Raw genomic sequence first — 72,089 nt, 5'->3', positions numbered from 1 at the left:
AGATCGCTTGCTGTTCTCTGCTAAGCGATTTAGAGGATCGGGGCAACGTCGCCTCTCCGTCTTTTAATGGTTCGTAATGTCATCATAACTAATTATGGACTGTGCCTCACCTTCCTCTACCCGGTGTTCCATCTCTCAAGCGAACTGGAGGGCAAGTTCGCTGCCCTCCAGCCCAGAGTGAGCCGGTGTCCAGACCAACTCAACTTTCCTTTCAGGTACGTCGCATTTACTCTTGAGAATATCTAGTGTAGCAATAGACGCCCAGCCCTTTCTGTAGCTGTTATATGCCTTTTGCGAGTCAGTGACAATTACTCCCCCTTTGGGCTGCGCAAGTGCTAGAGCTATCGCGGCCTCTTCAGCCACCTTCGGAAAAGACGTCTTGATGGAGGCGCAGGTTACGAGCACATCCTACGTCGTAACTGCCAGCGTGGCTTTCGATGAAAACTTCGGTAACGAAGCGTCTGTGAAGACAGTGACCCGTTCTTCCTCTTATTCTATTTGATCTAAAGTTTCCGTCAAGGCCGCTATACGAGCCGGCCTCATGTTTCGAGGCAGCGGCTTACTCTCGATTTTATGCGCCCACAACCTGGGTAACGGCCCCGTTTCCTTCCAGTCTGCCTCTGGCCAGCTGAACTTGGCAAAAACGCGACGTCCCGCAGAACTTTGACTGGGCCGAACTCTTTTATTAGTCAGATGAGCCTCTATTAACTCTTCAATGACGTTGTGCTTGGCCATGCGGAGAAACTTGTCTGTCGAAGAATGCTTCGGCATGCCCATCGCCATCTCGGTTGCCTTGCGTATAATGACGTTCAACTGGTCCCTGTCTTTATTGAGTAACTTGAGGTACGGCGCCGCGTAAACAATGCACGACGTCACGAAGGCCTGGACGAGCGTCAATGCGTCGTCCCCCTTCAATCCTCTTTTTCTGTTCGTGATTCTTCTTATCATGTTCGAAATTTGTTCCATTGAAACCTTGATCTTATCGGTCGACGCCCCCACCTTGCCGTTGTTCTAGAAGGTGACACCAAGGATACGTGCTTGCTACCTCCACCGCCACTGTGATGCGTGCCTCCACGGAACGCATCACACTTCACACCACAACCGCGCGCGGCTGGTGTCCCGCGAACCTCCCCCGGCACTACGACACCATTAAAACAGAGGACTAGGGAACAGCGTTACCCCTTTCACCTCGCTCCCCTTACCAATGGAGCTGGTGCTATAAGCCCGGCAGCTCGTCAGCGTTGTCCTCACAATACCTGCCCACAATTGCCATCTCGAACGCCACGGTATGCTCTAAACCCACTACGGCGGAGGGCGGTCAGTCGGTTCAATGCAATTACCCTTACTGGTCATCTGCCACAGCGCGTACCTCCTGACGATTAGTGCAATTGGCCGTCCCCTGTCGTACGGCCTCTGACAAGGCCCCATCTGACACTCGTTACAATTTTGACCGCGCGTTCCCTCCTTGGGCCTTTCTGCGAAGCGCTGCTTAATCTTTCTGCCACCCTGGTGACTTGCCCACACAGGCTCAGACGCCAGTCGCGTCGTTTTCACTCGTTGCGACTCCCGTAACGCCATTCGCACACACGTTTGGCCCGCAATCTCGCCTCCACTGCCAAACAAAATTACCCTTGCTGCCGCATCATGAGCGCGCACTCTCGCGCATTCGCCGCTGTCCCTCGACGTAGCGCCACTAGTTTGCTCGCGCCTGGACTCTCCGCGTTCTGGAGCATTTGTATACCTGCCGCATCCTCTTTCAGCGCCAGCGCTACCGGTCTGCTCTACTGCGGTCACCGTTACAGCGGCAGATGCGTCTGCGCGTTTCTGTTTGTTGCCGCTATTCTCCTTCAGAGCAGTCACCACTTCTGACACTGCGGCTGCCACTTCCAACCGATCCGGAGGTCTGACATCCTCGATGACCGTATATTTTCCGGATGCTAGCGTGCTCGCTGCAGCACAGAGATTTCCACTGCCAAATTTGTCTTCATCAGTTTCCTCCAAATCGTCAGAGCGTTCCTCTGACACGTTGACACCTGCCTCCTGTTTCTCGATCGCTGCCGCCGTGTCACCACTCGAGCTTTCCAGTATCGCTCTTTGGCCTACGTCCTGTCTCACAAATGATACCTCAGTGCCGCCACTCGAGCCTTACAGTCTGCGGATTTTCTCTACAACTCTATGGCCTACCTCGAAATGCTCCGCGATGCCCGCCCCATTCTCCGGGCGCACCGCCTCTTGCTTCACGCCTGCCGCAACTTCCCTGATCCTTCTCTCATACCGCAATTTTTCAGTGGTCAATTCTACTTCTGAAATTTTCAATTTTAATTTCAACAATGAGATCTCATCTGCGAAAGACAACACTGACCCTCCGCTGACGCGTGCTACCTCGGCGCTCGCAACCAGCTCCATCTGCCTCCCTCCTACCCGTCTGTTCCCGTCCTGCCCGCTCACACAACAGTCAGTGCCCAGCGGAAGGATCTACAAGACGCCAACCTGCTTCACTGTAGGAGATGGCTTGGCCTGCTAGTCCACGCCCGAGATGGTCGCTCAGCTCTGGGCCTTTGTTGCCGTCTCGATGAGTCCAATAGCGGGTCCGCTTCCCGTCGGGAGATCCTGTCGACTGCGCCAGTCAGGCAGGTTCCTTCCTCCTCTATTTTGTTTTCCTCTCCTCCCGATCCAGCCAGACAACACTGAGCATTCAGATTATAAAGTGCAGAATTTATTGATTTCTATTCACAATTGCGGTGACCCCACTCTGCCGTCGGGATGCGGCCTCTCGTCTCGGCGTCCACCACCCGTCTCTCCAGTCCTTCTTGGTCGTCTCTCCTCTCTTCCCGGTCCTCCTTTCCAGCTTCCCCTCTCTCGTCCTTGCTTCCCCGCTGCTCCCTTCGGTCGGATCCTTGTGAAGGCATCTTGAGCTGGTTCCCGTCGTTATGGAGGCGGCGCGCAGACCTTGGACTTATCGGATGATGCCCCCGTAACTGCTGTCCGGGGGGGGGGGGGGGGTGAAGGGTCCCTCGTCCGTCGCCGCTGAGAGGCAAGCACACACATAGTAACACAAAGCGCGGGCTGTTTCTTGGGCGCGCCGAATCGCCCGCGCGTACATGCACATAACCGCGCCGGCCGCTTCTACGTTCGGATGCGATAAGGCCGCACGCCCGACACTCATCTTTTTCAACATCTTGTATGTAACGCCGTCAATGCCCAGTGCTTTACCTTGATTAATTTCATCGATGGCCGCAACCAGGTCCACTTCGGTGAAGGCTTCGTCCATCTCGACGATGCTATCCCCTTCATACTCGTGAGTCGGATTACCGCTCTTCTCGGTCTTGAGGCATATACTTGTGAATTCACCAATGAGCTTCTCCCCGTCCCCATCGTAACTGTTGATCGTTATTGCGAGGTCTCGAGCGCATGTGCTCTTGCTTTTTAACGGATCTATGAGGTGCCGCAACAGCTTCCAATTCTTCTACGTAGACAGCGTGCCTTGCAGGTCGTCACTCTTCATTTTTTCCTGCATACCTGCTCCGCATACTCGCTCGCCTGCTTGTTGAGCGCGTGTATACATCTTCGAAGCTTCTTGTTATGTCTCTGCCTCTTCCACCTTCGAGTGAGACCATGCCTGGCCGCCCACATGTGGCTAAGCCTGCTGTCTACAAAGGGAACTTGCGTAGTCATAGTAATCTTCTGCGTAAATTTCTTTACAAACTCGCGTTGATGTTTGGCCCACGCCTCATCAGTCTTGGTCCTCATCCTCGCATTCGCTGTCTGCACTTCTACGTAACCGGCCCGAGCCTGTAATGTTGGCTTGACCCAGTTTCACCTTGATGTCGGTCCCCCCGAGGGTTACACAAATGATGTCGGGATCTGAGCCAAGTAACGTCGAGGTTCCCCCGAAGTAACGTCAGATCAGGAGTGATGTCTCTGACCGTGCTAGTGCCTGTACTGGTCGGTACGCCCGGTTGGTTAGCCACCTCTATGTCGTAATCATCTGTTGCTTTCACCAATTGGCTTCCTCTTTTGGACGAATATTTGTAAACCCACATCGTGCGGGCAGCGTTGAAATCTCCTAGCTCTAAAACCGGTCTAGTTCTTGCTTCTTTACTGCAGTCCAATATGGTGCCTTCAAAGTCAATGACCTGCTGAATGGTCGACAATACGAATTCAGGACGAAAATGTTCTTGTCACCCCCCCCCCCCTCTTCTGCTGTGAATTTCGATGAGCGTATGTTCGCAGCCTCGCTGAGTGGTCGCGTGCTGTGTGGCCGCCGCGTTGCTTCGACCAAGATCTCAGTACTCTTTGCGCTAGGGGCCGTATACGTAATGTATCCCGCGAGCTTGGCCCGGCCGTTGGTCTCTTGTAACGCTATGATATCTGGTTTCTGGACCAATTTATCAACGTATAGTTATAACACCCCTATCTTGTTTCTAATACTCCTACAGTTCCAATGAAGTAACATCGCAGTCTCTATCTGCTTTTCTTTAGTCTGCGTCATTTTCTACTTTTTGAGCGGTAGATTTGCGCACGCAACCAACTTTTCGCGGCTTGACCCGTAGATTTAGTCGCGATGACTTCATCTTGGCAACCGCGAAATGCGTATTTTTCACCTCCAACATCATGACTCTAATAAAGAGTTGGCTGCATTTGGCCTCCACATTATCCATTCTTACTGTTGGACTGTTCACTTGCGCAGACATCTGAGAAACTTGGCTGGAGATTTGCGTAAGCATGCTCATGACCGACTCCATTGTCGGCGGAACGGCGGCCTCGGCCTTCTCTTCTGCCATGGTAACAACTGCCGTTTCTGTGTGTGGAGCTTGCGTCATCAGCGCCGGTGGCGTGATCGGCTTCGTCGCCGCCGGAGCAGCGCTGGTGGTGTCTCTCTTGGGTACTTTCCTTTTAACTGCCCTGACGTCTTTATCACTGTTCTTTGTTCTGCTGAGCGTCTCGATACGCTCCATCACTGCCTCTATCTGATTGTTTTAGCTCTTGATTTTATTGTTCTGCCTCTATATCATCTGCTTGAGTTCCAAGCAGTGCCTACACTCGTTGTCTTTGGAAGGGCAGGAGGAGCGGAGGTGAGGGAAATTGCTATTGTCGAGAGCGACGGGAGACCGCGCTGCCCAGCCCACCTGTTTCTCGGCGCCGTTGCTCCGCCGGGTCGTCGACTTGGACCTCGAACGAGATTCGCGCCTGCGAGCCCCAGCTGCCGACAGTGACCTGGTATCGTTCGCGCTTCCTTCTCGCCTTGTCTGGGAGCGGCTGTGGCATCCGCACGGCGCCTGCCACGCTGTCTGCTGCCACGCTGGCCCCCTCGGCTGCTGCTGCTGCTGCTGCTGCTGCTGCTGCTGCTGCTGCTGCTGCTGCTGCTGCTGCTGCTGCTGCTGCTGCTGCTGCTGCTGCTGCTGCTGCTGCTGCTGCTGCTGCTGCTGCTGCTGCTGCTGCTGCTGCTGCTGCTGCTGCTGCTGCTGCTGCTGCTGCTGCTGCTGCTGCTGCTGCTGCTGCTGCTGCTGCTGCTGCTGCTGCTGCTGCTGCTGCTGCTGCTGCTGCTGCTGCTGCTGCTGCTGCTGCTGCTGCTGCTGCTGCTGCTGCTGCTGCTGCTGCTGCTGCTGCTGCTGCTGCTGCTGCTGCTGCTGCTGCTGCTGCTGCTGCTGCTGCTGCTGCTGCTGCTGCTGCTGCTGCTGCTGCTGCTGCTGCTGCTGCTGCTGCTGCTGCTGCTGCTGCTGCTGCTGCTGCTGCTGCTGCTGCTGCTGCTGCTGCTGCTGCTGCTGCTGCTGCTGCTGCTGCTGCTGCTGCTGCTGCTGCTGCTGCTGCTGCTGCTGCTGCTGCTGCTGCTGCTGCTGCTGCTGCTGCTGCTGCTGCTGCTGCTGCTGCTGCTGCTGCTGCTGCTGCTGCTGCTGCTGCTGCTGCTGCTGCTGCTGCTGCTGCTGCTGCTGCTGCTGCTGCTGCTGCTGCTGCTGCTGCTGCTGCTGCTGCTGCTGCTGCTGCTGCTGCTGCTGCTGCTGCTGCTGCTGCTGCTGCTGCTGCTGCTGCTGCTGCTGCTGCTGCTGCTGCTGCTGCTGCTGCTGCTGCTGCTGCTGCTGCTGCTGCTGCTGCTGCTGCTGCTGCTGCTGCTGCTGCTGCTGCTGCTGCTGCTGCTGCTGCTGCTGCTGCTGCTGCTGCTGCTGCTGCTGCTGCTGCTGCTGCTGCTGCTGCTGCTGCTGCTGCTGCTGCTGCTGCTGCTGCTGCTGCTGCTGCTGCTGCTGCTGCTGCTGCTGCTGCTGCTGCTGCTGCTGCTGCTGCTGCTGCTGCTGCTGCTGCTGCTGCTGCTGCTGCTGCTGCTGCTGCTGCTGCTGCTGCTGCTGCTGCTGCTGCTGCTGCTGCTGCTGCTGCTGCTGCTGCTGCTGCTGCTGCTGCTGCTGCTGCTGCTGCTGCTGCTGCTGCTGCTGCTGCTGCTGCTGCTGCTGCTGCTGCTGCTGCTGCTGCTGCTGCTGCTGCTGCTGCTGCTGCTGCTGCTGCTGCTGCTGCTGCTGCTGCTGCTGCTGCTGCTGCTGCTGCTGCTGCTGCTGCTGCTGCTGCTGCTGCTGCTGCTGCTGCTGCTGCTGCTGCTGCTGCTGCTGCTGCTGCTGCTGCTGCTGCTGCTGCTGCTGCTGCTGCTGCTGCTGCTGCTGCTGCTGCTGCTGCTGCTGCTGCTGCTGCTGCTGCTGCTGCTGCTGCTGCTGCTGCTGCTGCTGCTGCTGCTGCTGCTGCTGCTGCTGCTGCTGCTGCTGCTGCTGCTGCTGCTGCTGCTGCTGCTGCTGCTGCTGCTGCTGCTGCTGCTGCTGCTGCTGCTGCTGCTGCTGCTGCTGCTGCTGCTGCTGCTGCTGCTGCTGCTGCTGCTGCTGCTGCTGCTGCTGCTGCTGCTGCTGCTGCTGCTGCTGCTGCTGCTGCTGCTGCTGCTGCTGCTGCTGCTGCTGCTGCTGCTGCTGCTGCTGCTGCTGCTGCTGCTGCTGCTGCTGCTGCTGCTGCTGCTGCTGCTGCTGCTGCTGCTGCTGCTGCTGCTGCTGCTGCTGCTGCTGCTGCTGCTGCTGCTGCTGCTGCTGCTGCTGCTGCTGCTGCTGCTGCTGCTGCTGCTGCTGCTGCTGCTGCTGCTGCTGCTGCTGCTGCTGCTGCTGCTGCTGCTGCTGCTGCTGCTGCTGCTGCTGCTGCTGCTGCTGCTGCTGCTGCTGCTGCTGCTGCTGCTGCTGCTGCTGCTGCTGCTGCTGCTGCTGCTGCTGCTGCTGCTGCTGCTGCTGCTGCTGCTGCTGCTGCTGCTGCTGCTGCTGCTGCTGCTGCTGCTGCTGCTGCTGCTGCTGCTGCTGCTGCTGCTGCTGCTGCTGCTGCTGCTGCTGCTGCTGCTGCTGCTGCTGCTGCTGCTGCTGCTGCTGCTGCTGCTGCTGCTGCTGCTGCTGCTGCTGCTGCTGCTGCTGCTGCTGCTGCTGCTGCTGCTGCTGCTGCTGCTGCTGCTGCTGCTGCTGCTGCTGCTGCTGCTGCTGCTGCTGCTGCTGCTGCTGCTGCTGCTGCTGCTGCTGCTGCTGCTGCTGCTGCTGCTGCTGCTGCTGCTGCTGCTGCTGCTGCTGCTGCTGCTGCTGCTGCTGCTGCTGCTGCTGCTGCTGCTGCTGCTGCTGCTGCTGCTGCTGCTGCTGCTGCTGCTGCTGCTGCTGCTGCTGCTGCTGCTGCTGCTGCTGCTGCTGCTGCTGCTGCTGCTGCTGCTGCTGCTGCTGCTGCTGCTGCTGCTGCTGCTGCTGCTGCTGCTGCTGCTGCTGCTGCTGCTGCTGCTGCTGCTGCTGCTGCTGCTGCTGCTGCTGCTGCTGCTGCTGCTGCTGCTGCTGCTGCTGCTGCTGCTGCTGCTGCTGCTGCTGCTGCTGCTGCTGCTGCTGCTGCTGCTGCTGCTGCTGCTGCTGCTGCTGCTGCTGCTGCTGCTGCTGCTGCTGCTGCTGCTGCTGCTGCTGCTGCTGCTGCTGCTGCTGCTGCTGCTGCTGCTGCTGCTGCTGCTGCTGCTGCTGCTGCTGCTGCTGCTGCTGCTGCTGCTGCTGCTGCTGCTGCTGCTGCTGCTGCTGCTGCTGCTGCTGCTGCTGCTGCTGCTGCTGCTGCTGCTGCTGCTGCTGCTGCTGCTGCTGCTGCTGCTGCTGCTGCTGCTGCTGCTGCTGCTGCTGCTGCTGCTGCTGCTGCTGCTGCTGCTGCTGCTGCTGCTGCTGCTGCTGCTGCTGCTGCTGCTGCTGCTGCTGCTGCTGCTGCTGCTGCTGCTGCTGCTGCTGCTGCTGCTGCTGCTGCTGCTGCTGCTGCTGCTGCTGCTGCTGCTGCTGCTGCTGCTGCTGCTGCTGCTGCTGCTGCTGCTGCTGCTGCTGCTGCTGCTGCTGCTGCTGCTGCTGCTGCTGCTGCTGCTGCTGCTGCTGCTGCTGCTGCTGCTGCTGCTGCTGCTGCTGCTGCTGCTGCTGCTGCTGCTGCTGCTGCTGCTGCTGCTGCTGCTGCTGCTGCTGCTGCTGCTGCTGCTGCTGCTGCTGCTGCTGCTGCTGCTGCTGCTGCTGCTGCTGCTGCTGCTGCTGCTGCTGCTGCTGCTGCTGCTGCTGCTGCTGCTGCTGCTGCTGCTGCTGCTGCTGCTGCTGCTGCTGCTGCTGCTGCTGCTGCTGCTGCTGCTGCTGCTGCTGCTGCTGCTGCTGCTGCTGCTGCTGCTGCTGCTGCTGCTGCTGCTGCTGCTGCTGCTGCTGCTGCTGCTGCTGCTGCTGCTGCTGCTGCTGCTGCTGCTGCTGCTGCTGCTGCTGCTGCTGCTGCTGCTGCTGCTGCTGCTGCTGCTGCTGCTGCTGCTGCTGCTGCTGCTGCTGCTGCTGCTGCTGCTGCTGCTGCTGCTGCTGCTGCTGCTGCTGCTGCTGCTGCTGCTGCTGCTGCTGCTGCTGCTGCTGCTGCTGCTGCTGCTGCTGCTGCTGCTGCTGCTGCTGCTGCTGCTGCTGCTGCTGCTGCTGCTGCTGCTGCTGCTGCTGCTGCTGCTGCTGCTGCTGCTGCTGCTGCTGCTGCTGCTGCTGCTGCTGCTGCTGCTGCTGCTGCTGCTGCTGCTGCTGCTGCTGCTGCTGCTGCTGCTGCTGCTGCTGCTGCTGCTGCTGCTGCTGCTGCTGCTGCTGCTGCTGCTGCTGCTGCTGCTGCTGCTGCTGCTGCTGCTGCTGCTGCTGCTGCTGCTGCTGCTGCTGCTGCTGCTGCTGCTGCTGCTGCTGCTGCTGCTGCTGCTGCTGCTGCTGCTGCTGCTGCTGCTGCTGCTGCTGCTGCTGCTGCTGCTGCTGCTGCTGCTGCTGCTGCTGCTGCTGCTGCTGCTGCTGCTGCTGCTGCTGCTGCTGCTGCTGCTGCTGCTGCTGCTGCTGCTGCTGCTGCTGCTGCTGCTGCTGCTGCTGCTGCTGCTGCTGCTGCTGCTGCTGCTGCTGCTGCTGCTGCTGCTGCTGCTGCTGCTGCTGCTGCTGCTGCTGCTGCTGCTGCTGCTGCTGCTGCTGCTGCTGCTGCTGCTGCTGCTGCTGCTGCTGCTGCTGCTGCTGCTGCTGCTGCTGCTGCTGCTGCTGCTGCTGCTGCTGCTGCTGCTGCTGCTGCTGCTGCTGCTGCTGCTGCTGCTGCTGCTGCTGCTGCTGCTGCTGCTGCTGCTGCTGCTGCTGCTGCTGCTGCTGCTGCTGCTGCTGCTGCTGCTGCTGCTGCTGCTGCTGCTGCTGCTGCTGCTGCTGCTGCTGCTGCTGCTGCTGCTGCTGCTGCTGCTGCTGCTGCTGCTGCTGCTGCTGCTGCTGCTGCTGCTGCTGCTGCTGCTGCTGCTGCTGCTGCTGCTGCTGCTGCTGCTGCTGCTGCTGCTGCTGCTGCTGCTGCACCTCTTCTCGTTGCTGACGTTCCCAACGCCGTTTATGAACGACGTATGACGTCTTGAATCTCGTTTTACACTCCTTGTCCGCGGTGAGGTGGTTGCCCCCGCAGAGGGTGCACTTGGGGTTGCTGCAAACGTGGCTTTCTTCGGGATTCTTCATACCGCAACCACGGCATATCTTGTCTTCGGGGTTAGGACACATCCCGGCGACCCCATCCGGTGACTGAGGCGACCACACCAGTAGCACATATTGATCTGCTTGCGATACAGCGAACACTAGACCAGCAGGGGGCCGGATCTGGTGTGGCTCGGGACGTTGTCGTCGTCGAAAGCGATGACCCCCGTCGTCATCTTGCCGATGCGGTTGGCTTGCATAGCAGTGGGATTATACTCTTGAACGATGTAGTCGTTGATTTCTTGAATAGTGTCCGTCATCGGGACATTCCTGATGACTTTAACGGTGCCTTGGGGGGCGGTCTCGTAGGCGCTGACTTCATGTGCCGTGCCGTTGATAGGGAGGCTTCTGACTGCCGAGTTGCAGTCTGCGTCCTCTGTTTAGGCGTACTGATAACGACTAAGTTTTGCTGTTTGTTTGGGCAGGTGACATCTTGCGTCCCCTCCTCGCCACTCACGTTCGCAGCTGCGATGATGGCTCGGCTGATCTCGAATGTAGGTACTTCCCCAAGATTCAGGCCTCCCCTGGGACGCATGACGATCTTGCTATGTTGCCTCGGAAACAGAGGCATCCTCGCTGCCTTGAGTAGCTTGCTCTTGAAATTTTCCCGCTGCAAGCGACGATGCCCGGTAGCCACCGACCCCCCGTTGACCGGCGTTTGACTTAGATTGCTCTCTTGCTCCTCGGTCTTCTTCTCCCCGGCGACGCGCCAGCAAAACTTCACGGAAACTTCCTCCGGCATTATTTCTGCACCCTCCACTTCTACTCGCATAGCGGACGCCATTTTCTTGAAACAGTTCGCCTCTAGGACCCTGTTAAAGTAGTTGACTCCACCGGAGCGCGCCTAATCACGCCGCTAGGCCCTGCTACCTTTAGGCTTAGCTCTCAGCGGCACGGTGCTCTTAGAAAAAATTATCCAAAGTCGAAAAAAATGGTTTCCCACCTCAGTTTTTTATCCACACGGTCCTTGTAACTTCCCGAATGCCGTTGTGTGAGAACTTGCATGAGTTGGGGTGAATGACCGGACCTTTTGCCGATAAATTGAGGAGCATATGTTAGACACGCCCACATGGCGCGGCGTCTAGGCAGCGTCCTTCTTGCGGTTAGATCTTGTTCTTTACTAGAGACGCTAGCGCCAATTCCTCCTTCACTTACGTTCACAACGTATGGTGTACGAGTCACGGCTTCAGCGGAAGTTTCTCCAATTAGCCGGGACGGCAGTTGCTCGCGCTTTCCTCACCCTGGTCCTTGGTTTAATTCCTCGCCCTACGGATGAAGTTTTCCTGTTCTTTTCTCTAGGCGTGACTATGGTCTACTGCTGACGTCATGTGAGACGATGGCGACGTCACTGCGGGGTTTTTGGGACCCCTGCTGCTGGTCAACGCCACCGAGTTTCGTTGCCGATGAGCGATATAATGCTTTCGCATTAGAAGAGAAGCAAATCAAAACGACAAGTAAAACAGTCGCAGGTGGTTGATGGGCCAATCCAACAGTAGTGCGTTAGCATAGCTCGTTTCCACTGCGTATGAGGCCACTCACGTTTACTCACGTTCTTTGATTTCTTGAAAATTTGCTGCTACTTACCTTCATCTATGCGCATGGCGCGAGGCACGAGACGCGTGGCCCGCGCATGCGCAGTAGCCGTGGCTCTGCTCCACCCACTCCACCCGTTCTCTCCGTGCCAGAGGCAACCGGTGCCGTCACCCCGTATAGTTGTTCATTTTCTGCTCCTACGGCATGTTCTGTGAGGGCTTAGTGGGATGAGTGTTGGGTCCCGAACCAGAACCAAATATTTTGTCTCCAGTTTAATTTCTGCTTCATTTTCAATGCGAAAGCAATACTAATCTCATTTCGAGAAAAGTGGGCAGAATGTGTTAGTATGTTAGTACATTAGTGGGTGTACTCGCAGATGGCACAGAAAATACCAGCTATGGCAACTGGTTGACTGAACTTTTATTTTCATCCCAAAATACATGCTTCTAGCCCATAGCACGTAGGACTGGAAAAGAGGGAGTTAATTAAACGTCCACGGTTAGAGGCTGGCTGGCAGTCATTAACTGATAGCGGCCTTTTCTGCCGGATGGATGGTGGTGCGCTGGAGCTCAGGGTCCGGGCCTCTACTAGTGTCTCCCAGTGATCCTCCACTACCAATATTTTTTGGCCTGCCCCGAGAAAAATTTGGCACCAGCAAATTATGTGGTCGAGAGACCCTCTCGCCCCACAGTGTGTGCATCGATCATGCGACCTCTGCTCTGGGTTGACGTGGTAAGTTCATACCGGGATCATAAATGTATTGGTTTGTAGCCACCTCCACGCGACAGCTTCTCTGTTATTCAATTCTTGGTCTGGTGGGGGTACCAGCCTACATACAAATTTGTAATGGTCAATAATTTCCCCGTAACTATGCAAACGCTCCTCTTTCCCCCAGTACTCGGGGTGCTCTACGGTTACTCGGAAGTAGAGAACTCGGCATAGGTAGTGAGCCGCCTCGTTACCGGGGACGGCGGCGTGTGCGGATGTCCAAATTAAATGAATTTTCCTATCGAGCGGTTGTTGGCTAAGGATCCTGGCCGCTTTCGGTGAGATTCTGCCTCTTCCAAAGTTTTGAATTGCAGTCTTCAGTCGCCGCGGTGGCTATGTGGTTATGGCGCTCGGCTGCTGACCTGAAAAACACGTGTTCGATCCCGGCCGCAGCGGTCGAATTTCGATGGAGGCAAAATTTTAGAGGTCTGTGTACTGAGCGATGTAAGTGCACGTTAAAGAACACCAAGTGGTCGAAATTTCCTCCACTAGCCCTCCACTACGGCGTCCTTCATAGTCTGAGTCGCTTTGGGATGTTAAACCACCATAAGCCATAAACCAATGGAAGTCTTAGTCTCGCTTACTACGAATTTTGCTTTCGTTCATACGCAGGCGAGCAGTATAGGAACTTCCTCTGCAGTACATATGTTGCGCCCCCGGAATTATGCCTGCCGTGGAGACTGGCGCCCCTCGGCCGTTGGCGACCGAAGCTACTGCCGCTCCCGTCCAGCCACCCGCCGTATCAACATACGCTACGTCCACTTTCTCCATGTTACCGAACCTCAGCTCTAGAGCCTCAGCTCTAGAGCCTCGGCTCTCTTGGCCCTGCGTTCTACGTTGAACTCCGGGTGCATATTTTTCGGGAAGGGACCAAAGCGTTACTTCGTTCCCTGTCGATTTCAACTTTCATTTTAATCCCTCTTGGGATTTATTCCAACTTTTGCCAGGATTACCCTGCCTGCTTCCAAAAACAGGGTGACGTCATCAATTGGCCGTATGAAGCACACAGCAAGCCGCGCCCGTCATTTCAGCTGCTGCTGCTGTTGCTGACAGGAAGGATGAAAAGGAAAGTGCACGGGCCTGCCCACTGGCTCAAGCTGAGCCACAATCACTTCCACGTGCTGGAAGTAGGAGAGTTGAAAAGATAGCAGTGAAAAGAAAGAAATAAAACGCGCGCGCGCTATTATAACCCGGGCCGATTCCGGAGGCATTGCAGTACCGGGCCAACCCCTGTGTCACAAAATTCGGCGCATATTAGAAAGAAAGGGTGCAGCGCGTAAGCAATCGCGCCTACGCGCTGTAAAATAAAACAAAAAAACAGCGCGGATGGACCTCCGGAGAGTGCGTAGCTTTGCGCGTGCTGCCGCCCTTTCCACTCAGCTCGCCGGCGCGGCGCCAAAGTAAACATAGCCACGCGCGGCGTCGATTCCTCTAGAATGTATGAGTAGTTTCTACTCATCGTCAACGGAGAGGGCGTGACCTTGACCGCCCTAAAGTGATACCCTCTCCCCTTCGCTTTCGCGCCGGCGTCTTCGCATCGGAAGAAGGACCCAGAAAATTCTGGAAGGCTGTCCCCGCACTCAACCAATGGTGTCGCGCGCCCGGCGCGAGAAGGAGTTTGTGCAGTTGAAGTTGCGTGTATGTGCGCGCCTGCCTTGGCGCGAAGAACAAACAGACGCGGACTGCGCTTATAAATGAGGGGCTTCAACCGCTGTCGGTTAGCCCGAGCCGCCGTTTAAGCTTCCGAGCAGCGCGCCCGCTAGACTCCTGGGAGAACACCACTCGCCCAGCCACGGACCAGCGAGGCAACGTGCACCAGTCTGCGGATCTGCCCCGTCGTGCTCCTCAAGTCGTCGGACTGTCGCAGTGCCCGGTGAACAAATTGTTTTCATTATTTGTCTCTCTCTGCGTTAGTGCACATTAGGTGCAAAGATTTTGTAATCTCTCTCGGTTGTTACTTTGCATGAGTTGCATTGTATTTGTAAATCACTTTGTATGTGCTCGTACGAGTGATTGTGAAATCCTCTCTATCGTCTCTTACCTGTATAAACTTTGTTTTGTTTTGTGAACCTTTGGCTCCGACCCATTCTCTGGCTTGCGACCGGCGAAAGCTGGGCACGAAACGACCAACCCCGTGGTCACTTGGTACCTGGTCTCCGGCTGAGCTTGCCACGCTGAGTCAAGGGAATCTCCTCTGTGACCGAGACCGCTACCCCCACACGTTCTAAGGGTGTCTGGGAGCGCATGCAAAAGTGCGCGAAGTGGTGACACCGTGTCGGAGTGCTTCAAGCACTCCGCGGAATTCCAAAAATAAACTTAATATCTTGGGTCCTAATAGGAGGCGTAGCAGATATTAAATGTAATTCTTTCTGCCATTTCAGAGGTCAAACATTGGGGGTATGTATACACGAACTTCCGCCATGTCATAAGTTCGTCTATACATACCCCCAATGGTTGGTCTTAATGTGGCGCCAGTTTTGCCGACTACATTTCTGTCACAGTCGTGAGTATCCTTTCGTCGTACAGCGTTTCGGTGGTGTTGTACGATATCTCGTTGCATGTAGCTTACATGTGCTAGTCAAGTTGGTGGCTTCCTTGCGGCCAGTGTTTGAAGTGATGACAAGTGCACCTTAAATTGTACGCCTTCCCAGCGGAGACCGCTAGGGGGCCGGCGAGTGCGAACGCGCTTCGCATGGGCTCTGTACAAGCACGGCTATTTCGTCCAGATTTCGACCCACGCAGTGCCCATCTCTTCACTGCACCGTTCGTAAAGGTGAGCGCTACCATCTTTTCAAATTTGGTGGCCGTCGGTCCCCCCTAAGTGGGCCCACGGGCCGAAAACCGCCCTTTGCCAATCAGCTGCCGCACTAGGCCTCGCGCCACTGTGCGCTAAGCCAAAGCTGCTTCGACCTCCCCTACATCGACAGTATGGAGGTCCACGTGATCGGAGAGATAATCAACTCGAAGGACTACGATCCCAGGGACTGGAACCATATCCTGAGCTTACCCGCTCGTCAGAAAGGAGCACTGAAAATCCAGGACCAGGCGAACGCCACCACCGGCTCACGACCTGAAGATCCAGTAAACCAAGCGTTCCAGCTGCGCGCAACGCGTCTCGCGGCGCAAAGGTCGCAACGCCAGCTGCGGTTGCATCAGCATGCCTACAAAATCGTGTTTCGTTCCAACGGGGGACTTAAACGACCTTCAACCGCGCGAGCTTCGCCTGGCCGTGATAACTGCAGCCAAGGATCTCCAAGACCCGGACGCCACCAACTTGCGTATCCACCCCCTAAACAACACCTGCACGATGAGTACCCCGCATCAAGCCGACGCGCTACGCCTGGTCGCCATCAAATAAATCTCAATTCGAACCCAAGCCTACACCGTCACCGCCTACATCGCCCCCCCCCCCTCCCCCCGGATAGTGCATTAAGAGGAGTAATCACAAACTCCTACTGGGAAGAAACCCCACCACAGATTCTTGAAGATCTCATCACGGGCAACCCTAGCGTCCCCATCATTGATGCACGCCGCATGGACAGACCCGTTCGATCCTCATCACCTTCCGGGCGGGTCCGGTGCCCCGAACCATCTCCTACGAAGGCGGACTCCACAACTGCACTTTATATGGAGGACACCTGGATGCTTGCACAAACTAGAAAACCAGGGCATCGCGCGGATGTGTGCACCGTTCAGCGTACGCACAACTGTTCAAGATGCGGTATCCTGCACCCCCGAGAGGACACCCCGACATGCACCCTAGCCTGCATACTCTGTGGAGGCGCCCACATGACGGGTACTAAAGGTTGCAAAGCGAGGGGACGGCGCTCGCCGCCCGCTTCACCGCAATCGCACACCTCCCGCACACCGGAGCGAGACGCGGACCGCGCCAGCGTTCGTCGCTCTAGCAAGTCTCGCTCATCGTCTCGTCGCCGCCAGGACCAACAGCCTCCACAACTTTCCTGGGCAGACAGAGTAGCAGGCAACATGCTCAAAGCTACCAGCAAGCCCTCAACCCCCCCGCCCACACACTTGGACCCCCGTGACCGGGAGTTACAGGCCCTGCGAGAGGAGGTGAGTCGTCTTACCTCTCTCATCAAGACCCCCACCTCTACCCCTCTACCGCTTCCGCCAATAGTCCCTCACACGCAACCCACGCTACTACCTCAAACACCCATTGAAAACATGGAACAATCGGACTCCCAAACCCCCACCTCACCCCCACCCAAGAAAAAACGTACACCAGAGCAACCACCCGTCACCCAAACCGACCTTCAATTCCTAGAGGCACGCATGGACGCTTAATTCGCCGAAATGAGCGCGCGTCTGGCGGCAAAATTTAATCACCTCATCGACCACCTGTCTCAACGCTTCGAACAACGAACTGAAGGGGCATTTACGCGCATGGTGCATACCCTTGAGATGAGCCTCGCACGGTACGACACCCGCCTCCAAACAATAGAGCAGGTCCTTCCCTTGCTGCACCTACCCAATCCTCCATCAATCCCCGCCCACCTACCCCACAGAACCTCCTACCCAAACCACCTACCCTCACCCCACCCAAGCTACAGTATGGCGGAGCGACCACCTAATTCATTATCAATTCTGCAATGGAACTGCCGCCGCTTCCAGGGCAAACGCGCACCCCTCCAATTCCTCCTCCCCACACTTCCCACGCCCCACATACTCCGCCTTCAGGACACACATGTCCCTGCAACACTTCCCAGCTACACATTCACTCACTCGGGCGCAACGAATACACCCAGGGCTTCAAACTCATACATCGCACATTACACACCAAACGCATCATATCACCTCCGGGACGCCCTGCGTGATCACTGAAATCATACCAAATTCACTCTCCACACAATCTATTTTTATTGCAAATATATATCAACACACCGTCCTCATCCGATCGCTTCATTGGAAACGCTACTGCGCGATCTCCATCGTATTGCAGGCAAGGCAAGCACCCATTGTTTTTATCGGAGGGGACTTCAACAGTCAGCATACTGACTGGGGCTACTGCACCACCACGGGACGAGGAAGGCGACTCTGGTCCTTGGTACAACAGCTCCGCCTCACAATACACAACCACTTTAACACTCCACGAGAATTGGCAACAGTGTCAGCGCAGACACCAGACCGGACTTGACACTGAGCCGCAACTTTGCGGGTATTACGTGGAACACAACACATCACACATTAGGGAGCGATCATTACATCCTCTCTGTTACAGTACCGTACAAAGAACGACCCTTAACCTAACACACAAACTCACCAACTGGGATGCGGTCCGCGCCGCACGGGCGGCCCTTCCTGACGCCCCCAATACAGACATCGACCAGTGGGTGGCATCACTCATGAACGATGTCTCCGCACATAATCGAACGCTTGACACCACACCAGATACGCCCACCCTCGACACCAGCCTGGCCCACCCATGGGAGGCCCACCATAGCATCCTAGAGCGCTGGAAAGGGGAAAAGCTCAATCGGACCCTTAAAAAGCGGCTAGCCGCACTGCAAACACAAGTTACTGAGCACTCTGAGGAGCTCTGTCGATACAACTGGCGACAGATTTGCGACAGTATGGCTGGCAATCTGTCCACCAAACACATTTGGCAACTCTTCCGTCACTTAATTGACCCCACGCAATCCAAAACAGCCACACAACACCACGTCACACGCCTTATACACAGGACCGACCTTTCTGCCGACGCACTCATCGACATACTTAGGAACACACATACAACTCCCGGTACCTCAAACCACCTGCCGCCCTATGCCGGCACCCCGAATGCTAATCTCGACGCGGAGATTACGGAAGCAGAAGTCAGAGCGGCCCTCCTGACTCTCCGCTCTAACTACACTCCACTCCAGGAGTTGACCGTATCTCATTAGCATGCTCCGCAATTTGGACGATCAGTCGATTGCCCAGCTCACGGGGTACAACACATTCTGGCAGGAGGGCACCCTTCCGTAATCCTGGCGTCACGCCAAAATCTTATTCATACCCAAGCCCCACAAACCCCTTACACCTGCAAATCTTCGTCCCATCTCACTAACATCATGCCTGGGCAAGCTTTTGGAGCATGTCGCACTCGCCCGACTCAACCAACACATGACGGAGCAAGACCTCTATCCGCACAGCATTGTGGGCTTCTGTCCCCACCTGTCGGCCCACGACGTCATGCTCCAGTTCACACAGGTTATTTTGACCCTTCATACCGGGCCACACAAAAGCTGTCCTCGCCTTGGATCTCTCCAAGGCCTTTGATCGCCTAGACCATAAAGCGATCATGGCGGCGCTCTCCCCTTTGAACATTGGTGAACGTATATACACCTATCTTCAAGCATTCCTTACTAACCACATGGCCGAAATTCCCTTCGGTCCCCACACATCCTATCCATACACCCTTAGTGGGGTTGGCACCCCCAGGGATCTGTCCTCTCCCCTTTCCTCTTTAATGTCACACTCATCCCCCTTGCCCGCCAACTACAAACTATCCCCCACCTTCGGCATACACTATGCTGATGATATCACTCTATGGACCACCCATGGCAGTGATGGAGACATAGAGAATACTCTGCAGTCGGCAGCTACCCTCACCTAAACGCATGCGCGGAGTATCGGACTCTCATGCTCTCCGGAGAAGTCGGAGCTCCTCATACTCCACCCCACAACCCGAAACTGCCCCACAGCCCCCATAACCGTGAAACTGGAAAACCGGTACATCCCGGATGTATGCACTCTCCGGGTACTGAGCCTCCACATCCAGAACAACGGGAAAAATACTCTCACCATCCAGAAACTCAAGCAGACGGCGGTGTCGATATCCCACCTAATCCGCAGAGTTTGTGGACACCACCGGGGCATGAAGGAGCATGACCTCGGGGCTGAGCGAAAGCAATACTCTCCGTTTAGTACAAGCCTTTGTGATCACCCACATAGCTTACATATCTCTTTACCTACATCTCAATTCAGCTGAAAAAGAGAAATTGGAGGCCATAATCAGAAAATGCGTCAAGAAAGCAGTTGAGCTTCCCGTCCACACACTGACTGAGAAAGTGTTAGGCGTTGGTCTTCATAACACCTTAAGTGAGATTACTGAAGCGGTCACCATCTCACACTGCGAATGGCTTCCGGCCATGCCAACTGGCAGACACATTCTGTCTACACATACGAAGGACAAGGCGGAACCAACAACTTACCTTCCGAAACGTATACGAAAGCTTGTGGTCATTTTACCGATACCTCGAAACGTGCACCCGGAGTTTCACGCTGAACGTCGTGTAGAGGGAGCCAAGTCATTGGGCGAACGTTTTCAGCCGACAAGATGGTAGCTGTGGTGGTCGCAGCAGAACATGGTACAGTTATAACTGTGGGTACTATACGCATTGAGCACAAACCTGTTGGAGAAGAAATAGCCATTGCTCCAGCCATGGCGGCATCCTCGGTAGAAACCATTGTCAACGACTCAAAATTGGCGATACGTGACTGCACGTTGAGAAGAATCTCCCCACAAGCTGCATGGACTCTGCAAAATTTTCAAGCCTCATGGCGCATTCGCCTAATCTGGACGTCTGCCCATGCCTCTCTTGATGTAATGAGGCGGCTCATGACCTACCTCGAGAACTGCTCCGCCGGGCAGGGTCGGGCAGTCCGCCCGCCTGTATACTCCGGCAAGGACAGGTTGTTTTCTTTCAGAGAAATCCTGTGCCACTACAGGCTGGCAAGCCTCAGATTTCCTTCAGCAGATAAAACGCTCTCCAAGCGACACGCCAAAGCTTGCGAGAACTTCGAACACCTATCCAAATCCCCTATTGTGTATCTCCTATTCGGAAGGACTCCACTCAAATGCAAAAATTGTGATAGCAAAGCCGATCTAAATAATATGGTCTGGAACTGCGTGCAGTCTCTACCCGCGAGCCATTTCATCATGAGGCTCTAATGACCAGCCCCGAGCCGCGAACACAGAAGCTCCTCAAGCTTGGTGAGGATGCCGCTGCTGCCCAAGGGATAGGGCCGTCGTTTAAGCGGGGGGCGGCTTCGGGTCGCTCCGCTGTATCCGCTGGTAAAGTTTCACCAATACCACCATCACCTGGGGATCTTTAACGGGCACTAACATCGCACAGCACACAGGCGCCTTAGCGTTTTGCCCCCTTAAAACGCAGCCGCCGTGGTCGGGTTCGAACCCGGGAACTCCGACTTAGTATCCGAGCGCCCAACCACTGATCCACCGCGGTGGGTGCTCAGTGACTTCTGATTCTTCTGTTAATCGCTCCTCGGTGGCCTTAGTCGACGGGAACTTTAATGACATGACCTATCTTATGCCCATGCAATAACACAGCGGCATCCATCACACCAAATACGAAGATAGTCTAAAATTGGTTTTGAGGAAAGAAAAGGGAAGACGCAGGAACTGTTTCACTTCCTGGCGGGTACCTGAACCACTTCGTGAGGCAAGGGAGGAAGGAGAGAATGAGAGAACAAATTTCGAAGGATGTGCTGTAGTGGAGGACTCCGGAATAATTTCAACCATCTGCGGCTCTTTAAGGTACACTCACATCGCGCAGCACACGAGCGCATTTTGAGTATCGCCGCCATCGAATCACGGCGATCACTGAATCAGGGTCCTCCGGTTTAGTAACCTAGTGTTCTAACGACTGAGCTTCGTGACTTAGATCATAAAACTAGGTTTAGGGTTATAGGAGCGGTATTTTGGCTTTCCTCTAGGGTAACACTGCACAGCACCCTGGAAGTGGGAATGGGGAATAAAGGTGGGGAGGAGGAATTAAGGTTTCGTTGAGAGCTCCAGGGACAAGAGAAAAGGCCGTACAGTGTTTAAAGCACCATGCACCAGCACGTGGTGTTTAAGTACCCAATGCGGCTTTGTACAGCTTGAAGGTGATGTTCGGTGGGGTAAAGAAAGGAGAACAAGTCTCTGGGCGTCGTAGGTAGGACAGGCCATGATAAAGTGACCGACGGAGTCTGTGCCACCACAAGAGCAGTTCTGAGAGGGGCCCAGGCTTCGGCACTATCTTCTACACGCTGTGCAACTGCAGCTTATCTCTGATTCTTAAGAGTAGTGAGCGCTCGCTCCTAGTGTTCTTGTTGGGGAGGCGCTTGAATTGGGACCCAGTAGAGATCCTGGTGTCGTAATGGTAGGCAATCAAAGTTCTTATGATGTGGCGGGAATAGTCATAGGGAGATATATACTATTTGGATATGCGGGGGGGGGGGGGGCTTCGGTATGGGCTACCTTTGCCAAACCATCTACTTCTTCGTTCTCTGGAATTGCTGTGTGTGAGGGTATCCATTGTAAAGAGAGTTGAAGGTTCAGGTCCTGGAAGGATAGTAGGCTGTGTTCAAGAAGTGTGAATGTGGTTGGGGTGTTCTTAGGTTCGCTTAGGCTTAATAAAGCAGGTTTGGAGTTTAAGAGTATTGCAATAACGACGGTAAGGTTGAGGGACTTAAGAGTGTCTGCTGCTCAGAGAATGGCTGCCATTTCTGCTGCAGTAGAGCTCGCTGGGAAAGCTAGGTGGTAGGTGCATGAAAGGGCAAGTGAAGAAACGAAGCAGGCTGCCGTGCCCTGCCAGGTGGTTGGCAGAACTTAGCCGTCCTTGAAAATGAGGACTTTTTGCTTAAGTTCCTCGTCATGTAGGGCATAAGTTGCCTGTTGGATGTGAGCGGTAGGAGAACGTCGGTTAGTGACCCCTTGCAGGTGGTTGGAGGTCAGTAGGGAGGGCCGTGCAGGCGGTGGTGGGAGGACTGTTCTAGGGCTGGTGGGGTGGGCGATGATTTAATCATATGCCGTAAACAGTTTCCCCGCTCTTGAAAACTGACTGTCTCTGAGCCTTGAGAGTATAGGCCATTCCATCAGGGCACGGTGCAGGCGATTAATGACATGTTGAACGCGTTAGACTAGGAGGAGGGAAAGGGGCCAGACTCCAGCATGTGCAATGGTGGTGGAGATTTGTGAGATCTTAGGCCTGCCCAGGTACTGCCTGATAAAGTAGTAAGGGAGTAATTACTCAGTGCCCACGGGCGGTCTCAATATGCTGAAGCATGGGGGGGGGGTTTCAGATTGACTTGTGGCAAAGCGCACAATAGGACAGAGGTTGCCGCTACCTCGACGAGCTTGACTGCAAAGTTTGGGGTGCAGCCGTTTCCTTGCGCGAGGAGTTTTTACATAGCGTTGCCCACACGTGCCAATTTTGGAATTTTGGAGAACTTTTTTGGCAGAAATCCAACAAGCAGCCCTCTCGGGGCTGCAACGCACACTGCATGCAGAGGATATCACTTTATGAACCACAACTGGCCGCGATGATCAGGTAGGCGAGACCCTGCCGCAAATTGTAGAAATAATAGAAGACCTGTCGGGTAAACAGGGATAACCAGCTCGCCCTCCATGTCCGAATTCGTAATCAGAGACTCACTAAGAGGCCGTCGTGCCAAAAATCATGAACCTCCGTCTCCACTTAACATCTAGGGGGAAGGGCTTCCTTTAAAAGAAGTTCGAACTATAACAATCCTGAGACTCTTCCTTCAGTCAATCAGAAATAACAAGTAGGCATTACAAATACTCAAGAAAATCGGCAACATTGCAGTAAGACTAACCAGACGAATTGCCAGCAAAAGGACGGGAGTGAAATAGAATGAACTGCCGAATAGTACGAGCATTTGGACTGAGCAGGCTAGTCTATGCGCTCCTTTACCTAAAATTAGACTGTCCTGAGAAGGCCGAACTAGAGGCTATGCTTAGCCAGGCGTACAAGGTTGCATTTGGGTTACCGATCGGTACATCCACCGAAAGATTCCTTTTCCTGGAAGTACACAACACCCTAGACGAGTTTAAAGAAGCATACTTAACAATGCAACGATGCTGGATTTCCTGCACAAAAGCAGGAAGAGCCATATATGATCGCCTAGGTCTAGGTATCGAGCTGCCACCAATATAAAGCAAGACCTAAATACCTAAACGCCACGCTCAGGCAATACTAGTAATGCCACTGCCTAAGATTATGCATCCTGCTCCCCACGAGGGTAGAAGAAAAGCTAGGGCAAAGGCTCTACACAGAATGTACAACCAATATGAACAAGTGGTATATGTAGATGCCGCAGAATACCCACAGAAACAAGCTTTTGCACTAGCGGCGATGGACACGCATGGCAGACTGATAGTCTCTGGCTATATTAAATCGAGATTCTCGGAAAAGGCAGAAGAGTCGGCTATCGTCCTTGCCATCATTAGCACCAATGCTGATAATATATTAAGCGACTCTAAATTTGCCGTGAACAATTATGCGAGGGGCACAATTTTTCAGGCAGCAGTGAACATATTGTGTCAAATAAAAACTAAGATCTATTGAGTTGATATGGGTCCCGGTTCACTCGGGGAACCCTGGTAACGAAGCAGCACACATCGAATCTCGTGTCTTCGTCAGCCGAGCAGGGTGGCCTCTGTAGTTAGATTTTCTCGATGGGTGGCCTAGCATCATATCACGACATTACAAATTAATTTAAACTAGAAATGGGGATCTCCCTCTCTCCACATAAAAACTTAAATATGCAGCAGGAGACCACCTATTTATTTATTATTTCGTTTGCCCTCCGGGCCAGAGGCATTATAGACGGGAGTGGTTACATAAAAATAAAATTAAACATACAAAGCAGCAAAAAAATTAGTAATACAGAAATGATGACTCCTGGTCATACAATATTATCTACTGGGTTCTTGATGTGCTGATTAATACAATACAATACGGTACATACAGTGCAACAATACAGTGAAAAAAAGACCCAAAAAATTTGGCAGTACAACAAAGAGAATCCGATGGCTAACTAATACAATATTCTGCAATGTGGTTTTGAAGTGTTGGTCGTCAGAAATGGTAGCGGTTGATGCGGGAAGGTGATTCCAGTCAACAGCTCTGCGCGGGAGGAATGACTGAAACAAGGCATTGATTTTGCGTAGTGGAATTCCGACATTGTTACTGTGATCTAGCCTTGATGAAATGTATTGGTGGGGGGGGGGGGGGGGGGATCAGTTCGTTGCGAAGGATGATGAAATAATATGTGAAAAAGTGACAGTCTAAAGGCTTTAAGGCGAGATGCTAAAGATGGCAAGCTAAGATTTAGTTTCATTGCAGAAATGCTGGCAGTTCGGTTATAATTGCAAAGAATAAAACGAGCAGAATTGTTTTGTACCATTTATAATGAGTGAATTAGGTTTTGTTGACAGGGATCCCAAACTGCTACAGCATACTCGGGCTTTGAGCGGATCAGTGACTTATGTAACAATAGTTTTAAGGAACAAGGTACCTTAGAGAAATTACGTTTTAGATATCCTAGCATGCGATTAGCATTATTAACTACGTAAGAAGTGTGAATGGACCAAGTGAGGTTCCTAGTAATATGGAGACAAAGATATTTATAAGATGAAACAGGATCTGGAGAGACATTATTAACTTGGTAGGAAGGTAGCTGTCTAGAAGTTCTTGACACATGCAGAAATTTTCATTCTTTAATGTTTAATTCCATTGACCATGGTTGGCACCAAATAGCGATAGCATTATGGTTTGCTTGAAGAGAAGATATGTCGTTGTCACTTATTATTTCCCTGAAGATCTCGCGATCATCTGCGAATAAGTGGTTTATGGTGGTTTATGGTTTATGGGGTTTAACGTCCCAAAGCGACTCAGGCTATGAGAGGCGCGGTAGTGAAGGGCTCCGGAAATTTCGACCACCTGGGGTTCTTTAGCGTGCACTGACATCGCACAGTACGCGGGCCTCCAGAACTTCGCCTCCATCGAAATTCGACCGCCGCGGCCGGGATCGAACCCGCGTCTTTCGGGCCAGCAGCCGAGCGCCATAACCACTCAGCCACCGCGGCGGCTGCGAATAAGTGAATATTAGAGGAACACAAGAGGGTAGACCATTAATGAAAATTAAAAAAAAAAGAAGAGGACCAAGTACAGACCCTTGAGGTACGCCAGACTGTACTCTACTAGGCTGCGAGGTTGAGTCATTAGCATAAACAAATTGTGAACGGTTAAAAACAAAGCATTCGAGCCAATCAAGCAGTTTGGGATCGATGTTAATTCAACTTAAACATTGGAAGATTATGGCATAATTTATCAAATGCTTTCGTAAAATCTAAAAATAAACAGTCGGCAAGTGAAGAGCGGTCAAGGATGACGTTTAGCTTATGCGTAAATGATACTAGTTGTGTTTCACGGGAATATGTCTTGCGGAAGCCATGTTGCGATGATGAAAAAACGAACTAGGTTCGAGAAAGCTAGCAAGATTTGAAGCAAGTACATGCTCTAGAGTTTTACATGGAATGGAAGTGAGCGAAATAGACGGTAGTTATAAGGACAGTGCTTGTCATCTGATTTATGGAATGGGATCACCTTCCCGACCTTCCATTCAGCAGGCAACGAAGCTTTTTCGAGCGACTGCTGGAAAATAATTGTTAGAAAAATGGAAGAATAACTGCTCGTGTTTTCAAAAAATTCGCATTGATTAAATCGTGCCCTGGAGCGGAAGATGGCTCTAGACATGAAAATTGATTCGACACCTGCTGATTCAATGGTTATGAGAAACGTTGCTGGGTAATCGTTGACGTCCGTGGACTGGAGTGAAACATTGGTGGTTGACGAAAAGTTGCGCAGGAAAACATCGTCAAGTACGGACGCGCATTCTTTAGTTGGAATAACATTGGAACAGCTGTCAATCAGGATTGTCATGTTATCAACTTTTGGTTTAATGACACGCCAGAATTTTTTATGTCGCATTTAAGCATAGATGGTATCAATTTTGGGGTTAATGACACGCCAAAGTTTTTTGATGCCGCATTTAAGCATAGATGGCAAAGTGTTAAGAAGATAGTTATTCTTGGCTTGTTTAAGTGCGGTTACGTACTCGTGGGCTGCCAGTTTGTATCTAGTACACCGCGTTATGCTAGCAGAACCTTTGGCTGATTTATAGATACGCTTTTTTTTTCTTAGACAAGCGCTTGAGACAGATGATGTACCACGGAGCGTTATGGTTAGATGCGAGAGTGCGAACTGGGATGTATTTGTTTGTGAGTTCAGCAAATTTAGAAACAACCTTATCCCAGTTGGACTGAACGCTACGACAGACAAAGTCTGGTAAAGATACGTCAAGAAAGCTGGATAATTTAGAGTTAATGGCTTCAAAAGCCGGGTAAGTACGTGATGTCAGAAACATGATCAGGTCGCGATGTTAATACAAGGTCAAGAGTGCATGCAAAGGATTCCATAATTCTTGTAGGTTTCGTAACAAGTTGTGCAAACGAGAAAAGAGAGAAAATATCTAAGAAATCATTGGCTAATGACAAAAAGGCTGTAAAGTTGGAGATTCAGTGCTCCATACTTTATTCGGTAGATTAAAGTCGCCAAAAAGAAATGAAGGTAATGTGAGATAACGGCTTGTAATGATGTTAATGACATCATGTACCTCATTTATGAAGTTAGATGAATGATATGGGGGCGGTAACAATCACCAATGATTATCTTCTGATGGTTTATTTCAACGACGGCCCAAACCGTTTCTAGGTCGGTGGAGACGTGAATACATGTAGAAGTTATGTAGAAGTTGAAGCAAGATAATCAAAGCAGATATCCGGTTTCGCGCAACCGTGTGGCGGTAATACCGTACATCCACAAGATTTCGCACAACCTTAAGAAAGTAGCGAGCAGACATAACGTTCCGGTCGCATTCTCAGCCCCATGCAAACTTTCTAGCCTTTGCGCCATGAATAACCGAGAAAAACAACAGGCTTGTACTGTGATACATCAAAACAAGTTCACACAGTGCAGAACTCGGGTTGTTTACTATATTCCCTTAAGCTGCGGGCTCTTCTTCATTGGCCAAACAGGTCGATGTTCCAATGAGTGTGCCAGTGAGCACTGCCGAAATCTGCGAAATATTGAAGGAAGCTTCCTAGTGGATCACTGCAAAGCTTGCAGGAATTGCCGTCCTGAGTTGGAAAAAAACTATCTTCTTGAGGAGTGGAAAGGACAGATTCGAAAGAAAGGTGGTGGGAGCCTATTATATCAGGCAAGAATGGATCAGATGCGTCAGCAAGCCATCCATTACGCTAAGCAATGAGGAGTTAACTTTGCTAGAAGAATTTTTGTAGGTTCTTAGTTTTGTAGTGCACTCCCTTCGGCATTGGGTGCTATTCGTTCTGACGATGTTCCGTTGCTTGCGCGGATTCCTGTTCGCATTTTATGCCTTTGACGCAGACTTTGGCCCGAGCCGTTTTTTCACTTTTTTCGTGTTTCTTGTTGGTCATCGGATTTCATTCATATAGTTTCTGGTTGACCGTTTCTGGTAGTTAAAGGTTTTTGCACTTTTCACGCTTTTCGCCTTTTGTACCTTTTATGCAGCTTTGGTCTTAAATCTTCATTCTTCACCTTTCTTCCGCGTTTCTTGTTGGTCATCTGGTTTCACTCCTCATGCGATTGTATAGTTTTCGGTTGTTAAGGGTTCGCGTGGTCATGATCATTTGGTTTTCTTACTGAAGTAGAGCTGTTTCTTATCTTTTTCTTCACGTCGTGAGCGTTTTTTCTTCTGGACGGGCCTGATAAAATATGTTACGTGGTTAGTTATCGTGCTTCACGTAGTAGATCTCTTTCAGTCATCTGTTGTACTTTGTGCTGGCTTCGTGACTTTGCGAATGCGTGATTGCATGGATGTTACGGCGTATTCGCTTACAAAAAGGCAAGTTTTACGCGAAATAAAATTCAGATGTAAATTGGCGCTGGTCCTGTCGTGTTTGTTTCTCTTTTGTCCCCGTATTTCGCGCCGTTTTCTTTGTGTAATATCTTGCAGGCAACTGAAGTGAGGGAGGCTGGTTTGTATGATGAAATTTGAGGTGAGGGTTCAGTTTCCTTTCGGATGTGCACAACTGCTGTACGCCATGCCTCAGGCAGGTCACCAGAGCTCCAGATTTCATTGAGCCTCTCAAGGAAGACAAGTGTCTGCTGATGATCAAGATTACAAAGCATTTGGTCGGTAATGCCATCAGTTCCTGGGGCAGTTTTTCTTTTTGCTTTATTGAGAACCCTGGAGAGTTCGTGGAGTGCAATCTAGGAGTGACAGGAGGCGTAGATTGCTTCAGTGGCGGTATCTTGTGTGTTGTGAGTTATTGCTGGAGGGAGGAAAAAACGAAAGGGAAGGCGGAGGAGAAATCTAAGAGGGGGACGCGCTCATATGCAAAAACAGGACCGTCTCCTTTTTCCTTACTTTCGCGTCGCATTCTAGCGCCACTGCATGGAAGCACCTCTTCGACGATGATGCACTCACACGTTATCGTCTTCTTTGCGCAGCTTTCTGCTATCTTCAGCTACTGCAATCATGGTGCGGAAACGCCCTTCAAAGCCGGAACACTCGACTCCAGTGAAAAGAACACTGAATTGCCTGGACAAAGCTTCGCTGGTTTGCCGCATTCCGCCGGCTTCCCCTGCCTTTTTGCCATCTGCACTGCTAGACCAGGCCTCATCCATCGTAGTCCAGCCACAGCGTCATCAACATTTCGAAAAACGGACGGCTTAAAAGCGGACGCCGAGCGGTTCGTCTTCAGTGGGCATGGAAGCACTTCTTCGACGATGATGCACTCACACGTTATCGTCTTCTTTGCGCAGGTTAGTCGTCCATATCTCCCTACTAAATGCTTTAAATCAGATGATCCATTTATTATTGTGCTTCCATGCCCTGGAACACTGGCAGCCTCATTTTGCTCGCTCTTTCTGTTAATGTGTGGTGATGTTGAAGAAAACCCGGGACCGAAAGATAACGATATGACTGAATTGCTCAAAATGGTTAAAGAAACCAACGAGAGATGCATCAGGATAGAAGCAAACCAAGCTAACTTATCCCAGACTATTATCGAAATCAAGCAGGAGCAGGTCTTGCTCTCTAGCACCATATCTGAAATAAATGAACGTTTAGGAAGTGTTGAGCAGCAAACCGCTTCATTGGCAACCGTACAGCTAGACATGAATGAAGCACAAGAAAACATTGACCGCTTTGAACAAGATTCCATAGTCCTCCGCTCTCGACTTGATCAAATGGAAGACCATTCTCGTCGCGATAATTTAATTTTTTTTGGAATCAGTGACGACGAATCAGAAACACCCCAGCAGTCCGAAGAAAAACTTTTAGCTCTACTTTCTGAGGAACTTGAGCTGCAGCTAACATCAGATGCGGTAGCGCGTGCTCATAGAATTGGCCGATACGATTCCGAAAAAAACAGGCCGCTTATTGTTAAATTCATAACCCACAAGACCAAAGAGCTGGTATTTTCCAAGCGGTCCGGCCTTCAGGATAGCGATTTCAGCATGAGCGAGGACTTCTGCCCAGCTACTCGACAAGCTCGAAAGAAACTTCTTGAGTTCGCGAAATCACTCAAAACTAAGTACAAGCTACGTCACAATAAATTACTTGCCAAAGACAAATGATACTTTTATGACGCGCTTACCAACAACATACGCGAGATGCCACCCGCTAGCCGAACAGTTGATAACGAGGCCCCACCCACCATTGCAACACGTTCTGGCCGCACTTACCCATCCAAAAGTTAGGGATGGGTGAGGGGAAGCGGATCAGTGTCGAAAGTTTCCGTGCTATACACGAACATTCGCAGCCTTTACAATAAAAAGAACTATCTTAATGCGCTAATTAACGACTCTGAAGCAGACATAATTGTCCTAACCGAAACTTGGCTTTCTGAGAAAATATCATCAAATGAACTGTTCGACTGCAATAAACACTTCGTTACTTTTCGTTATGATCGAGCTGATAGAATTGGTGGTGGAGTCCTAATTGCTATCAATGAAAGTTTTCAGTGTTTTCCTATATCTGTTGATTGTGACTTAGAAACAGTTTGGTGCTGTATAACTGTTGCTTTCAAAAAATTTGTCATTGGTGCCTGTTACCGCCCTCCCAATTGCAGCACGGCGTTTTGTGAAGGTATCCATGACTGTCTTAACCAAATCACTGTACAGTTTCCTGGTGCACCTATTTTTTTGCTTGGGGATTTTAACTTCCCAAGCATTGACTGGTCCAATCTTTGCGCTAGTTCTACTACCGCTGAAGCTTCCAACTTTGTTACTGTTTGTTCTGACTTCAGTTTATCTCAGCTTGTCCATCTACCAACACGTGTAACACCGTCGTCATCTTCTCTGATTGATCTAATACTTACATCAGCTCCTGACATCAGTTCTGCAGTGTTACACGTACCAGGCTTCAGCGACCATGACATATTACACTTCTCGTTTTCAGTGCCATCTACGCGAGCAAAACGACAAAAGAAACGTATCCGAGATTACAACAAAGCCAACTTTGACGCTATTAACATGGAGCTCTCCTCATTTCTCGATTACATTTTGCTAATGCACTCGAGGCTTTCGGTTTCCGAACTCTGGTCATCTTTCAAAAGTAAACTTCTCCATCTCAGTGACAAGTATATTCCACTAAGAACGATCCATCACTCATCCAGTGCCCCCTGGTATAACACCTATCTAAAACGCTTATCCAATAAGAAAAAAAGGCTCTTTCGCCAAGCAAAAATGAGATGTAGTCCTAACCGATGGTCAATATACAATCAGGCAGCACAAAACTACATAAACGCTCTGAAAACAGCTAAATTCAATTTCTTTTACACGACACTTCCTTCCTTAATAAGTACGAATCCAAAACAATTTTGGAACATTGTAAAGAGCTCCAACGATCGAACAATCACCCTGATTCACGAGTGTGGCAAACAGGTCCCTGAAAATTTATGCGCTGCCTTATTGAATAACACCTTCTCTCTCTCGTTCACTAGTCCCTCAGCCACTCAATGCCCGCTTTTCCCTCACGCTCATTTTTCTCCAATGGACCCCATTGTTTTTGATCCCGCCGGAATCAGAACCATCATTAGTAAACTGAAACGATCATCGTCTTGTGGTGTCGATGGAATCACATCAAAAGTCCTTCAGAACACTACTGAATACTGCTCTATTTTATTAAGCTTTATTTTTACCAAATCACTTACCGAGAGCTGTCTACCCAAAGACTGGAAAACAGGGAAAGTTGTTCCTATATACAAATCTGGCCATTCACACAAACCGTCTAACTATCGCCCCATTTCCTTGACATCAATACCCTGCAAAGTACTTGAGCACATAATTTTCACCAACCTCGTCAACTTTCTCGAATCAAACCAGTTTTTTCATCCCTCCCAGCATGGATTCCGCAAATTATACTCATGCGAAACACAGTTACTTATGTTCACCAATGATCTACATTCATTTTTAGACTCGGGGTTCATTACTGATTGTGCGTTTCTAGATTTTTCGAAGGCCTTTGATAAGATTAACCATCAACTTCTTATACTAAAACTCAGTCGCCTTAACATCGATCCTGTAGTACTTAACTGGATAATCGCATTTCTTTCAAACCGCACCCAGCAGTATGTCACAGGTAACGAGACTGACTCCCTTGAGGTACCCGTCCAATCAGGAGTGCCTCAGGGATCTGTCTTGGCTCCATTGCTTTTTCTTATTTATATTAATGACTTACCCAAGTGTGTTTCTAGCTCTATTTGTCTTTTCGCTGATGACTGTGTAATTTACCGTAAAATAGCTAATGCTTCTGATGTGACTTTACTCCAGACTGACTTAAATAATATCTTCTTGGTGCTCCATTTGGCAGATGAAACTGAATGCTACAAAATGCAAAACAATGCGAATTTCCCGCAGTCAATCATCCTGTCCAAGCTATTGTATTAATGATTCTCCACTCGACTCCGTTTCAACTTATAAGTACCTTGGAGTACACATTGCGAATAACCTTTCCTGGAAGTTTCATATTAACTACGTAACAGCCAAAGCCAATCGCATGCTTGGGTATTTGAAACGTAACTTTTCACTAGCGCCGTCTCCACTTAAAAAACAGCTATATACTACCTATGTACGACCCAATCTCGAGTACGCTTCATCCATATGGGACCCTGGCCATGTATCACTGAATAAAACCTTGGAGAGCGTACAAAATCGCTCTGCTCGTTTTATTCTCAATAATTACCACCGCACAGCAAGCGTCACTAACATGAAACTAACTCTAAATTTGCCCCCTCTCACTGTCCGTCGTAACATTGCTCGTATTTGCCTCTTCCATAAAATTTATCATCATAACCATCAACTCAGGACGCGCCTTATCACAGATGCTGCTCATGTTTCTGCCCGTGTAGATCACTGCTACAAAGTCGCCATACCTCGCCACAACACCACGACATATGCACATTCATTTCTACCAAAAACATCCCGTGACTGGAACCAACTACCTGCTGACCTGGTCGCTATCACTGACAACCACCGATTTCGTACTTGCCTTACTAACATATTTTGAAGCCCTTTTTATTTTATTTTTAAAACTTGCACTGGCGCTTATCATGTTCTGTATGACTGTTCCTTCATTTTTTTTTTATTTTTTTATGTTGATACTGTACTCTGCTGCATTCTGTTCAACCAAACTATTGCGCATTTGTAACCTGCCTGTGTGCTTTGAATACCTGCCGTTTTTGTTCTTTTTTCGTCGTTGTTGTTGTTGCCTTATTTTTTTTTCTCTCTGTTCCCTTTTATTAACCAAATTGCATAGTGTTCCTTGTATTTCTGTCCCTCCCCTCTACAATGCTTCTGTAAGCCCTGAGGGTAAAATAAATAAGAGAATCGGTGGATTTTGGATGAATGGAAGTGGCTCAGTAGTTATCTCACTTCTCGGTGGACACCCGAACCGGGCCGCAAGGAAAGGGAGGAAGGTGGGTGTGAAGGAAGAAAGAGACGAAGAGATGCTGTAGTGGAGTACTCCGGATTAATATCGACCACATAAGGATCTTTAACGTGCACTGACATCGTACAGCACAGGACGCCTTGCGATGTCAGTGCACTAACTTGTAAAGCAGCGTCTGTCTTGCTCCGTTGGGCTTTGTGAAATATTGCAGCACTAATTGAAAGCTGAATCTGAAGTTTTTAAAGTTTTGGCAGGCTTACATGCACGGCAGACAATCAGTGATTGGAAACGTCTGAGTGGCAGCAGCTCTCTGGCGAGCTGAAAAAAAAAATGCAGCTGAAATGCCATGTTGGGCGGCTCAAAACTTTCTTTTATATGAAATGTAATTAGCTGTCAAAGTCGTTACTCCGCTTGCGTGAAGTAATCTTTTAGTGTTGCTACAAAAATGGGGCCGAATGTTCGCTGAGGTGAACTATAATTAAGCGGGAAAGAAAAGCCAGCTGCGCATTCCATACATCACGACTACGTGACATCTGAAGGGTTGGTTGGAGTTTGAGCAATCGCGGAGAAGGGGGCAGTTGCGCGTGCTTACCAGCAATTTTTTTGGTTGGGCAATCGACCGTGAGAGACAAATTGGCGGTCGTCAGTTCGCTTTTGATGTGCAAATGCCTATTGATTCAATCCATATATTTCTTATTGCGCACTGAAGAGACTCCTTTCGGAAAGGATGCGTGCTTTTCCGTTCAAATATAAAATATTGCGTCCAACTAATTTATTCCTCAATTTGAGATACGTTTTTCATGTGAAGAAAAAAATTAGCTGGCCTAATTAATCACTGAACGTCGGCGCTTAGAAGAGCTCATCTTTTTTGTATAAAGCCGCCCGAGCCAGCGGCGGTGTCGCAGACGCACTGTGACCATCGCGTGCTGATGCGAAAAGATCGACCTGACACAGCGAAACGAGCCAGATTTAAACACTTTGTTTTCACTTAACTGTTGGCTTTGCATTCGGCTGCAAACGTTGACTGGTTGAATGCGCTCTGTAACAGTAGAAGTTTCTGAGTTCGTTAGTTCATGTCATCGAAACGTACTTGAACAGTGCAAGACTGGAAACGAAGGGAGACAACACAGAGGATTGGCGCTTTATTCCAACTAACATTACTCTTCCCGACGAGCCAAAAAGAAAACAACCTTCTGAACATGTACCAAAGGTCAACAGATTGAAGGAACCTGGCTTGCATCCTAACTGCAAAGGGAACGCCCCCTGTCTTAATGTACCAAGAAAGCGACTTTCGCCAGTGAAAGGTGATAACGAAGTTTGTTTTGTGGAAGCTAACCTACGTCATTGTATAGAAATGGCGCTAGCCATTCGTATTAAAGTGTGTCTTTGCTCCTACTTACGAATTTTATTTCGGTCACTGTTGGCTCGCATTTTGATTGAAATATACGCAGCGCGAGAGACTGGCAGTTTAGCGTGGGGTGTTGTGCTGCCATGACCATGGTCTTTCGAATTTTGGCAGGGCGACCACATGTAATCTGTTTCTCATCCCTAAAATTTATTATGTGCTCCAAATTATTTGTTGCACAAAACCTTATATGCAGGATTTTCGCTATTTTGCGTGGGATTCGTCTTTTGAATCAATGAGGCGTGATAACCTTCTCCCACCTGTAAACGCCGGCGACCTTGGTTTAGTCAACCTGTATGTCCGACAGATAGTTTTGTTTCATGTTTTTCACGAACACTACACACCCCGTTGTGCGTGCATTCTTGCAAGTCAATTTAGTTCATGTTTTACCGTGTTTCAATGTGTCTGCTTATGTTTCTGGTCGTCAGCGTTTGTGGGGTTTCACGCATGAGGTGTATTTGGGCGCTCGTTTAATACTTGTTCGTTTTTCCACTGAGTTCCTGTTTTCAGGGTGGAGGAAACAGTTCGCACAAGGAGTCTTCCGTCCATGTACCGCTCCGCGTATTTTGGTTTACTGGTGCATGGCGTACTCAAGAGAGTACGTAAAGCCCTTCTCACCATGTTTAAAAACTCTTTTCTAAGCTACACGCAGAGACATTACCACTTAATACATTTTTGAAAAGAAGGGGGTATTTTTGTGTGTGCGGTAAATTGCCGCCTTTGTGATGCTCCAGAAAGGATTGAGCATTGTTGAATCGATTGCAAAATGCAATACTCTTCTGGGATGTCATATACGTTCATTGAAAAAAAGATAATTGACACCATAATCTGTAGGATAACTCACTGCACTGCCATTTGTTGATGAATCCTTCGCCATGTTCTTTCTAGTTGGATTACACAACCTTTGAAAAACACGCATGATGGACTGACATTGTGAATTTGTTTGTGCAAAAGATCACGTCAGTAGAAAGGACTCAGGTGGAATGACTGTGCACTTAAAAGAAGTGTATGCCCCGAACGGGTTCAAACCCGAGTGGCACATACTCTTAGTGTTGTGCTCTGCATTGCCTTTATTATAATGTCTTGTTGCTTTGGTGTGTCGTATTAATATGTATCGGTTATTTCCTCTGCATTTCCTCATTTCTCGTGCTTGGCTCCTTAGGCGTGTCGTGTTATGCATAGTGTTAATTTGCCAATGTTTTGCTAATGTTTGCACGTAGTTCATGCACATAAAACAATGCATAATTGCAATCACTGTATTAAACATTATGTAGAAAAATAGATCATTGATGGCGCAGTGCTCTATTTAAGTGGCCAGCGAAGCTGATTGTTTCGCGCCGGCCCGGGTTCGAAACCTTCTTCGGGAGAAATTTTTTAAGACATTTATTTTTCTTTCTTTCCTGGTGATATAGAGGTCACGTGATTTTTCTGGTCTTTCGGGTCACGTGGGTCTTGCGTAGAAAACTAAGACATCACCGGATTTTTCACCTCATGAGCCATATTATGATTTCACATTAAAAGGCGCTTTGCTTGCTGAACCATTATTAGATTAACGGGGTTTGTGCATAATCGAAATTTTCGAACAGCGAATCGAATATCCTTCTATTCCATTCTCTGAACGGAGCAAATAGTGCATGTTCAAATTTATTCAGAAGGAATCGACCTGGCTGTCCAGTTTTTGAAAATTTTTCGAATAGTAGGCACGAAATTCAATACGGCAGTCCTACATTGCTTCGAAGACTGTCTTAAAAACAGTGCCCACTCCGACTTTGCCCGGCATGCTGACGCGATCATCTATGCGGGAAGTAGGGTTCAACTTTACAACGCGGCCCTATCGCATAACGGCGTTCATAATTCGAGTGCATATGTGCTTCAAGACTGGGCGGCACGACAAGATTCAAACCCTGCCTGCGTGCTCGGCTTTGGAGCCCATGGCTAAAACTCTCGCCACTCTAATCAACTCAGTTTTGGTGGTAGTTTCGTCACAGTTGTCATCAGCAGAAAAGGGTGTTTTTTTCCTGTGCGTATGATATGACGGTGTTAGAATTAACGTACTGAGTTAATGTTCCTTGTCTTCCGCTGGAGAAAGGGGGCACGCCGCCGCAAACCAGCCGGTCACGCAGACACCTTTTCTTCTTCTACAGGCAATCTTATCCTTGACCATCGCAAATGAACAGCCCGACTTTGACTGCTCGTGCCCTTTCGCGGTGCATGGCACCGACCATTTCGCCTGGCTACCAGCCGACACTGCATACAGCCCCGAGGGAAAGCTTCACCTGCATCCGCATTTCCTGGCGATGAACGGGACCGTCACCTGGTAACCCTATACCACTACCACCGCCCAAACTGCCCGACTACATAAGCCGCTGCCCTGCTGAAGCCACTTGGGGCACGCCGCCGCAAACCAACTGGTCATGCAGACACCTTTTCTTCTTGTACAGGTTAGTTACTTACCTGGTGCCAAATGTCTCCGTTCTAGTGACCGTTTCTTGCTGGCGGTGTCGTGCCCCAAAGACAACATTGATTCCTGTCGAAAAATTCTAAGTATTGCTGGTTTCTATTGTCTCAATGCTCATCTTGCTTGCCTCTTGCTCGCTTTGTCCGGAGATGTCGAACTAAATCCAGGTCCGACCGAGAACGACATCCCTCCGTGTTTAGAATCAATCTCTCAAGCAGTACTACGCATTGAACGGAGCCAGAATACCATTCTGTCAGAGCTTGCCACAATTAGATCCGCACAAACTAGCATTGAGGACTCCGTACGTCGACTTTCATCGCGCGTTGAAATCCTTGAAAAAATTGTAGCAGTCAACTCTGAAAGTGGCGCTGCTTATAAAACCACTTCTGACTTCACTAAGCTTTCATCCGACTTTAAACTGTTGATGGATAAGTAGGACGATGCCGAGAATCGTTCACGCCGCTCGAATCTTTTATTCTTCGGCATCGCAGACGAACTCGGTGAAACTTGGGAACAGTCCGAAGCTCATGTTGTTTCCTTTTGCTCCGAAAAGCTCGAAATTTCAATTCGTAACCATCAGATTGAACGTTCGCACCGTTTGGGTCGCTACGAGACAGGCAAAAACCGTCCAATCATTGTCAAACTAGCACACTTCAAAGACAAAACGAGAATATTGCTTGCCGGGCCGAAGCTTAAGGAAACAGCAGTTTCTGTTCGCGAAGATTATTCAGCTAAGGTTCGATTAGCTAGAAAGAAACTTTTCTCTTACGGTCAGCAAAGCAAAACATCGTTCAAGATTCGTTTTGATAAGCTACTCATTGGCAAAAAGCATTTCGTATATCATGCAGATACGGATTCCGTAGTCGAGCTGAAACCATAGCGACTACTGCAAGTAGCGCAGGATCCGCAATCTCATCTTTCCATTCTTTCCATGTGCTCCCGCCCTAATGCAGCCTATGATAAAACCTCGGTTTTGCTAACAAATATTCCAAGTTACATGCCTAAAAAAGAAACAGTTGAAGCCCTTCTTGATGACCACAGCACAGACATCGCATTATTCACTGAATCTTGGCTTACACTCGATATTCCGGATTTTGAACTACTTCACGACAATCAGTCATTTCACGCGTACCGGCGAGACAGAGTAGACCGCAGGAGAGGCGGCATCCTTGCTCTGGTGAAATCAAGCCTTTCTTCCGACCTGGTTAGTATTACCAGCCATTATGAAATTTTGTGCATTAAAATCTCCTTTCCGTCTTATACCAACGTGCTAGTTGCAAGCTACAGAGCCCCTGATACCGATCCCTTGTTTGTTATGACCTTCACTCTGTACTTGACGACTTGCAGCCTCGATTCCCTCACGCCAACCTCAAAGTGTGTAAGGACTTCAATTTTCCTGACATCGATTGGGAAAACCTGACTGCGTCTTCTCGGCAATCCAAACACTTTTTAAACTAGTCCGTACCTTCAACCTTTCTCAAGCAGTGTGTGTCCCAACACGAGGTTTAAACATTCTCGACCCGGTCCTCGTTTCTAACCCTGAGTTGATCGAATCGCTTTTGTGTACTAGTGGATTAAGCGATCACTGCCTCATATCTTTCAACCGTTCTATTGAAACTCCTATCCGCCAGCCGTCTATTAAATATATCCGAGATTATTCAAAGGCTGACTTCAAGAGCATCAACGCCCATCTCGAGGATTTCTTTCGCGCTTTTGGAATTTCCAGACACACGAAATCAGTGAATGAAAACTGGTGTCTTTCTAAAGAAAAACTTCTATCTCTTGTAAAAGCTTATGTTCGGTTCATCTGTATCCGAGGAGACGCAAGTAAACCGTGGTACTCAAATGCGCTGAGGAAATTGTCCCGTAAGAAGGAACGCTTTTTCCGCATTGCCAATAAATCAGGATGCGCTGTGAGGTGGCAGAAATACATTGATTGCCTACGCGAATACACACAGCTATTACGATATTCGAAAAGACATTTTACTGTCACGACCTCATGGACATAATACGGGTGAACCCGAAAAAATTTTGGAACCTACTCATGCCTACTAAAAACCGTTCCTACAATATTTCTTTGAAGGCGCGTGACGGCTCCGATGCTACAGATCTCGAGCCGCTCCGACGTAATGAACACGTATTTCACCTCCGTTTTCACCCATGAGCCCACAGAAAGCAACAGATTTGTCCTGCCTAACCTTAATTATACACCTATGCCACCTATTGTCATCACATCGGAGGGAATTTCAAATCTCATTGACAATCTGAAACCACTCACTTCCCCTGGACCAGACAACATCCCCGCCAAGATCCTGAAAGGAACAAAATAGGTTGCAAGCCAAATCTTACAACTGATTTTCGCTCAAGCTCTCGAAACTAGCCAACTTCCGGAGGACTGGAAAATAAGCACATTTGTGGCAAATTTCAAAGCTGGAGATCGCACCGACCCCTCGAATTATCGACTGATTTCGTTGACATCTATCTCGTGTAAACTCTTCGAGCATATACCATACTCACATATTGCATCTCACCTCGATGAGAATTCCCTTTTCTTTCCCAATCAGCATGACTTCAGGGCAGACTTTTCGTGCGAAACACAACTCTGCGAGCTCACTACTGATCTTCACTTAAATTTAGATTCCTCCTTTCAAACCGATATCATCTACATAGATTTTGCCAAAACCTTCGATCGCGTCCCCCACCAACGTCTGATGTCCAAATTCTCCTGTCTGTCACTCGACCGTCTTACTTTATCCTGGATCCACTGCTTCTTAACTAACCGCCAACAGTTCAGTCATCGCCGGTCATAAATCCGAAACTGCTAGAGTAATATCCGGTCTCCCCAGGGGTCGGTGCTTGCTCCGTTACTGTTTTTAATATTTATCAATGACCTACCTTCTGGTATCTCATCAACCGTCCGTCTTTTCGCTGACGATTGTGTCATCTATCGCCGCATCAGCAACAGCAGTGATCAGGCAATATTACAGGAAGATCTCAGCAGAATCCAAAAGTGGTTCTCCGACTGGCTAATGCAGCTCAATGTTTCAAAATGCAGATTCATGCACATTTCACGCAAACGCTCCAATCTCTATTTTCCGTACACCTTGAACTCCATAGCCTTGTCTCAAACTAATTCTTACAGGTACCTCGGCATTGAGATAACGACCAGTCTATCCTGGGCAGATCACATAACGAAATTATGCGCTAATGCTATCAGGACACTTGGATTCATCAGGAGATCACTCGCCCTGTCTCCCCCAGCCATCAGAGAACTAGCATATGTAACATGTGTTCGCAGCAAACTACAATACGGCTCAACAATATGGAACCCTCACCAGGCCTACCTGGTTGACTCACTAGAGGCCATCCAAAACCGGGCAGCACGTTTCATCACCTCGCAGTACAAACCTCGGCTCAGTGTTACTGTCATGAAATCATCTCTCGGTCTGAAATCTTTAGCGCTTCGCCGAAAAATTTCAGTTCTCTGCTTCTTCCACAAACTGTACTTTAACTTTTCAGCACTTCGGGAAAACCTCCTGGGCACTCTGGTACGATCATCTCGCCGCTTATTTAATTCCTCTAGCATACAACGCTTGCACGGCTCCACCAATGCATTAAACAAATCGTTTCTTCCTTGTGCGATTGAATTCTGGAATAACCTACCCGAAAACATTGTTGTTGAGACTAATCCTTCCAAGTTTAGGCAGCTACTCATCGAACATTTTAAAGAATAATAAAACTTTCCTATACCTGCTGTCAGCTACGATACACTGTAAAACGCCCAAACACTTTGTTGGGCACGTTCTATTACTGTAGTGTGTATTTCTGTGTGCTTCTTCTTAACATTTTCTTTGATTGACTATATTAATTTGTTTCTCTTTTACTTTGCCTAGTTTTCTCAATTTTGTTTGCCTTTCATATGTATGACTGTCGCACACTATGTATCCCCCCCATTTATGTAATGTCCCTACGGGACCCTTAAAGATTAATAAATGATTGTGATGATGATGATGATCATCAGTTTTGCGTTTTTCGACAGCTGCAACTGAATATTTGTTGCTTGCGGATATTCGTGCAAGTTGCGAATAATCACAAAAATATTCTATTCGTTTTCGATCCCCTAATTTCACTATTCGATTCGGTTTTTAACTACATTATTCGTATTTGATTGGATGAGATAAAGCACTATTCGCACACGCCTAATAGACAAAGTCAAGGTTCTAGGACCTTCGATCGGAAAGTGATCAAATGTCCAATGTTCTAGAAGATTCTTTACGAAGGCGTGGTACTCCGTGCATATGCCACTGTGAACAGAGCATAAGTACGATACTATAATCAATAATATACATATAGTGCATTCATTCGATAAGAATCTTCTTCCGTGACAGCTTGCTACCTGTAAACGATCACTTATAATTTGCCTTTTTTGCGCTTTCTCCTTAGACGAAATGAGTTTCTCTCTGCAAAAGAGGAGAGAATAATGGCGCCTAGGAGATGTTCGGAGCTGTCAGGCTTAGTTGGTTAGTATGTAGATATATTCATTTTAAAGATCATTAACAAGACGACGACAAAAGGCCGGATGGAAAATAGAGCACACGTGCCATCTTTTTCCGTCCTTTGCCGTCCACCTGCTCGCGCTTTTTAAAAGTAAACCGCAGTTTAATTGTTTCCAAAAAAAAAAGGCCGTCCCTGTAGACCACCTGCGGTTGCTGGCTCTCAGTGCAAGCGCCAGGGAAACTATGCGTACTTTCTTCTCAATGACCATCGGGAACGGATGCAGCGCTTTGGAACAGCTCACTTGTATCCATCGGAGCAACGTTTTCTTTTTTTTTTTTTGAACAAGTCTGAGGTGTCGCGGAAATGCTAACCGCAATTGCACAGCACTGCCAGCGCTCAGGCTCACAGCCGACTACGAAGCTACAGATCGGCTGCCGGTTCTCTCACTACAGGGACGAATGCACAGGCTCCAGGCGCAGGGCATATTGTAGCATAGTAGTACATCATGCACTCTTCCCGTGACACCGGCAGGAAACCTCTGCGCCCGCAAACATCCGCGAACCCACAGCTGCGTCCGTTTTCACATGGCTCAGCAAAAAAAAAAAAAAAATGAGACTACGCGCATCGGGAGTTTGAACTCTCCCACTACCGTTTCCAGCCCCCCCCTCCCTCCCCCCTCTCGCACTGCAGCTTTTGTAATGGTCCCTTCATGAAAGCGTACGCCGGACGGTATACGCTCAATATTTTGTTTTTACCCTTTATAAGAGCTTTATGTGCATTTGCTATCAATTTTTTGACGTCACCTAGAGCTTGCTCGTCGTCTGTAGCCCCAGACTGCTGCTTGCCCGCCTCTAATAAGGAGACCTCTAGCAGCTTTAACAACCACAACCGGTTTAGTGCAGGACAATTTGTTTGGAACCTTACGCCCCAGCGTCGCGAATTTATTCGTCACCCACACTTGCAGGTAAGAAATTCACGCTCACTTTCCATTTTTCTTCTCTTCTGTTTCTTTCGATAAACCTAGTATTGGGGCGGCTAAACTCTTATTCTATAGGAGCAGACTGGCCGTGATTAAGGCGTCCACACTAAAGAAAAAAGTGGAGCGTACTAAAATGGAATTCTTTATTTGTAACGATCAGCATACGCGATGAAAAGACTGGTTTGCAAATGCCCGTCCTTTGGCGAAAATTTATGATATGGACCATGCATTCTGCCTGGGTTAATTCTTGCTTTTTTTTAAATCAGAAATGAAGAATATCGATTGTTGACAATATGCCACATTTACACGTAGTGCTGTTAACCTCGATCTTCCTGTGACCGATATGTGGGTTCGTTGAAGGTCCGCTTAGCGAGCCGGAACAGGTGCAAGAGACCGCTATTGTCTGTGGCGCGATGTTTTTCGAATCGCTTGCTCGGACAGCGTGAGCAACCCTTGAGGATTAAGAATTATCTAAAAGTCCACAATAGGACTTTATCACTTAGACTTCCTCTGAAGCTGTTTACGTCGTTTGTTAGGAAACAGATAAGGAATATAAACAGATGAAAAGCAAACAAAATTCTCCTCAGCTGTGCCGCAGCCATTGCATGGAAGATGGCGTTGAGGGTTTAAAAACTGCCTTTTACCTTCCACATTTCAGGCACAACACCACGGACTCTCTGGACCGCATTAGCTGCAGCACTTTGTACGAACTCGATCTTGAGTTGCAAGCCTGTGGTCAATGAACAATCTTTCAGGTGAGCTGACAGTCGGCGTATTTTACTGCGGCTTACACTTGCTAGTGATGCGGAAAAAAAAACGGAGAAATATGCAGCCGGGCGTTTGCTTTTTCTTGTATTATTTACTGCAGTTGTTTACTTTTGAGCTCACTGAAAATTTATTTATAATATTTTAGAACGCATAGAAAAGTTTATGACATGAAATCAACCTCGCACAAATTCTTCCGTCTGCATCTTTAAGGACACTTGGCACAAAAAGCTGTTATGGTTTTTCTTTAATACGAATTTTAATATTTTAAGTTTAACACAAATTGGACGTAATGCTGCGCAACGAAATTCCCTCGCGATGAAATAATTGCTTTCTTTTGTCGCAAAAGCTGCTTCCTGCAACCGGTTCTTCGAATGGAATAGTTCTTGTCATGCTGCGCCGAGGGGATTCCTCTTGCGCGAGCTCTTGCTATTTTTGCCTTCAAGAGAAATCGGTGGAAAAAATTGGAGGCTTATCAAGGTTAAGCCCAGTGGATGCGAAACACCCTCGGAGCGTTGTCGTCGAGCCGCATATTGAGCGCGCCGCTTGGCTAGGCGTTCTTCGCGTTCTTCATCGGTTTCCGTAGCACGCTGCAGCCTTCGTTTTGCATTCCTATTATTAACGTCCTTAGCGTTTGGAGGCATCTTGACCGCATACACGCCCGGCGCAAAGACGCTGGCGCGGTTGCGGGCACAGAGACTGACGCGACGGCGGGCGCGCGCCGCTTCATCCCTGGCGTGACGTCACATATCACGTGATGCAGCGATGGTGGCGCCGCCGCCGCGTCGCGCGCAACGGTGCGAACCGAAGCGTGGAGGCCTCCGCCGGGCGACGTCCGACGGCGCGATATGAGGCCCCATCTGCAGCCGGTGTGACGTCATCACGTGACGTCATGTCACGTGACCCCACTTCAGGGTCAATGGTGGCCACCGCCGGGCGTCGCGCGAAGGCCCGAAACCTACGTTAATATGCTTCGCATAATATGACCGCCGTATTTGACGCGTGCTGATGATGCTTTGGCTGCCGGCCCAATCACCCTTCTGCTGCGAGTGATAGGCAAAGCTCTAAATTTTACCGTCCATATTATCGCTTAAAAAATAGTGAAAAGAAAAGGAAAAAGAAATTGCCCGCTATGAGCACATCGCACCATTCCGCATATCTGCCAGCGTCGCTCCACTCTCGAGTGCGGTACGGATGTACCGTACAGATGTACGGTACGGATGTACTTAAAAAAAATTCCGAAGATAGATATAAGTGGTAAGCGAAATTATTCTGCCACTCATCCGTTGCTCTGTGAGCAGTGACCTGCGTTCGTTCCTGAATGCAGCGGTGTCACGAGCACATTGCAGAGTGCACTGTTCGTTTCTTGCAGATGCACTGTGAGCGTGATGCTATCAGGAACTGTAACGTAGGGGCATGAACAAAAACAAAGCCACTGGGCAGGCACCGAACTCCGTCGGCTATGTCTGACATGTCTTGTTCTCTAAACAAGCCTAGCATTTGCAAGACTACATTACGTTGGCGACAATAACAGGAGGCGAGTTCCCCCAAACAGCGAAATGCGCAGCGAGGAAAGGCATTTCGGACTATTGTTTTTTTCTCTTAAACGTAATAATTAATACAATCGAACCCCGCTACAACGAACGCCGCTTCAAGGAAACTTTCGCTTCAACAAAATATTTCAGATTCCCCGTCAGCTAGCAATAGAAAACAATACACGCTAGTTCTCGCCACAACGAGTTATCTTTTGAGGTGCGTTTCCGCTTCAACAAAATTTTTCTTCAGTGGAAATGGGTTTATAATTTATTTTACGACAAAACAAGCCCAACGTTACCCGTCCGTACGTTCATGGCGTTTAATTTCCCTGAAAACGCTTGCAGGAATCGATGTGTGCCCCATAGTGCGTCGAGTGCGAATGGGTGGCGCCATTCGACATCGTAAGTCATATCGTGCGTCATATCGTCCGTCATATCGACAAAGAAGCGCAGTGGAGCCGGCCCGACACAGTGCGATTGACCAGTGTTTCACGAGGAGCTAACCGATGAAGCAATAATTGAAGAGGCTCGCCACAACGACGCCTCGTCCGAAGATGAGAGCGACGTGCAAGGTGCACCAGGCGTTTGATGGACGCATTTGACACCATTCGTGCTTTCATTGGTGCGCATGACGACGATATCGCGATGCAGTTGTTGGCCAATTGTGGAACTCGCACCCGCCAAGATGACACAATTTTTTGTAAATAAATGATATTTTTGAACAGTGCTGTCAGATCTGAGTTTTTTGGGCTGATTTCGCCGCAACGAAATTTCCGCTTCAACGAAATTTTTCGCGCACCCCGTCAAGTTTGTTGTAGCGGGGTTCGACTGTATTTTTTTTTTTGTGACCCCTTCAGAGTATGAGCGCTAGGGCATTATTTGATGAGTGGGCATGAAATACGGCGCTAAAAGCTAGACGCGATCGTGTATGACGGTCTTCAATCAGTGAAATATTCCATAGACAGTGCTCTAACTGGCCGCTATGTCATTTCGTGCGGAACTTCAGTCTGTTGTTTTCATCCAGTAATGGCTCTTCGCAATACCTTCCCAATTTTCTGCCGAAATAAATGTTCACGCTTGCCTTTACACTTCTGCATGTTTGTTGTCGTTCCAAGAATGTATGTGCACAGCATGCTTCAGGCAGAGAGGATGACAGGAAGGGGGGAGGGGGAGGTGTTGCAAAGTCTTCTAAAGATTTGTATACTCGGCCTCAGGCAACCAAAACCATCTAACGGCCTTGGCTAGAAAAAAAAATCGGGGTAAGCTTAAGGCCCGCCTTATGGGTATGACCCGATAGCTTTAATAGATCCCTGCAGCGGCCAGAGGTCCCGTTTGCGTGTTACTTCGCGGACATGGACACTGTTGGACAAAGCACGGAAGTTCCCCCTTCCATCAAGTCCAACGAATGCGCCTCGGTGGCCTATAGGGCTCATTCTTGGTTCCCATCTCACCCCAGTTTTCTTTCCAGTGCTATAAATTTACTTTCCATTCTTACAAATCATAATCACGTCATGTCAACTTTATCTTCTCATTCAATGATATGCTTTAATCACTTTAATCACAGGAGCATTAGCCCTGTCGCGTTAAAATCAATGTATTTTTGCTGCTGTCTTCTAAGCATTTCGCACTGGTAGAGCAATTAATTAATCTGCGAATACCAAAAACTCTTCCTGCCGCTTTTATCGCAGGAAGTTTTCTTTCGGCTGATTAAAGCCACCTGCAGCTGCCCGTATGAGGGGCGTATAGTAACCATGTTGTTCTCCTGTGGTGCAGAAACTATGCCACTGGAAACAATGCCTGAGATGAGCGCCTCAAGGTCGGCTCCCACGGGGCCGTTCCTGACGAAAGACGCTCCCGATGCATACGCCAGCAAGATAGCGCTGCACAAGAAGCCATTTCTCCAATTCTTAGGCTCGTTCGAGTGGAAGTACCCGGCAAGCGACCCCCAGCAGCAGTTCTTAGACATCGGCTGCGGAACGGGGGACGTCACTCGAGAACACATCCTGCGCAGGTGACAGCGGCTCCTTGAAGATTGTGTCCGCGATAGCAGTGCCGACACCGCTAGAATTTTAAAACAGGTCCAGGCGTTCTTCATTGAAGCCAATTATCTTCCATTACTCAAGACGTGCGAATCCGGTTGCAACCACTGCTGCAAGTAAAGAAACGCATTCTTACGCCATAACAAACTGCTACTGAGGCATTGATAAAAGCTGAGACATATTCACAGGAAATGCATAAAATACATTCGACTAAAGCACATGAAGTTCACCGAGAATGCTAAAGAGAAATACATGGAAAAGTGTTTGTGAACCTACTCCACCGGTTCTCCTTTCTCAGAGCTCACATTACAAGTGAGAATTATGAAGTCACTGTAGCTAAACATTACAGAAATAAAACTAGACACACCAGAATATGGAAGAGGCTCAGCTCCTGGTGATGTTTACGTTTTTTCTACGACCGCAGGACTGACGCGCTGGATTATTTGCGGCCACCTGGGGTAATTAAACCGCGTCGATATCACGCTACATGCGATTGAGAAGCTCGAAAAAAGGCAGGCTTCGGGGAAATCTATCAAGCAAAGCCAAAAGCTCTCGTTAGACACGCATAAAAGAATCAAATCAAATCAAATCTTTATTTTCCATCAGGTGTTACAGATAAAGGGGCTACGGAAAAAAAGCTGCCACTTGGCAGCAGCTTGACGAGTCCGCAGACCCATATATAAGGCAGCGTCTAGACAGCACCAGAGCATAAACAAGCGATAAACAAATCAAGACACTTGATCAAAGCAAAATAAAAGAAAACGTCCTGAGCCAGATCAATCAAACACCGTCAGCACAAAATAATGAACAAGCGATAAGCATATCAAGACACTTGATAAATGCCGAAGGAAAGGAAAAGTCCTGAGCTAGATAAAACAAACACCAGAATAGATAAAATCACGTTAGTCAATGAGCAAACAGGTCTCTAAGTGTAACAGTGGAACAACTAAATAAATCAAAATTCAGTGACTGATAATAGTTTAAAAGAGATGGCAGAGAAAAACACAAACTCTCCATACCAGAATTCAAGCGTGCATGGTACAGCAACCTTCCAGTTTTCTCCACGTCTAGATAATAACATTTCTCATTTCTTTCTCAATGCGCCAAGGCATCGAGGCTATAAATATTTTTTTTCACTTCATATTTAAACCTAGCACTCAAACGGTAGTGGTATAGCTTGTGAGCTGTAATAACGTGTGCCCTGTGAAAAACTTCTGCAGTGGTTGCATTATAACCAGCATTGTACACGTGGCGTAGATACCGTTTTTGCATATGGAATATTTTTGTGTGTTAGAGAAAGTAGTCGTGCCCAGACAAGTTGGCAATAGTTTACGTGTGGATAGAAAAGAGAATTGTAGACCAATATTTTTGTTTTAGTAGAAAGCATGTATCGGATACGACCGACTACACCGGTTATTCGAGCAAGTTTGGCTATACAAAATTCACATGCGATTCCCAGGACAGATTGGCAGTGAATATAACGCCTAGACGTTTAAACTGGTCAATATTGGCAACAGGATGAGAGTTTAAAACAATATCGGCATGAGGAGGAACAGGTTTATTTTTCGACTGGAAGACAACTGCTTTTGTTTTATTTTCGTTAATCTTCATGTAATTGGATAAGTACCATTGCTGCAGTTTGACTATGGTATCATTGCAATCAGTGATAAGTTTATCGATGTTATTACCAGAAAAAAATATGCTGGTATCATCTGCGTATATAATGAATTTGGCATTCTGATTAATGTTAACAATGTCATTTATATACAGGTTAAATAGCAAGGGGCCCAATATGCTGCCTTGTGGAACACCACCAGGCAGTGGCAGCACTCGTGATCGCGAGTGTCTTATTTGGACTACTTGACATCGATGAGATAAATATGGCTGCCATAACTCTAATCCACACCCTCGTATACCGTAAAAGTCCAGCTTCTGCAGCAGAACATCATGATTAACCAGGTCGAATGCCTTAGAAAAATCGACAAATAGGCTGAGTACTATTGTTTTGCGTTCAAACTGTGTTAAAATATACTCTTTCTCGTGAAGCAGAGCTAATTCTATAGACATATTCGTAAACCCAAACTGGTGTTTCGTTATTATTTCACAGTGATGAACAAAATTTACAAGCGTACAGTGTATTATTTTTTCAAGGGACTTAGAAAATATAGGTAAGATAGACACCGGACGGTAATTGCCCAATTAATTTCGGCTTCCCTTTTTAAAAAGCACTACTACTTTTGCGGTTTGCATTTGCACTGGAAATGTCGATGTCGTCAGACATTTATTAAAAATATGCGTTAAAACTGGTGCAATGACATCTGCAACATACTTTACTGGTTTTATTTGAATTTCGTTGATATCCCTACTGCTGCTGTTCTTTAAATTTTTTATTGTTGAGATTACTTCCTGTACATTCACTGGCTGTAGAAATATTGATTTTGCATTCCGCGTGCTGATATATTGACATGCATTTCAGGAGCTTCCTGGCGTACTAATCTTTGTAAAAAAAATATTGAGAGCATCAGCCAGTTCCGCCTCGTGCAAAACTTTGCCATCAATCGTTAGTTTAGAAATGTAGGTACGTTGGTTATTGCAACACTATAGCGTGTTTAATTTGTCCTAGAGCAACTCAGTCCGCACATTTTTATCGTCCAAAAAACTTGAGAAGTACTCTTTACGTGCAGTACGCAGTTGTTTCATTAGTTGGTTCTGATACTGTTTAAAGACGGCCAAATCATCAGGATTGCTGGTGTTTAAGAACTGTCTGTAGAGCTTATCTTTTGCTCTCATTAGTTGGTACACTTCAAATGTGACCCATGGCTTTCGAATTTTTCTACTCTTTTTGCGTCTTTTAACAGGAAAATGCGCATTGTACAATCTTTTCAAGGTATCGAGAAAAACATTGTAGGCATTGTTAGCGTAATGTATATTCAAGACTTCACGCCAGTCTATTTGAAGCAGCTCATTCCTAAACGCGTTAAGAGCCGTATCGGTTACTGACTGGTAAAGACTGTCAGCAGACGAACAGTTTAGAGTGCGGGCAACTTGTAGACAAAGGAACACGGGAAGATGATCACTAATGGAACATGTTAGGGCACCAGCTATTATATCTTGCGATGAAAGGTTTGTTACGAAGATGTCTAGTACTGACTCGCATTCAGTGGTTATTCTGGTTGGTTCTTTAATAACGTTGTCAAATCCAAATGACAAGAGAAGGTTGTTAAAATTTGTGCTAGTAAGTGTGTTAATACCCATATCAATATTTTAATCACCTGCGGCGATCAACTTATAGTTGTTTTCTACAACAAATGAAAGAAAGCCTTCATAAAAATAAAAAAAATGTGGAAATATGCGCATTTGGCGGCCAATAACAGACCGAATATATTTCCTTATTTGTAATTAAAGTTAACACTTCATAGTGTGTAGTCACTATGCTAAATGAATCAAGCAGTTCACAGTCCAGTCGTGGCCTCCAGTAAGTTTCGCTATGAAGAATTTCGTGGTTCTTCCAGTGAACCAATGACTCGCCATCAGTTTGGCATTGCCGAAATCGTGCACTCAGACGTAGCTGCAGTGTGTTACGATGTTCGTTGTATGCGGAGGCGCCCCGCGCTCGCTCATGACTGCATGATGCAGTCCGCTTTTTTTTTTTGTCGGTTTCGTGCTGCACGTATGAGGGCTACCCTTACTCGCGTCCTTCACTTCCACTTGTTTCCCCTTCACTACAACGTGTTTCGTGATCTGGACGTAGCCTTGCGAGGCGAAATAGCATCGATGAGCAATTTTTAGTGCGCTAGCACTTATAGTGGCCATTCCTGGCATTTAGCTGTTGCTTGTACGAAGCTTGCAGGTCTCGCAGCGAAACCAAGAATGACCAAGTGTTGGTCTGGAACAGCAACCTGGGTCTCACAAGCCTCACCGGTGGCAGTACCTGCCAACGCAGGGCAGTGGCGCATCGCTTATCCGCTGCACCACTGCGCCAGGAGTGGTATAAGAGGACTCCCAGGGATCTATGAATGTAATGTCGAGAAGTACCAATTCCTCATATATGTGCATTAACCCATTAACGATATCGAGTGATAACCTTAAGGTGGAGCGGACGTTAAGTCCGACTTCACCGATCTTTGTCTGAAGCCTACTTGACCTTGAAAACCGAGCCTCGAAGCGAAACCTAATTCGCATTTGGCCTAACCACACCTAGATCGTCGGCCATTGTTGAACTCAGCAGTCCTTCTAGCTTACATATTCTTGTTTACAGTAGCACCGCCTGTAGTTCACTAGAGACGAAACAGTCTGTCCGCTATGGAAGAGAGTCCAGCCTCGAGTCCCTCATGAGCGGCACGTTGTGCTCGGCAGGTGCCCTCCATGTCGACGGATCGTGGCCACAGACTTCTCTGCCAAGATGCTCGAGTATGCCCGAGAGCACTTCCCGCACCCCAGCATCGAGTATAAGCAGCTGGACATAGGCTTGGATGTGGAGCAATTCCTGGCGGAGCACGGAAAATTCCGGCGCGTGTACAGCATGAGGACCCTTCACTGGGTGAGGGACCAGCCCAGGGCGTTCGCAAACATCTCCCGCCTCCTGGCGCCCGGCGGAGAGTGCCTGCTTCTGTTCCTGGGTCGCTGCGACGTGTTCGACTTCATTCGGCGGATGGCCAAGCTGGAGCCTTGGACAAAGTACCACGATGTACGTGCGAACTTCCAAGATCTATCGATTATGCTGTTTATAAAAACTTTCGCGTTCAAAACAATTTTAAGCTTTTTGAAACCAAGTGGATTTGCTTTCTAATGGAATCCAGCTTCTACGCAAAGAGCCGCTCAGAGTCACACGTGTGGCTGCGAAAAGCAATACAAGAAGATCATGCTCGTTTCGGGAAAAAGGAACGAAATAGCACAAAACAAACTTCTTTTCAAAGCAATAAAAGCGCCAACTTATTAATAAACGTGCTACGACCGGCATGAAACATACCGCTATTATTTACTTCCTTCTAACGATGTTTTTTTCATGCTTTTCTCATTCCTTTTTTTCCAAATTGAATGCGCATTTTATGTTATTTAGCTTCTCAAGGTCGCAATTTCTTTATTGAGAAGGGGTTTTCGTATAGAAGCTGGCTTGCAATATGAAACAAATAAAATTGGTAGTCGGCGCCCGTCAGCTCTTTTGTGTTTGTTCGGCTTCGTCTTTCGAAATTTTTTCACTTTTTTCGTTTTTTTCTCTGGTGTTTTGTGAGTGACAAAGTATCCCTTTTCATCTTTTCAATGGAAGGGACCAATTTGTCACTCGAACATCGTCTCAGTTTCCCTTCATTCTGTTGAAACCATTGCAGTCGTGGCCATACAACGAAATCAGGCGGAAACTGCGTTCATCTTTAGGAATAAATTCTTAGTCGTCCTCCTTACTACTTGCAGACTTCTGCCTGTAAATGCCTCTTCGTAGCTATTACATAGCCCTAACACCTTCAAACTGCTAACTATTGGAGCCTTAAACACATATCCATAATTTATCTTTCGTAGGTTTGCGAAAACGCCGTGCCAAAGACTCACGACATCGCCGATGCGGCTGAGCTAAAGTCTTACGTGGAGAACCTTGTCCAGTCAGCCGGCTTGACACTAATCACATTGGATGTTTGGCAGCGGGAATCTTCATTCTTGAACACGGAAAATGCTGTTGGTAAGTGGACTCACGTCATGTCTTAAGTTTCTTTTAAAAATCGCGCAGTCGGAAAGAAAGCAGACAAAATTTGTTTCGGAAACAAATAGTCGATAGTCAATAAGTTTACTTTCCAGGTTCAACTGGAGGGCTTCCTGGCTGAAAGCTGCCTATGCAGCTTGACTGGGTCCAGGAAACCCCTACAAGCAGTAGGACACGAGTGGTACAGGACATTTTGCAAAACCAGTCACACATACAGTAGTAGAATAAATAAAGAAAACACTCGGCACATATATACACTAACTCGAATAATGTTTAAAAATGAGAACACTGAAATGGTCATACATTTGTTTTAAGAAAAATACATTAACACTAAAGCAAATGTTCAACAATCAACAAGTGGAGACATAGAACGGCATTTGACAAATTATTTCCGCAGCTCAGCTTTTGTACATCCTGTTGTATGTTGATATGTATTTAAAACATGGGGCAGATTATAAGACAACATTTGTAATTTATAATCGGTGCGAAAACGGGGTATATTCCACGAGTTAGTACTTCTTGTATGTATGTTAGCACGACGCGTGTTTTAAGATGCTAGGGTAGAGCAGAAATTGACAACTGATGCCGTGGAAAAATACATTTTTTGCAATAATTTAAAATTATACAAAAGATCAACGCGGACAATGTTATGTCGTTGGAAGGCGTATTTGGTGGTAGTCATGTTATCAATATTGTCGATTATTTCAACAATTATCTTGTGCAATAATAGAAGCTTATATATGTTATTTTTAGTGTCTCATACTAAGCTACAGTAGTTAAGGTGAGAAAAAATAATGTATAATAAATTTGTAGTTTACATTTCAAAGGTAAAGTTTCACGGCATCGCGAAAGGGCTCCGCAGACCGAAGAGAGTTTTTTGCAGAGGTGTTCGACATGGCCATCCCAGTTTAAATGACACGAAAAATATACTCCAAGGATCTTGCGCACTTCCAAAATTTCTCTTCGTTGATTTTCAAAGTCGAGCATGCAATTGGGTGTCCTCGGTTTGTTTCTTGCGCGACATATTATAGCCTTGGACTTTGTGGGATTTATCTTATTTATTCATCATTGAACACCTAGATCATTTATTTAGTATATCATTACATTTCACAATTAAATCGTTAAGGTTAGGGCTTGAAATAAGTATTGTGCTATCATCGGCGTATATTATAAAATCAGTGGAACGATCTATGCTAACAATATCATTTATGTATGCATTAAACAAAAGGGGCCCCAGTATGCTCCCCTGTGGGACACCATAACTGATAGGCAAAAGGGAAGAAAGTTCATTATCTACAGACACCGACCGACTTCTGTGTCGGAGGTAGCTTTTAAGCAAACTGAGTGGTTTACCGCGGATACCGTACATTTGAAGTTTGTTAGCAAGAATCGTATGGTTTAAGGAATCAAACGCCTCAAATTTTATCATCAGATTTTACTGTTCCCTTTCTGTATATGCTTTAAAATAGCCCGTTCATTTAATTGTTTGGTTGAGTGCTGTAGCATTGATCCACTGATGTACTGACACCTTGTTTGCTGCTTCTCCCGCTACCGAACGATTCGATGCTCTTTGGCAGAGGACTTGATTAAAGGAGGGAAAGCTATGCGCGGAAATAAAGGGAAGTTTGGTGGTGTAAGTGTAACCATTGCCTTTTCTGTGAGGATGTTAACATAACTGCATTACTTGCGTCAATGAACGCATAGTCATGATCGTGACAACAGGGTGACTGATGCATATATAACATTGCATTATCTCATAAATATGTGATAATGCAGCGAAATTTTCTTTCACCTACAATTATCGCACGCCGCATGCTAACAGTTAAATGTTAATTTTCTGGAAGCGTTTGCGACTGTGTTTCGTATTTACATTTTTCATTGCTCGGATAATTTAAGAATATTAAGCTTTAAATAGTGTTCTGCGTTGAATATGGCGTCCTATAATGTGGAAGTGCACGTGCGTGCTTACTTGGCGACGCTTGCCAAGCACTTCATTTGGGAAGATTGAACCAGCCCGAAGAAAAAAAACAGTATCCCTGCATATTACGTAGTGTTGTCCACGACACACCAAGCGATTTAAAATATGTGCAGTATTACGTGCGTCAATTTCTATCCATTGTTCATTCATCAAAATGGCAGATCTGACCCCACTCGTGGACCCGGCATTGCTGTTAAAGTTTGTCCAGCTGGAAGGCTGGGACATTTACGACAGTGACTGCTCACTTGCCGCTGGATAGGCCTAAAGCTAATAGGTGGATACCATTGAGCCAGTCACAAAGGTTATAATGTTTGACGCTTTTGACTCCATACTGCTCCCTTCTAAACAGGGCTCAGAAAGTTGGGAAAGTGAAGACATGTACTTAGCCTGCATGCTTCTTCAGTGCAGTTCAGTTTTTGTTCCAGTCATGTAAAATGGCTGAAGGGAACGGAAAAACAAACGCGCATGCGGTGTGGCAAAGCTCCCATCTCCCGTAGAAGTTCTGCGCGGCACGGCACGGCACGGCGATGACGGTAGAGAGGAAGGGAAGCCGTGGATAAAGCAATGCGGAAAATATCACCACAACAGCCCACCTGTACGGTTCCTGTAGAATTAAAACAAGAAACCTGTTGCCTAATAACATCCGCAGGACTGCTTTTTTTTCGAGACAGGAATTTTGTTCATTAGTTTGTAGTAAAGTATCCCTAGTGCTATTGCAGTTGAACCCCGCTGCAAATAAAGTCACGGGGTGCGCGAAAAATTTCGTTGAAGCGGAAACTTTGTTGTAGCGAAATCAGCCCAAAAAACTAAGATCTGACTGCACTGTTCAAAAATATCATTTATTTCCAAAAAAAAATCGGTCATCTTGGCTTGCGCCCTTTTAGCGGACATGAGATGCCGAAATTCGCAGCGATGTCACCTTTCTTCCTATCGCTTGAGGCCTCTCGGATTATGCGTGCTTTAACCTCCAAAGAAAGGAACTTGCGCTTTCTGCACGGCGTTGCCATGCTGGCGTCGAGTCTAGCACACTGACATAAATGAAACACCGGACAATCGCACTGCGTCGGGCCGGCTCCGCTGCGCTTCTCTGTCGATATGACGGACGATGTCGAATGGCGCAACCCATTCGCACTCGACGCACTATGGGGCACACATCGATTCCAGCGAGCGTTTTCGGGGAAATTAAACGCCATGAAAGTACGCACGGGTGACTTTGTGCTTGTTTTGTCGTAAAATAATTGTTAAGCCCATCTCCACTGAAGAAAAATTTCGTTGAAGCGGAAACGCACCTGAAAAGATAATTCGTTGTGGCGAGAACTGGCGTGTATTGTTTTCTATGGCTAGCTGACGGGGAATCTGAAATATTTCGTTGAAGCGAAAATTTCCTTGAAGCGGCGTTCGTTGTAGCGGAGTTCGAATGTGTATGAAACATAGAGAATGAATACATTGAAAAATTTGTACCTGTAAAGAGATGACGGCAATTTATATCTTAACCTCTGAGATCCGTAATTTGTGCGTGGACAAGGTACATAGCAGTGCTCATGTAGCCTTATATTGTATGGAATATTTCTTTCATGTCATGTCCAACATTCTTGGACAAAAATTTTGATTATAAGAGCATTGTAAAGAATCGTTATGAAAAATTGATGCTAATTATGCATTTGTCCACATTGTTGCAAAGTATTTCTTTTACTGTGTTTCCATCACTCGCATCAAGCAGTTAAGACGGCCATATAAAAGCAATGGGGAACACTTTTGACGACAGCAAAAACGTTAATAGCAAAAATATGCAAACCTGCCTACGCGAGATCCGCGGATATATCGAATGTTATTGTGAAATCTTAAAAATGTATTTAAAAATTGCGTTCAAAAACTGGTTCTCGTTCAAAAAGGCTTTTGTACGGAGTTTTTGGGTATAGCCAAGTTGCTCTACTTGAGATTTTTGTGTAGATGAGTCATCCGGTATTCATTAATGGTGATTGCTTTCATAATGCGGTGTTTTAAGAATAGTGACGTTGTAGAGGCTAATTATGGAGCACCTGCTATTGTTGCCAGGACACTTCTTCTTGCAGTATTAAAATCTTTTAAATATTAGTTTGTGTCGTAGCACCTCGGACCAATGAGCAATACTTTAGCGTGTGATTCAAATAGAGCATGGTAGGTTCAAGTTTTGTGTTCTAGATAGCATACATTTTAACCTTCGAAGTAAACAAACAACGCGAAGCCGGTTTACTGTCCCATGGCTCGACGTGTTTATCCGCTAAGGCGGCTGAACACTGCGTCACTACCCGCAAGGCTGCACACGATGCAGTCGGCGGACCGTTGGATGGCAGTGCAATAAGGAACTTCCTGACTTCCCGCCGACCTCTTCAACTGGCCATCCGCCTATTGGAGAAGTGGGAACGATAGTTGTGTCGCATCCACTTCCATGCAACCTACTCTCAGACTTGCCTGAATGGCATGGCCACAGAGAGTGCGCCCTACAAAGCATGCATGCACACCTACCGATGTGGCATTTATACTGCTCAAACAAAGTCTGGCAACACTGATATTGGCCATTGGGTGAACACAAGAGTTTCAGGACTCGACATATGAGGTAGGCATGTGAGGGCTTAGGGCCAGTTAGGCGTTAGTGATCGCTCGCTGGACCGTTAGAAGGGTGTGGGGGGGGTTGAGGCTGAGGCTGGCCAAAGCGATCAGGGTCAATTCTTGGTGCTGAAAAAAGGCCAGAAGTATGAAAGCATGTCCAGGCAGAATTTAAGAAATTTATGTCGTTGTTCAGAAAACTATCGTATTAATAAAAGCAACGGTACCAATTATACAATGCCAAGATGTAGTTTTTAGTCTGAAGCTCATAATTTATATTTTTATTTGCGCATTTTAAACGTACGTTGTGTGGTAGGCCGACGCCGAGCATTAAGCGGCGGTTAAATCAAGCCGCAAGTAACCATTTTGCACACTTGAACTGGACAGCCACGTGTCACATGAAGGCTGTTAACAGACGGCCACGGTCCTTAAAAACAGCCATTCTAAAAGATCAAAATAATACAAAATAGAAAACGTCGGAACATTAGTAGTGCACATAATTGCAACCACTGCAGTAAGAGTCACATGCAAACTACGATTTCAGTGTTTGACTCGTGGCTAGAACGGACGCAGAGGGCACTTACCTTGAGGGCACTTAAAAAGCACTACTGAAACAACGAAGCTGCTATGACCCCCTTGTGCACAAACAGCCGTCGGGAATTGAAGCCGCACTATTCGGTTACATCCAAGACTACGACCCTGACATGAATTGGAGGCAGAACTGGTTTGTCGAAGAATTGTTTCTTTCGACGGGTAAACAGAAAAAAAAATAGCAGGTAGTGTTATGATTTGTGAATGCTTCACCAGAGATACTACAGCTGAAACGAGAAGCAAATGGCCCCGTCCGTTGATCAGGATGCGGAGGAATACACCTTTTCGCTAATAGAGAGGCTGAGCAATGGTCGGTTATAAATCAGCCGAAGGGATGCTTCGATGAACCAGTAGGTGGTTGCTTGAGGCAGACTTGGCTTCCTAGCGAGTGAAGGAAAGTGTGGCGCTCACGAGACTGCGGGCAGAGGACGCAGCACTACCAATGCTATGCCTTAAGAAGGGCACAGTCACGAGCTTCTAAAAAGAAGCAACAACAGTGCTAAAGGAAGTTTCGAACCTGTTCATACCGCCGTGATAGCGCATAATTCGTAAGCTTACACCTTTCACACGTAAACACACGGCTGTTTTTGGCCGATGAATGCCACTCCCTTATTCTGCTTGTGAAAGGTATAGATGCCATCTACAAAGGACCTGGTGATGGGTATTCGAGGGTGATCACCACACACTGCGTAAATCATAGCATCGCATTCATATTGCTAATTATATGGCATTTTTCAATGCGGTTCAATAGAGGCATATCAGACTCAGAAAAGGATATCGCGTAGAGACCTCTGAACGCAATATTAGCCGTGTCGTAGGGTGAATAACTGAGCACAGCTGCACGACAGTGACGTTCTAATCAAGCTGAAATAATTCAGAGCCTAGTGAAAAAAAGTCTGCCAAGTCTAGCCGTGTATTCTTTTTGCACGATATTTCTGGTGCGCAGAAAACAGGCACTCATGCTGTCGGTTAACAGCTGCTTGCCTCCTATCGCGGCCCGAAGCTTATTTCTTTTTTCAGCTGCCCCGCGCAGGCAGTTATACTTTGAGCAGCATTCCGTCATCGTCATCCTCACTGCGTCCACTGAACTTATGTCTGCCAAAAGACTTCTAACATAGGAAACAATACACGTTTCATGAAAACTCCCGTAGAGTGTCCAAATGAGGGCTACCACGCGGCAATTGGACAATATACACCGCTGCAGCAAAATCGTCAAGTGGCAGCATCCAATTTTTCCTTCTCTGTGGCGCCGGCTCTCTATCAGAGGCCCCTTCTTCAGTGAGCTTCCCTGAATATTCCGCAACTAGCGCCATCTGTACTCCGGCATTAACGAACGCCGCGTAGCTAGTCCAATGTGCGCACGATTGCACCAAGTGTTACTCATTGATTGAAAAACTTTTTATGCCAAAAATAATTGCAATGGCGCCGGAAAAAGTGGCAAATATTCGCGTCTTTTAAATCCACCAAATATTCTTCGTCCTTTTTGGAGTCGCCTCTGCGAACAATGAGCAAGGAAGTGCAAGAAAAGAACCATAATGCTAGAGATGGAAAGGTACCTTTAGTACAGACAGGTCTTAACCGCTCCGTCAGTGCAGTTCCATTTGGCGTCCTGCTGCTGCACCTCATCCTCTGCCGCCACGCTGCGTTGTAGTACCTACTTGTCCTTGCCCTCCACGCTACGCCTCTGTAATCCTTCACCCTCTTCACGATATTCTCTCAACTACCTTGCATTGTCTCACTGCTATTTTCACTCATACCACGCTTCCCTGTTCCTCTTCTTCTCGACAAACTAAAAAAATGGAAACACGCTCAGAAGCCTAACCAAGCGCAGGAACGAGCCTTTTGTGCACCGGCGACATGACGCGAGTCGGAAATTCGTGCTCGAAGTAACTGTTTACGGTGAAACAGGCGGAGGGTTTCGATTTATTGCATTTTATAGCGGCAAGTATGCTGGCAGCCAATAATTGCCTTTGAACCATAGCCAGCTCCACTTTTTTCCTCTAGTAATTTCAGCAGTAATTACGAGCCCTCGTGACCCACCATGACTTGTTATTTCCGGATATATGTATGCTTACGCAATGAAACATAAAATTTAGCGATTGTGTTGTTCAAAGAAATGTGAACAAAGATCAGTGCGGAAACAATTTCTGAAAAAAAAGGGAGAAAAAAGTCGCAGCGCAGTAACGTGCGGCCGGCTGAGCATCACGAGCTGCGTCACAGCTCATGCGCTGAATGTGAACTCACCTCTTCTATCACTGTCAGTACAGTCCGCAGGCAGGCAGACCGCCTGTGTGAGTGTGAAGGGGCAGTATCCATGAAAAGGCGTTCAGTGGTATAGAACGGTAGGTAGAGATGGGAGCATCTTTCTCTTGCTCAAATAGCGTTGTACGCAACTCTAAGTGAATGCTGCGATATCCCAATAGATCTCTTGTTATCAGAATCCGCTAGGAGCCTTGCTTAATTGGGTTTCTGGGTAAAAATGCCGCGCCGTCTCGTAGTAAATACGGAACCACTTGCAGACGATCCTTACCGTCCTTGACCGCATAAAAAAGCCATAACATATCTGTTGTGTCCTCCGCCATGCTCTGCCCGAAGCCGGAGAATCATGATATATACTGCCTCCCTCGTACCTTGAACAGCTCTCCTTTATTCTTAGCCAGTGATGGGTGTGTATACAGATGCATGGATCAGCTGACGTGATAAGGCGCGTGCCTAGCGCCATCTAGGTTATACAAGCACAACTGCTGAATACCACAATATGAAAGGTTATCTGCAAGCAAGGGCGCAACCCATAAGGTTCAGGGCATATACGTACCGTACACACAAGATGCATTGGCGTATCTGCGCCATCTCACTGTGGGTTCCCCTCTTCTTGCGCAGAGATGTTCCTGATGACGAATCCTGTGCTGCCAATTCTGCCCGAGGCAGAGAAAGAAGCCTTCATAGCGGATGCCAGGAAGCACGTGCCAGCTTGGCGCGCCGCTTACCACGAGAACAACCGGCTGCCATTCGCCAGTTTCGTAGTGCACGCTTCGAAACCTTAAACTGTGCCATTTTCTTCCATCCCGCTCTGACTGGGTTTTCTTTTGCGCCTCCAAAATAAAATATTTCTGCTGTATCATGTCTTTTTCTTTAAATATCTAATTGATTTAGAGAAGGATAAAAATGGGGTGGAGTTCATATGGCAGGTTCTCTCGAATATTGAATAGCAGTTTACCAATATCCCTCAAGACAAAAGTGTACAACAGCTGTGTCTTACTGTTACTCACCTGCGGGGCAGAAACGTGGAGTCTAACGAAAAGGGTTCAGCTTAAGTTAAGGACAGCACAGCGAGCCATGGAAAGGAAAATGATAGGTGTAACTTACGTTAAGAGACCGGAAGCGGGCAGAGTGGGTGAGGGAACAAACGCGGATTAATGACATCCTATTCGAAATCAAGTGGAATGAATGGGCTTGGGCAGGGCGTGGGATGCGAAGGAAAGATAAGCGCTTGTCCTTAAGGGTAACGTAGTGTATTCCAAGAGAAGGTAAGTGTAGCAGGGGGTGACAGAATGTTAGGCGGGCGGATGAGGTTAAGAAATTTGCAGGCATAGGGTGGGCGCAGCTGGCAAAGGACAGGATTAATTAGAGAGACATGGGAAAGGCATTTGGCCTTCAGTGGGTGTAGTCCGGCTGATGGTGACAACGATCTAAACGAAGCTGACGAAGGTGAATCTGCCACTACCGCCTGCACAACTTTGTTTCATATAGAAAAAAGAAGGCAGATAGGACAAATCCTTGGATAGCTAGAGAAAAAAAGAAAAACTCCACGTTAAACGTAAAATCAAACTTCACAGGAGACAAAAAAAAGCTGCCACTTCTATCAGCGACACCATAAAAGCTACCCTTTCTTCGAACTTGCATGAATCAAGAGTGCGGTACTTTTGTGAGACGCCTTGTCGATTCGTCATTAAAAATTCCACTGTATTTTGGCCGTCTCCGTTGAGTAAAACAGCTAGAAATCTTGACAAGGTAGTTTTCAATGACTCGGCCATTTCAGATAAAAAGGGGATGCTGCCTCTTTTGATACTTACTTCCAAAGTGTGTTTTCAACACCTAATGCGATGTTCATCAATCATTACTCGACCGGTCTCAGCACAAGTATTACGATTAGCAGAGAAAGAATCGCAGAGCTACTCTTGCGGCTAGACCCGGAGAAATTCCCCGGTCCAGATGATGTTTTCATTACCTTTCGTAAAATGTACGCTCAGATATTAGGCATGTTTTTGATGATACTGTAATAAGGTGGGGTGTAAGGCGGGGTTGCAGGTCGCTGGGGTTCTAACTGCCGGGTAGGTGGCCTGTAGACAGGGGCAGCAGTTGAGGGCCGCGACCACACCGCGGCATCGGCGTACGTCAGAGGAGCCGCAATCAGGGGTGGCTGAGGAGGAGGTGGCAGTAATTCAGCGACCTATTCCTCGATGACACGCTGTAGGCTGGGAGTGACGGCGCAGGCGTAGGCGGGCAGGTAGACAAAGATAGCTGCCGTGCGACTTCCTCACGTACAAACTGCGGGATCCGCTGGAGCAGCGACTGTTGGTCAAGAGCACCGTTCCCTGGGAGAGCCAAGCTGGAAAGTGTAGCCTCCTGATAGTCAGCACGCCGGGTAGAAAGGCGCTGTTTGCGCAGCTCATCGAAGCTTTGGCAGCAGCCGATGACACCGGAGACAGTCCGGGGATCTTTGGCGACGAGCATCTGGAAGGCCTCATCCTCAATCCCTTTCCTACTATGTCTGATCTTGTCGGCCTCACTCATAGAAGGGTTGACACGCTTGCAGAGGTCGACGACATCTATATAACTGGTGAATTTTTCACCGGTTTGCTGGGCCTGACTCCGCAAGCGTTGCTCGGCGCGAAGCTTACGCACTGCGGGACGGCCAAAGACTTCTGTCAGACTGCTTTTGAGAGCTGCCCAGTTTGAGATGTCAGCCTCGTGGTTTCGAAACCAGAGATTGGCTACGTCACTCAAATAAAAGATAACCTTGGTGAGTTTGACGTCCCACTAGTTTTATGCGCTTACGCGTTCATAAAAGGCCAACCAACCCGCCACATCCGTGCCATCTGTGCCGCTGAAGATGGCCGGGTCACGCTGCCGCGCGGCGCCGGAACAGAAGACCGCCGACGGAAGCGGTGAAGCGGTTTGGGCGACGGTCTCAGGCATTGCAGAGGCGTTAGGCAATGCGCGGGTGCGAAGCTCCAGGGCGTGGGGATCGTTGGCACCTCCACCACTTGTAATAAGGAACGTCTTGGAAAGCACTGCGTCGCGAACGACCAGCGGTACAGTCCAGGTACAGACCAGAGGCAGCGGTCAGTCCAGAGCACGCACGAGCACGCACTAGGAAGAAGAAGACGTTGTTCGATCTACTGTCGCCTCAGCTCTGTTTCTTTACCTAATTTTGCCTAATTTACCTAGTTTTATTTGAATATTTGAGGACGGCAGCATCTCCAAGGCGGTACTGTCCCTATGGGAAGAGTACGGCTGCTCCGGCGCCGGCAAGCCTAAAGGGACCCCGCCAATCTAAGGAGGCTGGCTCGGAAGAGGCGGCCATGGCTTTCCAGGCTGTGGAGCGACCAGAACATGGAGACGACCACCCGTCCAGCGAGACCTCATCGCTTAGTGGGGCTGAGTCAACGATCGTGGACGGTGACGAGTCAGTGGCCGATATGGCTGACGTGGACAACGAGGGCTTCAAGTTGGTGAGTCATCCCAAGCAACGAACGGTCGGGATCCCGGTAGTGGTTGAGCCCGCAGAGAAAGGGGTTGATTTAAGAGAGAAGAATCCCGTCTTGCTTTTCGCGGCCATTCAATCACTGCTGGGATCAGCTCCGATTCGTAGTCTAATATTGATCTGGGATTCACAAAACACGCAGTTTCAGATTTCACTGAAGCTCCTCCACGGTGTTTTAGATGCCAACGGTTTGGGCACGTGGCCAAAGTTAACACAAAGTATCGGCGCTTTAAGAGGTGCGGAGGCGACCACGACTTTAAAACCTGCAAGGCCGATTTTGCTTGCGCCAATTGCGGTGGTGATCAACCAGCGAGTTTCGGAGGCAGCCCCTTCCATGTGAGCGCTCTGCACCGTCGAATATCCTTTATTGCTGGTCCCAAAACCCCACCGACTGAGACGCCTGTCCCAGGATTAGACGAGTTCCCAGTGTTGGAGTCAGACGTTGTTGCGTTACTCAACAATGTACCTAAGAGACCTGAGTCCAGCAAGACGCCAAGGTCAATTGCGTGCGAATCGGTTGTTCGACCTCCAGCAAAAAGTGTCCATGTTCCTGACCGACAGGATTACAGCCAGACTCGACGGCAAGGGGGACTCTCATATGCACAAGTGGCCAAAAAACCAGTTACTGCGGCCAAGAGTGTGTCCCCGTCGGCATCTTTTGTCGATGTTGTAAGCGAGTGCGTTGCGCTAAACAAGGAGCTCAAAAATCGAGGTGTGTCTGATTCTTCATGTTTTGTTTGGGGCCCTGCATTCACATATTCCAGCGATGGCGCCTGGTAATCTGAAGAACTTCCTACAGCTGGTGCTTTCTTTTGAGTCCCCAATTACCACCTTCGCAGCGAACTTCCTTGCGATCTAATATGGACGGGGTTAAACCTCGTGGATCTCATATGCACCGAAAAGTGCCGTTTATATTGCAGTTGAACTGCGCTGGGATTTCAAATCGGTTAGCTGAATTAAAACTATTCTTGAAAGAGACTTGTGTTCCAGTACTGGCCCTGTCAGAAGCTGGCCTGCCAAGCGGGAGATGTTTGACTGCATATGTCGCCCATAAAAACTGCAGCATAAAGTCGTTTCCTGCATGAAGTGCTGCGCTTTACATAAGAAGAGAAATTCCACATGTTTCTCTATTCGTTGCCGATGTTTGCACGGATGACATTGAGATAGCGGCTGTGAGAATACAGCTCGCTCTCGAACCCTTTCTATTGCATCCGTGTACGTGTCCCCGCGCAAGAAGGTAGCATTGGATTTGTTTCTACAGCAACTCTGCGACCGCTGCCCAGCTCCTCGAATCATCTGCGGTGATTTCAATGCCCATCATGCTGTCTGGGGTAACAGGAACACGGATTCCCGTGGACGCAAACTCTTAGACGTTATTGACAGTTTGGGCCTGTGTGTTGCCAATGACGGAAGCCCCACTTTTTTCCGGCCTCCAGCCTCAGCGACAGCTATAGACCTGACACTGCATTCACCTGACGTCCGCGTGAGGTGGTCAACAGCGCCTGACCTCATGGGAAATGGTCCCTATCCGATTTTTGTGTTTGCTGCCGACTTTCGTATCCATGGTCCTAAAATATCAATGTGGTCAACCAGGGCAAGTACAGAGAGCACCTAGAACGTGTTTCTGGTGATGTTGTTGACAAAATGATTTCTAGTAAGCTAGCAACAACTACGGCGGTCAAGTTACCTGATCATTTTCCGGCCCCAGATTTAAAACTCACGAACCTTTGCGCAGCGAGAAGAACGGCGGAGCGCCAACTCGTGTGGAAGAAAGCCGACAGGGAACTGAATACGACCTTCAATAGGCTGAATTCTGCCATTATACAGCACATAAACGAGATGTACAGGTCGCAATGGGCCTCATTCTGCGCTAGTTTGACTGTGTTCTCACCGATAACGAGAATATGGCGAGTTATTGGCAGCCTTGCTGGAGAATCTCGCCCTTCGAAGCATTTTGAAGCTCTTGCAATACGCAAGGAAAAACCTATTGAGTGCTTGGCAGAGAAATTTGCAGACGCACTCGTACGTGCTAATTATGGAATAGATATATATACACCATCTGCTTCCTTCAGGTCTATCATGGACGTCCCGTTCACGCTTCGTGAGCTTCAGACGGCACTCAGTGGCCTGCGGCGCCGATGTGCACCGGGTCCCGACGTCATCACCAATCAAATGCATAATAATCTGCCCTTGGAACTCAGGAGGGAGCTCCTCAACTTCATAAATCGAGTTTGGGAGACTGGCGATGTTCCTCCGTCATGGAAGGTGGCACATGTAGTTCCAGTACTGAAACCTGGCAAAGACATGACAGACCTTGCCTCGTATCGCTCTGTGTCGTTGACCTCCTGTGTAGCTAAGTTGATGGAGAAGCTGGTAAATCAACGCTTATCGTGGTGGCTCGAGGACAGCAAGGCGCTGCCAACATGTATGACAGGATTCCGCCGAGGTCTTAAGGCCCAAGATAGCGTCTTAGACTTGGTGAGTCACATTGAACGGCCTTTCCACCTTAGCCATTTTTCTTTACGTTGCAAAAGCTTACGACAACGTGCTTCAGAGCTCAATTCTAAACAGTTTGCAAGGCATGAGCATACAGGGCCATATGTTAAGATTTATTGGCAAGTTTATAAGTGATCGCGCGGTTCGTGTACGGTTACGGAGTACGTTAAGCACCGAAAGGGTTCTATCATGAGGTGTGCCTAAAGGAAGTGTTCGTTCCCCCACGCTCTTTAACGTCGTAATGGCTGGCTTTCCCGATTCGTTGAAAAAAAGTTGCAGGCAAGTGCGTATGTCAGTATATGCTGACGACATCTGTATTTGGATTACTGGCTACCAACACAAGCGATTAGCCCTGATAGCTCGAGAGGCTCTACTTTCGGCACAAGTTTACCTGCAAGGTGTGGGATTGTCTCTGTCAGTGGAAAAATCCGGCTTTGTTCTGTTTCCAGGTGTAGGAAGACGTCAAGCACGGCTGATGATAGACCTCGGTCAAGCTTGCATCCCTCAATTCAACCACACTCGTTTCCTCGGCATCATTATTGACTCCCGTCTAGAGTGGCGAAAAGCTGTAGACGCGATTGTTTCATCTATATCTTCGCATCTCAATGTGATCCGTAGAATTGCACGTGAGCAATGGGGAAACCATCCTTCTTCAATGGTCAAACTTCATGAAGCGCTGGTGGTCAGTCGCATAATGTATCAATTACCTTTAATTTCCACCTCGGCATCACAACTTGAACGTCTCGAAGTTGTCCACAGAAAGGGCCTAAGAAGAGCAATTGGAGTTCCTGAGGCAGCTGCGAACAAGGCAGTACTTCATGAGTCTCTATCAAAACCTCTTAGCCCTGTCGGTTCTCAGGGACTACTAATGCATCTTGGCCGCCTAGGAGAGATGGTAGCTGGGCGATCCCTTTTCCAGTGACTCTGCAAGAGACATCAGTCGAAGGCTTACTTGGCACTCAATACTCTTAGTTATTTAGGCCTTAATGTCCGAAGGCAAAGGAAACGGTTGAAACCCCACTGGTCTTTTCCGACCCTCGACTGTAAGGTCACAATTCCCCATGTGAGCGCAAAGCGCAGCTCTCCTTTGGCAGCAACGCGTTCGCTTGTACTTGAACATTTGGAAACAGAGTATGCCCGCCATCTTCAAATTTTCACGGATGGTTCTGTGGACAAGGTCAAACAAACTAGCGCAGCGGCTTTTTACATTCCTTCTTTGGACTGTAAGAGGTCCGTACGCTTTACTGCTATCGTATCCTCCACAACGGCTGAAAGTGTTGCTATTGAGCCTGGCTTTACGGAAGTTAGGGACTTGTACGGCTCAACCTGTTGTCATCCTAACTGATTCAAAATCTGTCCTTAAGAGGTTAGTGCGCGGATTCCCTACTGATGCCTTGTCTATAAGCTCTCTGCGCTTGGTATAGAATCTGCACAGCAGAGGCTTTGCTCTATATTTCCAATGCGTGCCCTCTCACATAGGAGTCAACGGTAATGAGGTGGCACACAATCTCGCCCATAAAGCTCTATCAAGGATTCCACCAAAAAAAGTATCCCAAGATGGGAAAGGCTCTACAGGAAAACGGTGCTCGATCATTTCAGTACCCTGTAGAGTGCGCCCCACAAGCCATGTGTGACCAAGGGACTGAGAAGATCCCAGGCGACTATACTGCATTGAATTCGCACGGCCTCTGCTCCCACTCCTGCCTGGATGCATAAGACGGGCATAGCATCGTCTCCGCTCTGTTCTTTAGGTGGTGTGTGCGGGGATATCGAACATTATATTATGTACGGCCCAGAGTACAACGCGGAAAGGTATGTGATGCTCGCTTCCTTCAAGAAGACAGGAACCCGTCACAGCACAGTTCAGGACATTGTCTACCCGAGTGGAAACCAGGCATGCAGAAGGGAGGCTGCACGCCTTCTTTTAACATTTCTGCAGGACACGGATCATGTTTCTAAATGGTGGCCGCAGGAAAGGACTATGGCCTACTGTGATGGAATGTGTGCGTACATGGTGTCTTCTTGAGTGGACTGCGTTATACTGTGAGTGAATGCGTGTATGGATTGTGGCACTACAATGACCTATGTTCTACTGTGACTGAATATGTGCATAGATGGTGACTTCTGGAGTGGACTGTGATGTGGACTGTGTGGATTGATTGTGTGCATAGATGGTGACTGCGGGAGAGAATGTGTGCAATTATAAGAGACGGTGCGCATAGCGGGGTAGATGCGACAGGCTTTATAACATTACTAATAAAGAAGGGACGGTACGATGGAGCAATTGCCGGCAGATAAGACAAGGCTAACCCCACTTGTAGCATTCAACACCTCCACTCAACTCAAGCACGAGGGACAGAGCGTTCGGCGCTTCTCGTCATCTTCTTCGTTAAGCGCCAGCCTCACTAATTTTTACTTGCTGTAAAGTGCTAGAATATAAGCTCCCGAAATACAAGAACTTTCTAGAGCAATCAGCAATAATAAGTAACACAAACTATGTTTCTGACCAGGATTCACAACTACAACACAGCTGGTAGACATTGTAGGTGAACTTGCCATATTATATCATGGTTGTCGTGAGGTCGACATAATTCTCCAAAGATTTTTATCGACTCCCTCATAATAAGTTGATAACAAAACTAAACTGACAGGCATTCTGACCAAATAACTAGTTAAATCACTTCATACTTATGGAAACGGAAGCAGTTTGTCGACATCGATGGAGCCATTTCACGTTTCTTAGAGGTTTACTCATGTGTACCTCATAAATCGGTGTCACAAAAATCTGCGCACATTTGGAGAGCCAGCGCCACGCTGAAGAAATATCGGCCGCGCACGCCGCGGAAAATTCGAGAAACTTGGAGAGAATTTCACCCATTGCCGACAGAAGGCGCGTAAAGTTGCGCGTGTTGAGTGACGCCCTCTCCATTTCGTTCGCGCGCGGCGACGCGGACGTGAACCGAGCTTTCTGTAAGCCTCTCTCCACGGCTGACCAATGGCGATGTGCGCACGGCGGGAGGCACGCTGCGTGTATGTGCGCGCCTGCTTTGGCGCGAAGTGACAACCAGGCGCGGCGCACCCTGTACTGCCGAGCCTACTTATAACGTTCGCAGTTATAATGAGCACTCGCTTATTGCGAACAAGGGCGGGTGCTGCGGTCGAACTATGTATTACGGCAATGGCATTGCATCTAGGATACAACAAACAAGTGTGGCCCCACAACTCAGTTTTAGCAAACGAGGAGACGCTGGAAACTCGACCTCGCCGTCGAAAATCCCCATTCTTGCAGGAGCGGAGAGAGTTATAGCTCGCTTCTCTCAGTGATGGCACCAGTTGTTACGGCTCAGCTAGTATGACTAGTTGTGATGCAGGGTAGCGTGGTTGGGCCGGAGAAGGGACGGGGAAGGATGGAACTGGACATTTGGGAACGGAAACGCAAACAGGATTACGAGCACTTTGAAGAAACATTTATATATTGTACAAAAGAGCAATCAATCATGAATTAAAAGTTCATAGCGTCGAGCGACTGGGTGAGCCTTGTAGCCAGGGCCCAGAGCCTTCGTTCACTCAGGACGCTTGTTAAATAGACTGAGGTTCCGCCCCCTCAGCACGCGGTGGCCAATTCAACACGAGGCACACCTCTTCAAGATCGGAAGAGTTGCGCAGCACTCAGCACGCGGAGGCACTCGTGGGAAATGGGCGAGGAGGATTCGCAGGTCCCCTGCGTAGCGTGGTGCAACCGTGTTGCAAGCGGCATGTCTCTATCAAAAACACAGGTGCGGCGCCCAGGGCTACAACTTCGTCGGGCTCTCTCCGGTCGGGCTGGCTCTTGTCAGATCCGGTTAATTAATGGAAGACACCAGTTGAGTTCCTTTTACCCCTTTCTCTTCCTTGATGTCAGCCCGAAGGGGAAAGGTAGAAGTTGTTGGATGCCGACGTCTTGAGGTTCTAAACTTGCTCAGTCACATTACTCGTGGAACTTCAGGAAGTAAACTGTTTAATTACACATAAAAAGTTAAGACAGAACGGAAGGTACAACAAGGAGAACAACTATGTACATAGTGATTGATCCGCAGAGTGACCAGACGAAATCAACCCCCGGTCCCACCAAAACGTCTTCTTTTAATCCCTAAGTCCCCGCCCTCAGTGGGGACACCAACCAATTAGGTCAGAACACAAGCACGCATCCAATCAAGGACCGGGGAAAGGAAAACACATCCAATAAAACACATGGGAGAGGAAAACACATTGAAAAAGAGACAGAGGAGCGTAAAACACGCCCAATCAAAGATTGGGGAGAGGGGACAGGTCATTGTCACGAATACTAACAATTCCCCTCTCGGATCACTCCATCCTCCCCCGCGGGGCGGCATGATTACTCGCTTAAAGAGCATGCGAGGGCCGCACAGATTGTCGACAGCCGTGCCACTTAAGGGGCCACCGCTCCCCAATTCTTCCTGATGCCCCACGTGCACAGGAAGTGCCTGGCAGTCATATGGAGCTGATAAGCGCTCACAGTGAACATGAGGAACGCGTCTTCAAAATTGCCTCCTAGCCACACACTGAACGACCGCCGCCCGGGTAATGGCCTTGGGCAGCGTCGCCGCGGTAGGGATGAAAGGCGACGCGCCTTCGTTGCTGCTTCTCGGAGCGGGGCTGCGAACAATGTGGCCCGGCCAAGCTGGATCGCCTGCGCACACCGAACTCCCCTCCGTCGCCGTCCGCTTGACTCGTTAGTTCCATGTGGAGTCAAAAGGAAATGGATCACAGCGTACGCACTCTTGTCCACATACAGGCGGCGTTCCGTACGTGATTACTTGAGGCTCCGGATGTGTCCAAGCCAGCCGCGCACGACACCTCCCCACCAAGTGTGCTGCATAACATCTTGGAATGAAGCACACACAGAAAACCGAAACCGACCAACGTGCCGCGGGCCCGGAGCCGAAGAAGCACCATCTGCCGCTGCCGAACCATATGCGTTGCCAAAGCCTCAGGGTACACCTCCATACTTGACATAACTCCAGGCCCCGGATACCCCCACGCCTCTAGTTGGCAGCTACGAGTCGCGACATTGCATCGGCATTAGCGTTTTGCTCCCCCTTTTTGTGCTCGACCCGGATATCGAATCTCTGCAGAGCGAGTGCCCAGCGTGTCAGCTTGGCGCTGTGCGGACTACTCAGAGTCAAATATTTGAGCGGGTTATGGTCCGTTGTGACCCTAATTTGTGCGCCACACAACCAGACTTCAAGTCGCCCTAATGCCCAAATGATGGCATAAGCCTCCTTCTCGATAGTCGCCCAGCGGGTCTGAGCCGGGCTTAGCTTTTTGCTCAGAAAAGCGATAGGCTGCTCGCGGCCCTCGTCATCGCACTGGGCAAGGCAGGCACCCACCGCGTAGTCCGAAGCATCGGTTGCGAGCACGAACTCCTTACTTGGGTCAGGCGCATGAAGTGAGGATGCGCTCTTCAAGCAAGCTTTCACCTCATCAAAAGCTTTCTGCGCCTCGTCATCCCATGGGAGCCGCTGCGGTGTCTGCCTGTTAGTTAAGCTCGTCAGTGGGAGCACGACGCGAGAATAGTCGGGGACATATGGTCGGTAATAGTTAGCTAAGCCCAGAAAGCTTCTGAGCTCCTTCTTTGTTTGGGGCCTCGGCATCTCGTCTATTGCCTTGACCTTTCCTGGATTAGCGCTGTGCTTCCCCGACCCAACCACATGGCCCAAAAATTCGACTTCTCGTCTCGCGAAATAACATTTGCCTGCGTTCACGGTGAACCCGGCGGCTGCGATCGAAGCGAGCACTGCCCGAACGTGCCTCAAATGCTCCTCCCAGGTGTCTGAGTAAATCGCGAGGTCATCTATGTAGGCGCATGCGTACTCGCGGTGCGGTGCTAGTACCTGGTTTATGACCCTCTGAAATGTCGAACTCGCATTTCGAAGGCCGAAGGGCATGACCCTCCATGCGTACTGCCCCACCGGAGTGACGAATGCCGTGAGGGCCTGTGCCTGCTCGTCAAGGGATATTTGCCAATAGCCTCTCAGCATGTCTATTAGGCTGATGAAGTTGGCCTTCGCTACTCGGAACAGCAGCTCGGACGGTAGGCTCATCGGAAAGGCGTCCTGCTCGGTTATCGCATTCAACTTCCGATAATCGCAGCACAGGCGCAGCCCCCCATCTTTTTTAGCGACGCAAACCAC

The 72,089-nt window shown here is 48.7% G+C and overlaps 1 protein-coding gene across 1 annotated transcript; it reads left to right on the top strand.

Annotated features, from left to right (window-relative positions):
• The first annotated feature begins 42,184 nt into the window (after positions 1–42,184).
• LOC144124555 (juvenile hormone acid O-methyltransferase-like) lies at positions 42,185–60,750 on the top strand. Its single transcript, XM_077657301.1, has 6 exons — positions 42,185–42,431; positions 43,105–43,201; positions 46,520–46,757; positions 51,142–51,472; positions 52,300–52,456; positions 60,513–60,750. Exons 2-6 carry the CDS (start codon positions 43,186–43,188, stop codon positions 60,674–60,676), a joined length of 906 nt encoding a protein of 301 aa, XP_077513427.1. The 5' UTR covers positions 42,185–42,431; positions 43,105–43,185; the 3' UTR covers positions 60,677–60,750.
• The last annotated feature ends 11,339 nt before the right edge of the window (positions 60,751–72,089 follow it).

This window comes from Amblyomma americanum, chromosome 3 (assembly GCF_052857255.1).
Source record: "Amblyomma americanum isolate KBUSLIRL-KWMA chromosome 3, ASM5285725v1, whole genome shotgun sequence".
Taxonomy (NCBI): domain Eukaryota; kingdom Metazoa; phylum Arthropoda; class Arachnida; order Ixodida; family Ixodidae; genus Amblyomma; species Amblyomma americanum.
Note: the sequence above shows the minus strand (reverse complement) of the source record. Positions and strands in the feature narration are given on the sequence as shown.

Bases quoted from the DNA above. Each gene is read 5' to 3' on its own strand.
- LOC144124555 (XM_077657301.1), top strand. The intron at 46,758-51,141 runs GTGACAGCGGCT...TGTGCTCGGCAG, and splicing joins CGAGAACACATCCTGCGCAG to GTGCCCTCCATGTCGACGGA. The intron at 51,473-52,299 runs GTACGTGCGAAC...TATCTTTCGTAG, and splicing joins CTTGGACAAAGTACCACGAT to GTTTGCGAAAACGCCGTGCC.